Source organism: Polypterus senegalus, chromosome 11, assembly GCF_016835505.1.
Source record: "Polypterus senegalus isolate Bchr_013 chromosome 11, ASM1683550v1, whole genome shotgun sequence".
NCBI lineage: Eukaryota > Metazoa > Chordata > Cladistia > Polypteriformes > Polypteridae > Polypterus > Polypterus senegalus.
In genome coordinates, this window is record NC_053164.1 from 38,358,906 (window position 1) to 38,430,994 (window position 72,089).

Genomic DNA, 72,089 nt, shown 5'->3' on the forward strand with positions numbered 1-72,089 from the left:
ATGGAAGGCACTAAAGGATTTACAAATATTCAATATGCATTTTTTATATTTTCCATATAATAACATTATATTCAATATATTGATATAAAAAATAAAAGCAAGCAAGACTTATACTAGTAAAACAATTAAAAAAATAGAGATTGACAAGAAAAAAAAAATGAGATGATCAAGAATTAGTAAATCAAAAGGAGGCTGCAGCAAGTTACTGTACAGAAAGAAATTAAATGGGGAATATTGAGACTAAACACCTGTTTACTTTTCTGTCTTGCTATAGTGGGATGTACATTTAAACAATTTTGACAAAAATGGGTAATTTAGCCCAAGATGCTCACCAATTCTATCTGCCTAAGTTCTCCAAACTAACATCAAGTTGAGATGTGAAAGTTCATAGTGTGGTAGACCGTTGGACACTATTTGGCAATTTATTCCATGTTTTTCGACAATTTGTGTGAAACCTACCCATGCAAAAGCAACATTTCTAATGGTGTCCCTGTGTTCTTGTTAAGAATTTGTTTTAAATAAGCAGCAGGGATCTGCTATACTAATTTCTTTAAAACTTTTAAAAACTTCATTCATGTCCGCTCTTCATCTCCATTTCATTACACTTAAAAGATTCAACTTCTTCAATCTTTTCGAACAGGTTACACCTCTCAGGTCTGAAATCAGCATTGTTGCTCTTCTCTAGACTTTGTAGCTACATCTTTTTGTATTATGCAGACCAAATCTGTACACAGCACTCTTGATGGGGCCTCACTAGTGGGTTATATTACTTAAGCATAATTTCCCTTGGCTTGTATTCTACGCATCATGAAATAAAAACCCAAAATCCCATTAGATTTCTTGATTGCTTCTTTTCACTATCTGGATGTCAACTATGACTCCCCGGTCCTTCTTATAAGGTGTACTATCAAATTTCATACCAACCAATTGTGTATTCAAGTATAATATTCTTACTTCCTATGCAGAATATCTTACCTTTAATTACAAAAAATATTCATCTTCACAAATCTCTACAAATCTGCCCAAGTCTGAAAGTTGCCCAGGTCCCTCTGTAATGACTCAGTTGATTTTGTATTATTTATTCTTCTAGTTTAGTATCTACAAACATGACTAATTTAACATTATTATACAGTCTATTATAAATATGAAAATTACAGATCAGCTAATGATCAGAGTATCTGTCATAGTTTGACTATAATGAATAGCTGGTATTATGGCCCATGAAGAACCAGACATATAGAATTTTAAGCATGTCACAAATGTAAGCAATATGCAACATTTTCCTATTAATCGTAATATAAAAATTAAGTTACCAAGACGATGTATTTTCATGTTTTATTTATCAGAAATTAAAAAAACAAAAAACTATACACAGAAATAAAATAAGATTAAAGCCAATAAAAAGAAGAGTAAAACATTTAAAAACATAGGCTATACAAAAGACAAGGTGCTCATGTTGCATTTATATATTTTACATTTTCTAAGAGCTGCCTTTAAGAATCAAACGCAAATGGGTTGCCGAAAGGCACTGAGGTTATACTGAACCAGACTAAGTATAGACCTTTCAAACAGAATTGTATTAGAAGGTAACTGCTCTGAAATATTGTTCAGAGCAATGCAATTTTTGCTAAAATACCTTAAAAATAAGCTGTTTATTAAACTATGAAACAGCTAATTAACATTAAAAGGTGAAAGAACTTGATAAACTTGCAAATATAATCTTAATACAAAAAATAAAATTTTGTTTTCTAGTGTATTAAAAGCTATACGGCCCAAATTAGAAGATAAAAATAATGTTTTTGTTTCATTTTGCTAGCATTTCCATATTGGAACATTAAATCATGAGCACAACTGGAAATATTACAAAACAATTAAACATAAATACTTTGCTTTTAAAATCACTGGATATTATGAAGTCAGTTGCCTTGCTTTATAATAATATCTGATAAATCTTCCACACTTTGCAGCACCAGATCCTGAAAAAGAGAAGGCAACAGTTTGAGTACACAAGGAAGATGAAGTTCCAGCTTCAAACTTAATTTTCACAGATCTCATAGTCCAAAAGCACATAGGCCTGGTGGCCATAGAAAAATGTCTTAGTGATGAAAGCAGCTTCATCTTCTTTTTAGAGTAAATATTCTAAAGCATTTCTGTAGTGGGGGAGAATAGTAAAGGCAAGTGATTCTAAATGAATAGTTATAAATTGAAAGTGTTTGTTAACCCTGGAGAGACAAGGGTAGAGGATTGTATTATTGTAGTTACTTATTTTATTTCTTTTTTTTTTTTAATAATGTTGCCATGCTAATAAAATGCTTTCTCCGTTACGCCTAAAAGGACCACACAATACAGAAAAACTGCTGCACTACCAGTGCAATCTCTTATATTCATCCATACACCCAACTTCACCCAGTACAGAGTCATGGGTAGTTATAGAGCCTGCTCTGGCAACACCATGTGTAGGGTATTAGACAACTCTGGCCAGATCATACTGGCACTGTAGTAGACAAACTGAACTTTTATAAACTAACTTTCAGCTGATGGTTTAAGACCAGGAAGAAGGGAGTGAGGCGCATTCAAATACTATTCATCCAATCTGAACATGTCCCATGTTCAATCTCGATATCTTTTTTTCAAATATGAAATCGACCCACATTAGGATGCCATCTCTCCATTGTACTGTCACCCTACCTTTCAAGAATCTTACAGCCATTGGACCCTTATTTGACAAGTCACAATTTAAACATCCTCTGCTCCCTCTGTTTTTGTCTTGTGAAAGACAGCCCATTGGAACCATAAGGACATTAAACATATAAAAATTAATGTGAAAAACAGTTTCTTCACAGGCTATTTGAGAATTGGTTACTAGTATCCAAGTAATAAATGGTATTTTGTTGTATGAACTTGAAATCCATGCAGTAAGTTTTGCTATCCCAATAAGATAAAATCTTTACAGCCTTTATCTAGCCCACTTTGTCACAAAAACAGGGCACTTCTATCACTCCCAGATTATTTGTCTCACTTACTAAAATGCGAGGAGAAGAAGGAAACAAATAGCAGTATGGTTTGAAGGTGTTATAATTTGATTTGAAATGTGGACAGAAAATACACGACATCTTTTGGTATAAATGAAGAAGCTCAAAATGTGGAAAGAAATCAGGGTTCATCCTCAATAAAGGAAAAAAAAAAAAAAAAAAACACATTTCATTTTAAAGAAGAACTTATCCCAAAAAGGTAAATCCAGTAGGTTTTGGAAACAGAGGTGGGCAACTGTAAGGTCTCTAGCAGGGCACATGTGATGAAAACCCTAATTTGCTAAATAATGTTATTTTCACACACAAAAATACATTTATTAGTCATAAAACTATATAACTTTGGCACAAAAAAAAGCAGCAAATAAAATTCTTTTTGCTCTAATTCACTTTTTTGATAAATTACTTCCAAACCTATGGTGCTTAGTTTGAAAATGTCTCTTCAAGCTGAACTCCACTGAAAACTGCAAGTCTGTTATGGTATATTAGGCACAGTGCTTTACTTTCAAAATTTTACATTTTTTTTTTCCACAGTAGCACTCATTGTTCGGGATAATAAAATTTGAAATATAATACAGCACTCGGATGACGATGGCTGAATTAACCTAAGGAACCTAAACATATGTGCGTGAATGCATGTGCTTACATAGCAACCAATCTCACGACTATGTAAGACTGTCTGGAACGTCAGCGTACGCGTATGTTTACATGCAGTACAAAATCCACCTTTGTAAACACAAGATTCTGCTTGTATACATGTAACATTATAAACGAGCTTGCTCATTTGTTCACATGTTCCAAAACATGTACTGATTATCTATTTCATTTTTCATTTTTGTTAATAAAACCACGAAGGTTTTTAAATTGTTATGCAGGCTGCACAAATTGACGTTGCCGTAGTTTGCCCACCCTTGTTTTGGACCTGAAGCGAGCAGTTAATGTGAGGAAACCCATCAACATCCCAGAGTTGAAGCTGTTCTGTACGGAGGAATGGGCTAAAATTCCTCCAAGCTGGTGTGCAGGAAAGATCAAAAGTTACTGGAAACATTAAGTTGCAGTTATTGCTGCCAAGGGGGGGGATTGGTACACACCAGATACTGAAAGCAAAGGTTCACATACTTTTGCCACTCACAAATATGTAATATTCGATCATTTTCCTTAATAAATAAATGACCAAGTATAATATTTTTGTCTCATTTGTTTAACTGGTTTCTCTTTAGCTACTTTTAGGACTTGAGTGAAAATCTGATGATGTTTTAGGTCATATTTATGCAGAAACATAGAAAATTCTAAAGGGTTCACAAACTTTCAAGCACAACTGTACATTTGGAGAGGAAAAAAAAAAACACACAAATTTTTGCATAAAGAAAAGTAAAATTACTCAGGCATCCAGTAATTTTCTAAGACTCTTATCCAATTCAGGGCTACTTTGAAGAGGTGTGTAATCCAGAGCACAAAGTAGTCAATTTAAAGCACTCTAAATAACTTATCATATCCTTGTGAGATGAAAGGACAACTGCTCATTTGAAATATGTTAGTCCTCCTTCAGCTGCTCTATCAATGACACAGGCCATCGAACAGTGGACCAGATCTTTACCTTCATGAGGATCCTGGAGAGGGCGCGGGAGTACACCCAAATCGATCAACATGCATTCTTTGAAATTAGAAAGGCATATGACCGTGTTCTTTGATGCAAATTTGTGAGGTGTGCTGGGGCCCCTTATAAGGCTTACTTGGTTCCTGTGTAATTTTGTGAATTTCCCCTTGGGATTAATAAAGTATCTATCTATCTATCTAATTGCAGTGAGAGCCATGTCCACATTGGAAAAATATCAGTACGTTCTTGGTAAGCATGGGACTCCACCAGGGCTGTGCCTTGTCACCTATTCCATTTATGATGTTTATGGACAGTTCGGTATCTTTAGAATTGCACTACTGCTTTTTGCAGATGACATGGTCCTGTTGGCGCCATTGCGCTGTAAACTCCACCATGGATTAGGATGGTTTGTGCCTTCAAATCTGAGGCCATGGTCCTCAGTAGGAAAAAATTTGACAGTCCTCTATGACTGGGAGTTGAGTTACTGCCTCAAGTGGAGGAGTTTAAGTTATCTTGGGATCTTCTTTACGAGTGAAAGGAAAGACAGATAGGGACAGCATGTGCAGTTATGCAGTCACTATACCGTTCTGTAGTGGTAAAGAAGAATCTCTACCAGTCAATCCATGCCCCTTCCCTCACTTATGGTCATGAGCTTTGGGTAATGACCAAAAGGATGAGACCACGAGTACAAGTGGCCAAAATAAGCTTTGTCTGCAGGGAGGCGGAGTTCTCACTTAGAGATAGGGTAAGAAGTGCGGACATCTAGGACAGGTTCAGAGTAAAGCCACGGACCATCCAAATCAAGAGGAGGCAATTGAGATCGTTTGGGCATCTGATACAGATACCCCCCGGACACCTTACTGTGGAGGTTTAATGGTCATGATTAGCTGGGAGAAGACCCGGAGTTTGCTGGGAGGATTAGATTTCCCATATGGACTATGGACCCTTGGCATCACACAGTGTGAGCTGGCAAGTGTGGGCGAGGAAAGGCAGTTAGGACATAAGTTCCTAACTGCTAAGACTGTTGCCTCCATGACTGATCCTGCATAAGCAGTGGAAAGCGATATGGAATGAAAAATGAAAAGGTTAACACAAATGGTAAAAGAGAAAGATAACTAATTAGAGCAGCCAAGTAAATTATCACTGATAAATGCAAGAAATTATTTGCATATTGGACTATTGAGTGTCAATGGAGCCCAATTATCAATGAAGCAGTTCATTTACAGAACTCTTTTTTTCTTTAGGCACATGTCTGAGAGAATAAAAAAAAAAAAAAAAGATCAACAAAATTCATTTGGTTGAAGCTGAAATAATTGGGAAAGTAGAAGAAGTCTGAACCACTCCACCATGCGTTTAAAGAGTTAGTCAAATTGTGTTGAAATTATTCTGACCCAACTACTTTATTCGATCCTTTGATTTCTCGGTTTGCATTTTTGCAATTGTACCTAGTAGCATTTCAATACAACACCCTTTATAATAATACCATATGTAAATAACAGTGACAAATTAAATGATTCATTAGGCCAGTGGCAACTTATTCAATAAACAATGTGTTAAAATATAAAGATCAGACAATGATATACTTGTGAATCACTAACCTTTTCATTAGCGAGGTGCAGTAAAGCAGCAAATGCTAGTGGCACAGACAAGTTTTGAGCCATTGTTGAAGGCAGCCTTCATTATACAGAAAAAATAAAAAACAAAAACAAGATCATGTTTTTATAGTATCCAACAAACATACCATTCATTTTCAAATACAGTATATTTGAATTTAATTTACTTGTTTTACAATATACAAGGTCTGCCATGAAATTAGATGAATATTCAAGAGATTCGAATGCAAAAAGCATTGCTGATTAACCTCATCTAATTCAAAATAGCCTCCTACAGAAACACCAAATTTCACCCTCAAAGCATTCTTGAAAATTGTCATCTGGGAGATGTCATCAATACATTGGTTATTGGTTTGCGTCTTTGGATGTTTTTAATTGTTTTAAAACATTGTACTTTCAGGCTATTCTTCTGCATAGGAAAGAGAAAAGCCACATGGTGACCAATCTAGTGACCATGCATGGCAGCTGTGGATGTGCTTGAAGGAAACTCTGGAATAGGCACGGAGAAGAATCATCCATGTCATGTCAGGTCATAGGCAGTATTTTCCCAATTAACAGTATTAGCCTACAATAAAACGTATGTCCATACATTCCCTTAAACTTTGTTTTTATTGAACTTTTATGACATTTCACAATACATCTGAGAGTATAGCTGTTTCACATTCTTTCCATTTGTGATGACTTCAACAAAGGCATTATTAATTATTTCATGATTGCTTGAATATAAATAATGAAGCAGGCTTCAAGAATACTTGTTACATTCAAGGGCATTCAAGTAACAGGTTTCTATGTGGTTATCAAGGCAGCATTGTCAGGACACATTAAAGGAAAAAAAAGAAAAGTCAACTTCATGACTTCATTTAAGGCTTTGTATGATTTGTAAGTATCTGTTAATTCTTCATAAATGTTAAAGCCAAGGAAATATAATTCTGTAGAGAGTCTAAAACTCAAACCCTTTACAATCAGCTTGGGGTAAGGAGCAACAAGCCTCTCTAAAGCAAGACATCCAGAAAAACTCACCTTTGTTGCAAGTCCTTTGTCACACTGCCAAAGAATTTTTCTCTCAATATCTTTATATTGTCTTCATTTTCTTTTTCCTGGTAGTTAAAAATGTTGGAAACACAAAGAGGATTTAAAGTACTTAATCTAGTTTATTAAAAGCCACATACAGTATGCTAAGCTGATAGACAATTTCACCTTTCTGTCGCATTAATGCTTTTTGCGTGTTGCCTAGTGGTCTCAGGCCAGTAAGCGGTTTTCATCTGGCTCTCAATTTTACATATGAAAACTGTAGCTCTCTACCTTGATGAGGCAAACTAAAATTGCTAATCTATAAAAGTATTCTTAACTAAAGGAGAAGCACTTACTCCAGGACTAAACGTGACTTTTTCATCATTCTAAGACCCATGTACAGACTGGCCCAAATTATTCAAAACAGCAAATATTTGGTTTGGGAATGTGGGGATGGTGTTGGTCAGAAGGTTGAACCATCATTTGTGCGTTATCAATATAGCATTACAAGAGTTAAAAAATATATAACTAAAACAGATAATATTGAATTATTAAAATAAAACCAGTCCTTATCTTTAAACTTTCTGGTAAACATGTCAAAGCTGGCAGTGACTGGGTCTTAAACATTTGTCCTACTCTGCTCGGTGCACCAAACTTGGTGCAACTTAAACCAAGTTAAAAGACCAGCAAGCCCCTTCAATAAAGATTCTATGCTTTAATTACGTTGATGGAGCATCTAATACAATAACCAGAGCAACAAATTTAAATCCAGTCTACCCATTGGTATATTACACATGTCTATTACCTTTGAGGCCTGCTCTTTATCGTTTGCCAGATGACACCACATTGTTTCCTTTAACCTCTTCATGTCCATTTTCTTTGCCGTCTTTGCATAATTTAGCTCAATCTTTTTCACCTGGTAATAACAAAGAAAAAAAAAATATATGCATCAATTTCACCCATCGGTTCATCCATTCTTTTCTGAACCCAAATTTCATAATAAATTGTCAGAAAGATCTGGAGGCTATTCCAACAGACTGAAGAGTACAGATGAACAAAACCATTTGGATTATTGATGAGAAATGGCAAATTTATTATTAAATGCAGGAAATGGATAGCATTTTTGATATTGTTCATGGCAATGGAAAAACAAAAGGATGATTAATTAGAAATAATAGTGCTGAACTAAAGGCAAAGTGACTAAATCTAAATCTGCAAGTTGCAAGTTTCCATTTCACTAAGTTACCGTTACACTTTCTTTTGAACCCACTGTATAATTAAGCATAACTGTACATGCTAAGCTGAACACTACCACTTTCATGCACAAGATCACATTTCACAGATGGGCTCTGCAAATGCACATTGCAAGACAAAATTGTCTTTTCTTTGTTAACCTTTGCTAAAATCAATTAGTTTGGTACACTCATCATAATATTAAAATCACAAATGTCCACAGCTTGTCATATCAAAACATAGAAATTGATCTCTGTCCTTAACTGTGATATATAAAAGGTAATCGACTTTTGAGAACCTTTTCATTATTTAATATACAGACCTCTTCCCAGAACTTCTATACATTCACCACCAGGCATCATTTAAAATACAGAAAATGCAATTCATATAGTACATACAAAAACAAGGACATATTTCAAAAGTGGTGCAAAATATCATAGCCATAAACAGTCTCTTTTTAAGATTTAATTTTGCATTACATGTGAATGCATCTTCTACCCCAGGGGTGACAAACTCTGGTCCTGGTGGGCCGCAGGTTTTCATTCTCTCTTTTCCTAATCAGTGAGCAGTTTTCACTGCTAATGAACTCCTTTTCCCTTCATTTTTAATAGCCCTGTTTTTAAGGATTCAGTCCACTCAATTGATTTGTTTCTTCATTAAATGGCAGCAAAACAGAAATGAGATGTGAAACAAGTCAGATGACCAGCTAAACTGGAATATCAAACTCCAGCCAATTTCACTCCAACAAGTTTCTTAATGAGAAGCCAATTCTTGCTGTTAATTAAAGCCATATTGAAAATCATGACTTGTTGCTGCTCTCATTCTGCCACAGCAGACTGTTGATTTTCTGTTTTTTCTAAGACAACCGTCAAAATGGTTTGGTGACCTGAGCAGACCAACATGACACAGACCTTCACCTTTTTTTATTTTCAGGTTAACTGGTCATGTGGCGGCTTGTTTTGTGTCTCATTATTATTTGACTGCTCATTAAGGACAACGAAACAATGAAGGGGTCTCAGTCACGTCAATTAAAAACTAAGGCAAAACAAGTTAATCACCAGCAAAAAATGGCTCACTAATTAAGATGGTTAGAATGAAAATCTGCAGCCAATGTGACCCACCAGGACTGAAGTTGGACACCCCTGTTCTAGGCTCTCCTGCCTGTTTAACCACTAAAGTATCCATTTAAAAAAAAAAAAAAAAACTTGTAACAAATGTGCAGTGCACCTACTGTTCCACTTCACATCTTGATCTATTATAACCTCTCATACCCCATGATTCACAGTAACAAAAATAACTTGTTTCCAGCCACATTCATCTATACAAAATATTTATGACAACTGATGCGTCTTCTGGTCATCTTCCAACACCCCAGCAACGATATCATACCCACAAACTCCCTCCACAGGACAATAAACAGTTTTCTTACATACAAATGCCCTACTTATCTGCTGTTACTGGCCATCTTGCAACTTATCTATTTGAATTATATGGTAATTGCTTGTTCTTTCAGGAAATTATTACATACTATATTTCTACTTTTAAATTGACACAGTTGCATTTAAATTAATATTTATTGCTTTTTTATGGTCATTGCTTACTGTACTATGTTGCTCTACTAACTACAGTATTGTTACTGCAGTTTTTTTTTGCTTCTGCATTAGCAAGACTAGCAATTAATGGTTTTCATTTTACTCTAAAACATGGTGCCAATAAATTGAATATTTAATATTTATATATAGTAATAAAATAAGACATCCAAAATATTTTTAAAAATTGCCTATATATTTTGACCACATGATAATGCATTACTTACTTGTGCAACAGGTAAAAACATTTTTAAATTGGCTGAGTAACATGTAGAATCATGGAATGGAACATAAGCAGAATTCATCATATTTTGGACATATGCACAATTCAGTGAAGGAAAGAAAAACTACCTTCTGTGGCTCTGCCACCAGGTTATCTTCCCCATATGTTGTGATATTTGTTGGATCAGAAGCTAATGGGCAAGTATTCTCAGTTTCAAAAGGCTCATTACCAAAATCGTGGTGGTCATCATCATCATCATCATCCATCTAAACAAAAACAAACACACCAGAAATGATAGGGTTAGTCCTGACAAAGCATCCATGAAGTAAATAACCAGGATGAACAAAAAAAGAATATCACAAACCTGTGTAGCAGGACAGAAGTTTGCAGTATCATTGGGATTATTATAGTCATAGTCTCCAATTCCTTCAACATGCTCTCCAGAAATACGCTTCTTTCCCTGCTTAGAAATCTGTGCAAAAAGGGTCAGTGAATGAAGAGTTAAGAATGAAAGCTATTCAATAACACCAAACATTTGAATTATTATTAAAACATTCAATCAACAATAGAAGTATTGTCTTACCATAACTGAAGGCTTTATGTTCAACCGTGTGAGATTACAAGGCTCATAGTGAAATTCTGCAGGGAGTAAAGTTCTCTTTTTTGACACTTTATCTTGAAGACTCTTGCCAATAGTTGTTGCTGCCTATAAAGTATGTAGCGATACTGTATATTATAATGCTGTTAAAGTGGTTTACACAGACAGTACTGGCCAGTTGTAGCTCAGCAGTCAACATGTCACAGTATCTTAGGGTACAACAATCTTTCTTGTAAGCATTTTTTTTTTTTTTTAATTACTTTTTTTTATTGTTTTACTTCAGTGTCCTTCCCATAAACGAATGGAAACATTGTGTCTATGTATGAAAATTGTACTCACCCTAGACTGTTTGAAGTATGTCTCAAAATTAACATCCTCATTAAAGTTTAATTCAAAAGCTTGCTTGAGTTTTTTTTGCTTTTTGCTGGCAACATTTTCATCTAATTGAGGAGATGAGCAATTATAAATTAGACATTAAAATAACATCTAGCCAACTAACTGAGGGTTATTCAAACCAAAAAGGAAATCAACATAAGTATAAAAACACTTCACTGTGGCAGGAACACAATATACAGGTGCCGGTCATAAAATTAGAATATCATGACAAAGTTGATTTATTTCAGTAATTCCATTCAAAAAGTGAAACTTGTATATTAGATTCATTCATTACACACAGACTGATGTATTTCAAATGTTTATTTCTTTTAATTTTGATGATTATAACTGACAACTAATGAAAATCCCAAATTCAGTATCTCGGAAAATTAGAATATTGTGAAAAGGTTCAATATTGAAGACACCTGCTTCCACACTCTAATCAGCTAATTAACTCAAAACACCTGCAAAAGCCTTTAAATGGTCTCTCAGTCCAGTTCTGTAGGCTACACAATCATGGGGAAGACTGCTGACTTGACAGTTGTCCAAAAGACGACCATTGACACCTTGCACAAGAAGGGCAAGACACAAAAGGTCATTGCTAAAGAGGCTGGCTGTTCACAGAGCTCTGTGTCCAAGCACATTAATAGAGAGGCGAAGGGAAGGACAAGATGTGGTAGAAAAAAGTGTATAAGCAATAGGGATAACCGCACCCTGGAGAGGATTGTGAAACAAAACCCATTCAAAACTGTGGGGGAGATTCACAAAGAGTGGACTGCAGCTGGAGTCAGTGCTTCAAGAACCACCAGGCACAGACGTATGCAAGACATGGGTTTCAGCTGTCGCATTCCTTGTGTCAAGCCACAGCGTCAGAAGCGTCTCGACTGGGCTAAACACAAAACTGCTGCTGAGTGGTCCAAAGTTATGTTCTCTGATGAAAGTAAATTTTGCATTTCCTTTGGAAATCAAGGTCCCAGAGTCTGGAGGAAGAGAGGAGAGGCACAGAATCCACGTTGCTTGAGGTCCAGGGTAAAGTTTCCACAGTCAGTGATGGTTTGGGATGCCATGTCATCTGCTGGTGTTGGTCCATTGTGTTTTCTGAGGTCCAAGGTCAACGCAGCCGTCTACCAGGAGGTTTTAGAGCACTTCATGCTTCCTGCTGCTGACGAACTTTATGGAGATGCAGATTTCATTTTCCAACAGGACCTGGCACCTGCACAAAGTGCCAAAACTACCAGTACCTGGTTTAAGGACCATGGTATCCCTGTTCTTGATTGGCCAGCAAACTCGCCTGACCATAACCCCATAGAAAATCTCTGGGGTTTTGTGAAGAGGAAGATGCGATACGCCAGACCCAACAATTCAGAAGAGCTGAAGGCCACTATCAGAGCAACATGGGCTCTCATAACACCTGAGCAGTGCCACAGACTGATCGACTCCATGCCACACCGCATTGCTGCAGTAATCCTGGCCAGAGTAGCGCCAACTAAATACCGAGTGCTGTACATGCTCATACTTTTCAAGTTCATGCCTTTCAGTTGGCCAACATTTCTAAAAATCTTTTTTTTGCATTGGTCTTAAATGATATTCTAATTTTCCGAGATACTGAATTTGGGACTTTCATTAGTTGTCAGTTTTAATCATCAAAATGAAAAGAAATAAACATTTGAAATACATCAGTCTGTGTGTAATGAATGAATCTAATATACAAGTTTCACTTTTTGAATGGAATTACTGAAATAAATCAACTTTGTCATGATATTATAATTTTATGACCGGCACCTGTAAATAAAAATGAGAAATTAACTATTTATCAAATATTTAATAAAGCACATTTTATAATTACTTTATGAAAAGTGCTGATCTGCATGAAGGTGTGAAACTACTTTTACGCTCATAATGGTGACTAATAGTGCTTAATTCAGAGTGTCTCTTATAAGCCAATTAGTGAAGTTCACTTTTAGATGAAAATAGCAGGGTAGTATTTTATAAGTATATTTTTCTTTGCTGTATTGTAGATTAAATTTGAAGGATGCAGTAATTCTAATATGGCACCATATCCCAGTGAGAATATAATGTATATTCATCACATAGTTCCATGAGAGAATGACATTTTGCAATTTATTAGATTGTGAAGAATAACTCAATTGAATAGGATGAACCTATTTCCTTTAGACAACAGATATGGTTTTTAAATTAATCTATTGAAAACAGGGAGCATATAAATTGTGCAGCTTTATTACTGACTGTAATTTAAAACTGACAACATTTGAATTAAAATGAATTCATACTTTTATGTCGTGGTTTGAAGCGCCAGTGGTCAGGGCCTGCCCACATTGACATTGTCCTTGGGCTAAAATAGGAGTACTCCCCAGGTTTTGAGGAGAGCTGGAGGCACATAACACTTATGTCACCATCTTCCAGTGGAATAACATCTCTATTGGAGGAGGACACAGGGAAACAAAAGTAAAAAAAAATGTGAGTACATGTTAGCAAATTATTAATTTAGATGAATTGTTCTGCCCCAGACTTGCCTTTTTTTGGGAGCATTTCCCATAGCAAAGGCTTCCCGGTGCTCAGTGCAAGCACCTAGATCATCTTCATCTCCATTTGCATCACAGGCATCCCCATCAAAGTCAAAGTCCACCGCCTCATTCTCTGCCTCCGGTTCCGCATTTATATCAAATACATGATCATCTTTCTTAAATTTCTCCCACATCTCTGACAAACTCTGTTGTGAAAAAAGAAAGTGGGAAAGGAATGTAATACTGATACATAAATACATACACAAAAACACACACTTGCTGCTAAAAAAGAAAAGTGAAATTTTATTTGGGATATTTTTATGTCAAAGCAATGAAATCCCCCTCCCCCATTTTTTTTTTATGTGATATTATTTTATGTTACAGAAAAGAAAAACAAAATTCTATATATATTCAATCCCCAAGTATTTATTTTTTGTTCAGCTGTCTTTGCAGCAGCAACAGCTTTTAGTTTAAGTATTGCTCAGCTTTGCACACCGCTAGGCTGTGAGGTCATTCAGATTAGTTGGATGGCACTTGTATAATGCCTTTTTCAAATAGTGCTGTAAATTCTCAACTGGATTGATATTTAAGGCTTTGACTGAAGCTCTAAAGGACACTCATCTTTATGTACCGAAAGGCCTTGTGTTTGGGATAACTATACTGCTGAAAGATTAACGTTTTCTAAACTTTCAGTTTTCTGCAGACTAAACAGGTTTTCTGGCAGGATTTGTTTCTGAACCAGATGTCAAAACACTACTGATAAAAAAGCAGGCCAAGAACATAATACTGCCATTTCCACCATACTTAAGTTTGGCACTTTGTGAAGTGTGGCCAGTATTATAGTTGTACCATATATATTTTTGAACTTTGCCAGAAGGATCTATCCTATCCTTACCTAACCAGAAAACCATTTCTTGTAGATTGACAAAACTCGTCAAAGCATTTCTCATATCAATTATGCAATGTGACCTTGTTCACCCAATATACTGGAAATTTGAGCTTAGAGGAACACTTATCCTAGCTGCAGAACATTTGTTTTGCACTAGCATGATAACAAAAAACTTTCAGTATTTTAATTTAAGGGGTACACTAGCTGAACACAGTGAGAATAACAGAAGTATTGCCAAAGAATATAAAACACTGTGCTGTACACTCTCTCTCTCCCTACAGCACCATATGGCTAATTTGCATGCAGAATTAGCATTGTGCAACTACTACACAAAACAAGCTTGAAAAGGAGCCTTTCCCCTCTTCTCCTCAGAATTAGACCCTATGAAATAATAAAAAAGGCATTTCTATCATCATCAAAAGTGCAAAGTTCAATAGGTACATTGGATAGTTCTTTTACCCGATTAGATCAAATTTCCAGTTACGGTGTTATTTCGTGTTTGTACCATATAATTTCTTCACATTGTTGATAAGTTAAATAACAGTTAAAAATAATAATACGTGCAACATAGTTAATAAACTGTTACTAAATAAGATGAATAATTAGATACTGTATTCCCAAAATGACATATTGTTCTAGCCCTGTCTTTCATTCTGTTTATATGAATGAAAAAACAAAAATCAGAGCATAAACGTGTATGCAACTGTTTAATTTTCTTCTGCCTATGTGATGTTGGTTGCTTTTTAAATCTCATTTTCAAATAAAAAATTAAATGTAGGTAATAAATAGAAGTTCAGGCAATCCAAAAAATGTGGAAAACGAGAAGAAATGTCCATTCATTCACAAACAGTACAGAATTAATGAAAGATTAAATCATCTGAAATTCTGTTCATGGAATTAAAACACAAGGACAAAGAAGGAAAGGTGTAGCGAAAAATAAGAAAAGGTACAGTATGCAAATTTCAAAATTTTTAATTTTAAAAACGTATCTATACTTTAATTAAAAATATATATAAAAATAAAATTTCATTGATCGTAATCTAAAATTTATTAAATTAATTATATCCATCCATCCATTATCCAACCCGCTTACAGATAAACCAAATTTGTTTCATTGACAATATAACATGTAACAATGAAAAACAAACTTACCAACGTTAGTGTTCATCTATAGTCAATCATACATGAGAAGTATTGAACACAAATACTTAATAACACCAAGTAGTGTAATTTCACCAAAGAATTAATAACCTTTCATGAAAATTCAGAACCAGCACAATGAAGAAAATTTCACTAACATAATTGAATCAGTAAAAGTAGTGTGTTTTAAGCTCAAAACCAAAAAAGCATAAAGTAAATTTAAAACACAGCTCAAAACAATTGTATAACACAATTTGCCTTAAGAAAAACAGTAACAAGTACCTAAATGTCAAAATATGATAATTTCTTTAACAGATAAACCTGCTTCAATAACATTACAGAATCAACTGTCAAGAAAGCATATTGAAATGTTGTCAGTCAATTAAAGTGGTGGTTAAATTCTAGACACAAACTGATACCCATAAAAACATCAGTCCTACGAGGCAATAAACTTATTATACCAGATGTGCCACAATAATCCATGCCAAACGTTAAGGGCATTGATGAGTGCCAATTTACCAGTCTTTTGTAAAGCATCTCATATAAAGCATAAAAAATATGGATTGTTCTCCACTCAACTTTCATTATACATGTTCAGGTAAAGTAGATACCACATCCGATTGTCTGATTATAATCAAAACTTCATATCTATGTGTTTCTTACAAAATTTCAATCACTTATTTTTGTTTATAATGCAAAATTATGTGGCAAAGAACTACTTTCAGTAATACAATCAAACTGAAATGTTCAAATCTGATTGTTTTTGTGATTAATCACCTGATCAAGGTCAAATTTTATATCTAACAATAAGTAATGATCATACACAATTTAAATTCTCTCTCTTTATATAATGGTAATAATGCATATGTAATAGTGCCGCTACTAGTTAAGATATCATTTCTAGTTACCCAAATAAGGTGAAATTCTATAATCTATACATTTCTTACCCTACCGACAATATAAATTTTCAATTATTTTTGTTTTCTTATAATGCAATTTTACATGAAAAACTACTACACAAAATTTCAATTAATGAATTGTTTATTTGAACTATGTACCAGTTGTTTGAAAAAAATTTGAAATGTGTTCAGATAAAGTGCCATTTCCAGTTAAATGTTTTGCCCAAAAGTTTGACAACACTTTGATATAACACCCATATGTCAAATTTAATTTATCTAGCTGAAAGCGTTCTCAGGTTATGATGCTTCCGTACATACACACGGAAAAAAAAAAAAAAACACACACAGTCATAATTGCAAAGATGAGCAAAACATATTCAGAAGTGCATGAAACGTGGGAATTCAAAATCTCAAAGTCAAATTTTTTCACAATAACAATACTTTAGATTTTTTTTCTGCATATACAATAAAGTAAATATCAAAAGGGGGGATTTGTATTTGGTAACATTAAAGAACTGGTCAAAGGACTGAATATATTTGAAAAGAATACAGTTAGATTTAATTTGTTTATTTAATAAACCTTTATTTGTATGTTCACAGGATGTAACAAGTGTAACAAAATTGGTTATTAGGAAGCAATCTTGTGGTGGGTGCCATAATCATTCTTAAAAGCTTTACAGGTATTTTTAAATCTGTATTATGGCAACATAATTATATAGAGTTGGGAAAGAATTTTATTATGTTATGTTTAAACATACCTGGTCATTGGCCTCATTTGTCCAATTCGTAAAAGAAAAATCTTCAAGAGATGGGCAAATGGAACATTGCTGTTGTGTTTGCTCTAGAAGAACTACAGTGAAAACAAACACAATAATGCCAATAAAGTATACAGTAACGTTAAAACAATATGCAAACAATCCCAATATTTACTTAATGCTTATATTGTATTACAACAATAAAGAGTAATGATGCAGTCATTAAGTTCCGCAAATCTTAAACTAAAGGCAAAGCATATTAGTTTACCATACAATTTTATTAAGCCTGCTTAATTCTAAGCAGGGACATGGGAGGGCTGGAGCCAATGCCAGCAAGCTGAAGGCCCAATCCTCTGTAGACAGGCTCGCCAGTCCATCGCAGGGTGAACACATTCACACACGTACCGGTGCCAGTGTAGCATCACTAATCCACCTAACCTGCATTGTCTTTGGACTGTTGGAGGAAACCCAAGGAGAACATGCAAACTCCACGCAGGGAGGATACAGGACATGAACCCTGGTCTCATTACTGCAACACAGCAGCACTATCATGTACCATGAGCCCCCACATTGTGATTATTCTATTAATGTGCAATAAGTCCTACAATATTTAAAGACTTTATATAAAAAAAAACTGCAGCTTATAAAGCTACCCTGCTTATTGACCCTATCTTCAGCAAAGTAGTCTATTTTACCTTTTAGCTGAGGCACGCTAACTTGAGCAATGGATGGAAACTCTTCAATGTCATTGGAACGAAGCAAAATTATATCAGTGGGGAACTGCAGTTCATTATAGCAATTGAAACTGCGAAGCAGAGAAAAGAAGACGCCAGATGTACTCGACTCATCAAAGGAGGATGCCATCTTCTGAAATACGGGGTCAACCTAAGAAGGTGTTAACAAATAATAATAATAATAATAAATAATAATAAAGCACTTAAAGCATTAAAGCAAGAGGCAAGCATAAGTTGATTTAGGTATACATGAATTCTCAAATCAATTAATTTACATAAATAGAAAAGACATACTTTCTAATAAAAACTTTATTTTATTATTAAAAACACTGACATACTGTACCTCACATTTTCCCTTAGAATCTGCCCGGTTAATTTTCGAAAGGTTCTGCTCAATCATCTTCCTCCTAACAACCTTCTTTGCTTTTGCGACCGTTTTTCGTTTCTCTAAGTCTCCATCTTCCTGCCCATCCGCAAGTACTGCATTCTCTTCATCTGGTAAAATTTTAATTTGCCAGTAATTGATATGATAGTTTCAGAATAACCTAATTTTTATTTAAATCTATATGCTTGGCACGTTTTTCTGGTTTATTTCATGACTGTCAACAATACTATTTTTTATGAACTCTTTATTTGTTGACGGAGCAATTATGAAACCTTTGCAGAAAAAGACTTTCACTTGAAATACAAAGAAGGGTTCTAAAAATGCTAGAAACAGCAGCTAACAATTTTATTTTCTTACATCAATATGTAAGAAATCTTTTTTTTAAAAAAAGAAAAAAAATACTTTATTATTTACATCCATATTTACCTGTATCGCAGTTTTATGCATATCATATTAGAAACAAATAACCATTTAAAAGCCTATGCAACCACTTTGCTGTCTCTGGGAGAATCTGCAGTTTCCATTTGCCTCAAAAAGACAAATATGGTGCTTGTGACAAACAAAGGTTTTCTGTCTTAATGGTTATTGACTGGTGCCACTCACTCCTATTATTGTGAAATGTTTAGAGAGACTGGTGCCAAGACACATCGAATGCAATCGTAATATATCAGATAGTTTAGACCTCGTCCATTTCAGTCAGTGCACAGAGATGATATATCTCTTGCACTTTATACTATCAATTTACATCTGGATAATAAAAAATGAATATGCTAGCCTATGGTTTATAGCTCATTATTTATCAGTAATCTTATCAAAGATGACCAAGACACCTTCTGCAACTGAATCTTATTCTTCCTAATTGGCAGAACCTACATGGTACTAGATAGCAGCATTACTTCCTCCACACTGATCTTCAGACTTCTCCAGGGAAGCATGCCGTGCACTTTACTATACTTCATCTGTGATTTTATGGCCAACTATAATGGCAGCTCTACAATTAAGTTCTGATCATGCCATTGCCGGAGATGGCTGGGGTGGCGACCTGGGAGACACCTAGGAAGACTGGAGGAGGGCTTACGCCTTCCCCAGACCATATGGGGGCAACCACCCTGGTTCCTTTGGGGGCCACAGGTACAGAGCTTACAAGATCAACCCTGTAGGGGCCCGTGGTCACCGCCAGGGGGCACCCCTGTGCTTTTGGAGCCCTGGACCTCAGCACTTCCGCCATACCCGGAAGGGCTGGAGGGAAGAAGACTGGGGACACCTGGAGTGCTTCCGGGTACGCAGCCGGCATTTCCGCCACACTGGGGCGTATCAGTGGGAGATTGCCGGGAAGCACCTGGAGCACATCCGGGTGTGTATAAAAGGGGCCGCCTCCCTTTGTATGGGGGCGAGAGTCGGGAGTGGAGTGGACTGAGCTGGAGAGGAGAGAAGGAGGCGGTCTGAAGAAAGGCATTATGTGGCCAGGACTTTGGGGACTTGTGGGGTTCGTGGAGCACTTTGGGCAGCAGCTTGTGCAGCTTGTTCTTTGCAGCATGCTTTGAAATTTCTAAATGATAAAAACCATATTTCAGACCTATGTAAGAACCTTTGAATTTTTTCTGCATATTTATTTCTTGAATATACATGTATTAATAAACCAAAGCTAAAACAGTAGTGAAAAAAAAAATAATGTGTCATTCATTGTTCTACAGAAAGCTATAGAACAAATGAATATACTCCAACATCATAAAAGAATACATTTTAGAAGAAAAAGAATATATCAGCAAAACACCAAGCTTTAAAATGTTATATAGTGTAGTATAGCAAGTACTTGTGCTACATATCTATATTATGTACACTACCAACAGCATAATATTTGGTAGACTTTGACCACACTAACATTAAGCACTGTTCACAATCAACCAGGCTTAACTTAATGAATCAGCAAACACAGATCAAAATTTCTCAGCTTACCATCAACTGATTTAGAGTCTTTTCCTAGTCCTCCCAGAACTCTGTATGTATTTGCATAAACAGCATCAACTCTCACAGAGTATATTTTGGCACTTGCATCCAGTGTGCCAGCAGCAACCTATTCAAATTGAATAGAACAAATATTACAGAATGCAACTTGATTTAAGCATGACACTGTGAAGTGACTTAGTTATCCATCAAGATCTACACTCGAATATAATGAGGATAAAAAACCACCTTAATATCACACTTAATTTTAAAGCTATTCAGTTTAGTTTTCCTACATTATACCAACAGTGCTGTTTTACTATCATCCAACTGGATAATGCACATTGATGGTGGTTGAAGAGGTTCCTCAGAGTCTAAATAAAGCTCTATGAGTGCCTAGAAAATACCTTAATAAATAAAACTAACTAACTAACTAACTAACTGAAAACCATTTTGATACAAAGCTAAAGCTACATACTGCAAATAAATCTCACTGGGATTGTAAATCCCTCCATATTGATCTAGAAGTGTTATTTGTCTGAGCATACAAACATTAGCAAACATTAATATATTTACATGTAGCAACAGAAGAGCAAGAAATTAGCTGACTTTAAAGCAGTTGTGCAAATACTTGGTTAATTCAGTAAACAAGTCTGTACAAAGCAACATTGGCTTCATTTAAAAAAAAAATTAAAACACCTCATACCTTGAAGTTGGTGAGTGCAGAGTCTTTTTCTTTCAGGATATCTGACATATAATCAATCAAGTGAAGATTGAATGCATTCTTGGTTGTTATTTTCTGCCAAAAAAGTTGAATGCAAAATGATTCAGTGGCATATCAGCAGATTTGTTAGTCTTGCTTTCTGACATGTTTAATCTGCCTCTATTCTGGCACCGATATAATGCAGAATAAAATGTAAAAAATAGTTCTTGAGGCGGCACGATGGAGCAGTGGTAGCGCCGCTGCCTCACAGCAAGGAGCCCTGGGTTCACTTCCCGGGTCCTCCCTGTGTGGAGTTTGTATGTTCTCCCTGTGTCTACGTGGGTTTCCTCCTGGTACTCCGGTTTCGTCCCGCAGTCCAAAGACATGCAGGTTAGATGCATTAGCGATCCTAAATTGTCCCTAGTGTGTGGGTGGGTACGTGTGTGTGCCTTGCAGTGGGCTGGTGCCCTGCCCAGGGTTTGTTCCTGCCTTGTGCTCTGTGCTGGCTGGGATTGGCTCCAGCAGACCCCCGTGACCCTTTGTTAGGATATAGCGGGTTGAAAAATGACTGACTGACTGACTGACTAGTTCTTGAAAGGACACAACAATTTAAGGGCATTTTTAACTGCCGTTAAAGGCACTTCTCCAGACAACCACTTTCTGGGGCCTAGATCTTTTTACAGGGAGTGAGAATAACACCATTTCAGTCTTCCTATTGATGACAAACTTTACCCTGTAGAATACTTCTGTGTTCAAGCATGGCATACCAAATACCAAAAGTCAGACAGTTACTGATAGATAAGCTTTTTGGGAAAAAATAAAAAAATAATGAATGATGTTGGTAATAATTATTTAAAATTAAAAGCAAATAGAAAAGTTGAGTTCAAGATCTATCAGGGACAACGTTTACATTGAGCTTATACATTCTTCCTATGGTTGCATGGGTTTCTACATGTTTTGTGGTCTTCTCTTACATGTGAGAGCCATACTACCAATGCCAACTAGCAAGTATAAACTGAGCACAAGTGTAAATTGTAAGGTATTGATGCCTTGTCCAGGGCATGTTCCTCCCTTATGCGTCTCTATACAACCCATATTAACATGAATACTTGAACTCCCACATTTTTTGCAGATAAAATATGTAATTTGCTGCTCAAAAAGTTACTCCCTGCTTTAGTACTAGTTCTGAAAAGATGAATTAGTAAAAGATCTATGCCACAGCATGTACAGCAAAAAAATAAATGTCACTGTTAAGACCTGTAACAGGTATAGCATAAAACAGAATTCTTCTGAACATTACTTAAAAGTCAATTTCTCTTTTTGTGCATTTAAAAAGGTGACATTTAGAAAACTGTCAAGTCTTTGTAGAGGACAGTGTGGGGGTGTGCATGTGTGTGTTGCGATGGCGGGTAACTCTGTGAGCCACCCTAGCCTACAGTAGATCAAAGAGTGAAGAAAGTGCATATCTAAAATTCAAGCATGTCAGTTTTGCTATTTATACCCCAGGTAGAAAGTTAGAACTATGAAATAAACAGAACCAGCTAAAACTCTAGCAATAGGCCTTAGCTAGAAAGATTAGGTGCCTGGATCTTAGAATACCACCACTCGCCCAACATGTAAAACACAGTGCCACAAAGCACCTACAGAGCACACAAGCCTCACAGTTTATCTTATTTCTGTAAATTCTATCTGAATTGCTTACATACAAATGAGCCCTTGCCTGACCTTTGTTCCTAATTTAATTCTCAATGAGCTGCTAGCAGGGTGTGACTTTTAAACCCCATCTTTGGCTTAATTCCAGTGAGAATTACTAGAATCACTTCTGGAGTCAGAAACACCCTCTAAATGGTCTGTGACAATCCAATCAGAACTCACTCTGGGGTCCCATCACTAAACCCTAATCCCTAACTAAAGGGACAAGTACTCTTAGCAGCTCACTGTTGAGCAAAGTAGGAGTGTCATCAAAAAGTTTGTGATATTTCTTCATATTCTGCCATTCCCTACAGGACCTCTCTCTCACTTCAATGTACAAAGAGTAATTATTTTTGACACTCTTTATACTATATACATATCACATACTGTCCCAGAAACTTAACCACACTGGCACTTTAAAAGAGTACACTTTAAACTTGGGAATCCTTCAAAGTATTGACCCCGATGGTCCCTAGGCCAGTTAATTTTCTGGCAAAACGTTGATAACCAGGCATCAAACGATTATTTAGGATAGATACAAAAATAATATACAACTACAAAGAATAAGAAGAGATGCTACAGGTTCCTTGCGTTACAGACATCATATGACCTACCACACTCCTAAAGTTATACATGGCATGTTAACTAGTTTCCCTTGCTATGAGTAAGTTCCAGTGTGTACCCAAAATTGCACCCTGTGAGCATGAATCCTGTTCGGGATTGATTCCTTGTTTGTGTTTAATGGTGCCAGAAAAGATTGCAGGCAAACCCAAAGACTGTCTTGTAATTTAAAGAGAGAGGTTAAAAAAAAAAAAAAAAGGGTCTGTATATATTCCCATGTTTCCTTACACTCTTTTTACAGAATGTTACTTGCATAATCCAGACAAACACATGTAAGAATTCTAATGTGCCTCTGATATTAAAAACTGAAAATAAATAAACATTACACAGAACACTTAAATATAATTATATGCAAATACTATATTTTTCAATTAATATTGTACTTACATTCTCTGTTGAAAGCTTGATACAAGTGGAGTAATGCTCAGAAATTTGTGAATTTGTCAGCTTTGGCACAGCAGCTGGAGTACCAGACAAACTTCTGTAAAAAGTACAAAGGAAAGCTCATTGTATTATAAAAAGGTGGTTTGCTGCATTCTCATGTCAGATGCAAAAGGCCAAACCAAAAAAAAAAAAATCAAAAGCTACCTCTGTGCTGGAGATTCTTGTACAGAGCTGTCTGTGCCCAAGTGCAGATCAATAACCCTTGACTTCCGTCGCTGCTTTCTTTCCAATTCATCATCATTGCTTGGGACGTCTGATAGTACAGGGGTGCTGGTCTGACTGATCTGTCTTCGAAGGGTGGAGGGCGACACAAACTTGTTTTCAGAAATTTCATTTAATATTTGTGAACGAGGAGTTGAGACAGCACTCATTGTTTAGGCTGCTGCACAGAGAAGAAAATACAAAGAAAGTCAAAATAAAAAATAAAAAAAGTTATATTAAAACAATATAAACTGAACAATGACGTTTTAAATGGATACAAAGACTAACTATAAATATATGCAGAAAATTTATTCTAAGATTTTCTTCTCTCTGATTAAAACTTTTAAATTGCTCTCAGTTGTACTCTTGCATTCAAAAGTGTGTAATCGCCAAGATATTTTCCATATGTTTGATAGAAATCAATTCCTTTTTTTTTTTTTTTTTAAAATCAAGATACCATTAAATTGACTTAAAATACATTCAAGACAGCACTAGTGATTCCAATAACCTCCAACTGCTTGAAATTATTTCAAACGTATTATTTATATATGCCTACAATTCACTTATCCAGAAGCCATTCATTCAGGGACTCCCTTAGCTCATCCTTAATTAGTCATGTGTAAATGCTAATTGGGTATCAGAGAAACTTCTTCAATAGTATTAGCACCGATGAAACCTGTTATTCTGTCCTATAAAAGCAAGTAAAATTGTCTTTTTGTGTGTTGCAAGGTACTGTCATTCCTAAAGTTCAGTTCTGGGTTCATAAATGGCCAGAATAAAACAGCTTTCTTGATGTTCTTATTTTTGCAGAATGAATGTTATTCAACTTGACAGATTTCCCAAAAACTGATGATTTCATACAAAGTTGTCTATTACTGTCTTGAGAGAAGAGAGCAAACTGAAACTAACCAGAACAGAAAAGGAGGTGAAGGCCTAGATTCACAACCACATAAGAGGATGCATACATCTGTAACGCACTCCTTTCAGGCTTACCCAAGAAAGACATCATTCAGTTGCAACTAGTGAGGACTGATTTAAATGGTTTATATTAGGTAGGATTGCCCATTGCTGGGCAGTTTCTAGGCCTTGGAACCCCTGCAGATATTGTTTTTTTTTCTCTCCAGTGCAGCTGGAGTTTTTTTTTGTCCTCCTGGCCATCTGACCTGACTTTATTCTTTGTTACTTAGTATGGCTTAATCTTATTTTGTTTCATATAAACTTTTCTTTCAGCATCTCATAAAGTACTTTGAACTACACCATTTGTAAGAAAATGTGCTATATAAATAAATGTTGTTGTTGTTATGCATTACTGCGAATAAACAAATAATTACTATACCTACAGTTCTGTTTTCATTATTTTTATTAATCGAAGATAAATTTACACAAAATTAAATTAATAAACTTATAGGATGAATATATAATAATTTCAAAAATATTTTTACCTCCTATTCCTTTACTTTATATTACTAGATCTTATTTATTGAAAGCTTCCTATATACAAATTTCTCAAAAAGATTGGTCTTCCATAAAGGAGCCAAAAAAATTATATATATCATCAATGAAACATTAGCATCAACCTAAACATATCTAGGAAAATATCTCAAGTACAGTAATGAAGAGGAAGTCATTTAATATCTTATTTTAACTGTAACATTTCCAGGATTGCTCCAAAATACACTTCAATTCACAATTGGGACACCTTCACTGAAAAAAATGAGTTCACAGGGATGTTTACTTTAAGTATATAATTTTTTGCTGGAATTACGTTGCTTTTTCTAGTCGCATTGACAAAAATTTCTTAAATGTCACATTAACAAAATTAATTCAAGTTGAAACAAAACTGTTAAATTTATTTTCTATTAACAGAGACAAATTCAGTCATGAGGACCGTTATCATTATTCACCCATTTTATGTTCATTTTACTCAATTTGTTTTTAAAAATACTCAAAACACAGTATGCTCGTTTTCCGTTATACAGAGCTGCATTAAGTGGATTTAACCTAAAATAAGTTGTATGTACGACTATACTTTTTTGCATAAATTATAATATTTTGCATAAGGATCCATCCCTTTTGTTGTATTTTGTTCTAAGGGATCCCTGCACCTTTGTACATTTTGGAATGAAATAAGACTATTTATAAATGTATTTTAAATTTTTGAATGCTGTGGATTTTTACATGGGAAATGATTTATGATGATTTTTCTGTTTGGTTACGCACTGCATATTTGTAACATACCCTATATCACAAAATCATATTTTCTTTTCTTCCAATACACATGACAATTAAAAATCTTAAGATTACAGTATTTACTTAATTTATTAAAGGTATAAATCTTGACATTTAATTTTGTATTATTTTTTTTAAAATATATTTATGCAACTAATGGTAAATTCTAGGGTAGCGCTGCTGCCTCGCTTCCCGGGTCCTCCCTGCGTGGAGTTTCAAAGACATGCAGGTTAGGTGCATTGATGATCCTAAATTGTCCCGTGTGTGTGTGTGTGTGTGTGTGTGTGTGTGTGTGTGTGTGTGCGCCCTGCCCGGGGTTTGTTTCCTCCCTTGCGCCCTGTGTTGGCTGGGATTGGCTCCAGCAGACCCCCGCGACCCTGTAGTTAGGATATAGCAGGTTGGATACTGGATGGATGGTAAATTCTACTCAAAATAATTGAGCTGATACTATTAAGAATTGACTGGTAAACAGAATGTAATTATACATTTGTGGATTCCCATGGACAAAATGTATGCAACCGCTTACCATAAAACTTCAACAAGCTATTTTTGGCAGTCCACATGCTAACTCTCATTATTTTGTAAAGACACCAGATTAATGCATAATGCAAAACTGCATAATTTTGCAAGCGAGAGGGCTTAAAATGGGAAATGCTGATTGACGATTGTTTTCTCCAACCTAAAAGGTTTCTTTATTTTTAACTGGGTTTTTTCTTGTCGTCTTAGACAGTCAGATATGGGTGGCTGTCAAAAAACAGGGACTGTTAAAGCCCATTGAGGTATTCCTTGGGCGATTTTGGGCTATACAAGAAATACATGGTTGCTGTTTTTATTCCACAGATTCCATTCATACCAAAAGACTTTCCATTCACGTTTAAAGGGCTACAACTGGAGATTAATTCAATTTAGCAGTGAGAATAAATAACAATATGGGCCAACTGCAATAAATGGAAAGAATAAAAATGCAGAATCCAGTAACAAGAATATTCCATAATGGAAAATAAAAGTAATTTGTATGCTAGAATTTGTAAGTAATAGTGTTTGCATAGAAAACATTTGTATTTTGTAGTTTGATAAAGGAACTTATTCATTATTAGTCTTCTGCTTTTTTATATATTTCCTCGTAATTACAAGAAATAAATGCTAAAATGCGAACATTTCTGCGAGTGCTTTATGAATTTACTACCCTATGTCACCTAATACCTTGTCAGATTTATTTTATCATATTTTAACTACACCTTGTTTTTATTTTGCCCGATCAGTCTTTGTACTTAACTGTTCTCACATGTCCCAAATACGAGCGAATTTAGCTCATTGGCTAAAGTAAACAACGTTGCTACGAACTAGCGCAGGTGAGCGCATGAATGCGCCGCAACACGGACTGGCGTCCCGTCCAGTTCAGTTCTGCCTTTTAGCATTGGTTTGTTTTTGACACCGCAACAGGCTCCAGCTCCCACGATTGAAGGCAACCGGATTATGGAAAATCGACAAATATACGAGATAACACAGAAATAGCCACCGCTATTTAGGTCAATGCAGATAGCAAAAATAAGCATTGCCTAATTGATCTTAATCATGTATACAAAAGGCAAGAGAAAACTTTTCTTCTTCTTTGCGTGACAGACTCGATATTATCTACAAAGATTGACGTAGAATTGAAATCAAATGGAATTCAGCAAACGAATTTAAATAAGATCTAGAATCACATCACGGTAGTGTAAAAATAATGAATACACAGTATGCCATACAGGTTCGGGGATTCAGCAACGTGATCAAATAAGTGATATTAGTAATACACTGTTAAAGTGCTTAAGATTATTCAGCATCAATTAATTATTATGCACTGACTTTGATTTAGTACCTTGGTACATATAAACAAGAACAGCATTTTGACTTTCTCCATAAGCTTGTTCACACGGACGTAAATAAATCAAATGCGTTTCAATAAAAATATCGTAAAGTTGAAATAAGCCCGCGGAAGAGAATCGATCATAATCAATGAAAAATACACTTACCGCAAAGAGTCGCTTGATCCTAGTTCGGTTCGGCTTTATTGATGGCCTTTGCTTAATTTCCACACTCTTGTTCCCGGTCCTACAGTTTAAATTTTTGCGCCGACTATTGTGCGCCTGCGCAATGAGGAAGAAATTCGGGCGCACGTTATATACGTCACCTGAGCGCGCGCGTAATTTTGCGAGGCGACGGAAACTGACATACTTACCGTGCGCCTGGTGAAGTAGCCCAAGCACGTGAAATGGAGCACGGGAAAAAGAAACAGTTTTCGGGACCGAAACATAAGGGAGATTCTAAAATATCAAAGGGAAGCAAAGTCAAACAAAATAAGAGGGTTCAGAATATGAAGTCATTTGGAACCGAGAAGAAAGTCAAAAACTTTAAAAAGAACATCAAGAGAAAACCAGTAAAACGTGGAGAAGAGGGGGAAGGGCAGGAAAAGTATAAACCGATGAAACCAGTGAAAAAATTCCAAACGTTTAAATCGGATGGTAAAAGGAAACGAGTGCAGCATGTGCAAGGAAAGAATGGACCTGCCGCTAAGAAACAAAAACCCGAAACACCTGGAAAACGGCAAAGTCAAAAAAAGTACAACGAGCAAAAAGGTAATAATATTACGGTCAGGGCGAAGCAGATCTGGGAAGATCTTAGAAGGAAAGACTGTGATAAGCAAAAGCGTCTGAAGCTTCTGAGCGAACTACAGGGTCTGGTTCACGGAAAAATTAAAAGCATTGCCTTTGCACACGATTCCACCCGCGTGCTGCAGTGCTTCATTCAGTTTGGGAGTGACGAACAGAGGCAGGAGGTCTTGAATGAGCTGAAGGAGCACCTAGTTGAGTTGAGCAAATCGAAATACGGGAGAAATATTGTTAAGAAGTTTTTGATGTATGGCAACAAACAGCAAGTGGCTGAGGTTTTCAAGAGTTTTAAAGGGCAAGTGAGAAAAATGCTGCGGCACACGGAGGCGTCTTCTGTTGTAGAGTACGCCTATAACGATAAGGCCATTCTCGAGCAGCGACTAATGCTAACAGAAGAACTGTACGGGAAAACTTTCAGGTTTTGCAAGTCTGCGCTTTGTCCAACACTGGACAAGGTACTTGAAGCCAACCCTGGAAAAGAGACCAGTATTATGGAGGAAATGAAACAGATCCTTACTCCAATGCTACAAAAGGAAGCAGTAATAAAACACTCCTTGGTCCACAAGGTGTTTCTGGACTTCTTCATGTATGGGCCTGCCAAGGTCAAAACAGAAATGATTGAGGCTGCAAGAGAAGCTGTTATATACATGGCCCACACGCATGATGGAGCTAGAGTGGCCATGCACTGTGTGTGGCATGGGACACCCAAGGATCGAAAAGTTATTGTGAAGACGATGAAGACCTATGTTGAAAAAATTGCCACTGGGGAGTTTTCCCATCTGCTTCTGTTGTCCGTCTTTGATTGTGTTGATGATACAAAACTTGTGAAACAGGTGATCTTGTCAGAAATTGCCAGCTCAATGAATTCTATTGTCAGCAACAAGTATGGCAAAAAGGTTCTTCTCTATCTTTTGAGACCCCGGGATCCAGCCCAGTTTGTACCAGAGATTGTGAAACTCCTGCAAACCGGAGATGGAAATGCACATAGTAAGAAAGATGTGCAAATAAGACAACGTGAGCTTTTGGAAGCAGTGTCTTCACCTCTTCTGAAGTATTTTCTTGAAAATACACGTGACATGGTGATGGATAAATCAAGTTGTGTATTGGCAACCAGCATCCTGGGTTTTGCCCTGGGGGATCTACAGCCAGCTATGAATTCTGTTGCAGATTTAGCAGCAGAGACTTTTGTCCCAGGTGGTGTAGACGGAGAGCTTCACATAGTGGAGCACCCAGCGGGACACCTGGTGCTCAAATGGTTAATTGAGCAAGAATCTGAGGAGCAGGTTGAGAGAGAGCAGTCTTTCTCAAGAACTTTGGTGGATCGTGTTGGGATGGAGAAACTGAAGACTTGGGCCACCGTGAACCGTGGAGCCATTGTTCTTTGTTCCCTTCTTCAGAGCAAGGATGAAATTATTATAGACAAACTGAAGGCTGAACTAAAACCTCTTTCAGCCAAATTGGGGAAAATTAAGAATGCAAAAGGTGTGGAGGTATTGTTGGAAAAGATCAGAAGCTTTTGAGTTTAAGAGAGACTACAATGCCAGGACTAGTAACTCATGATTATATGTTCTCTATAACCTCAGTCTTATTTCTTTTGTAGAAAGAATAAAAATAACATTGAGAGTGAAAACTGCTGGTTATTTACATATTTGGAAATTTAAGTGTAAAAATATTTTATGGCTTCGAACCAAACATTTTTATTATTTACTTCACCATTGTTCATCCTAATCATAATTGTTTTTGTTGGGTAAGATGAAATAATTATGCTAAATTTATGTTCTGGCACAGATGTTCTCGGGGCAGACACAGACTGCAGACAAATGTGGGGAGTACTCAAAGTTAACTATTTTTGTTCTATTTATAAATAGCAGAGGACCCCCCCACACACACACACTGCTTAAAACTTGATAATTTCAGTACATTCTGGAAAATCGACTTTAATAAAGAAAAATATTTTATTACTAGTGGTGCCTTACTGCAGAGAGAGAGAGAGTGAGAGTATATGTAATAAGTGACACATAATGTTTATGAAGTCATTTGCAGTCTACTTTTTAACATTCTATTGGAATCACATCTAAAGTTAATGGCCCTGCCAACCTAATATAAGTGTCATAGTGGTTCATCTGTGTTTTTATGCCTTGTCGATTCAGTGTAATCTTTTTCAATGGAGTATATTTAAATAAGTTGGAACAATTTAACAAAATACCTAACTTTATTGTGCAGACAGCACGTTTTGATTTTACTACACTATTTAACAGACAAATGCATTCTGTTTACTGTAAGTGTTCAAGTCAGTAGTATTAACACAGAGGTGTTTAAGTGTAAACTAGCTTAATCCTTGAATGGATTTTTTTTTTTTTTTTGCTATGAATGTTTAATATGAGAAAACATTGCTTTGTGATTCATTATTGTCACCTGTTACACAGTGCTCCTATGTACTGTATGTGTGTGAAGGTTATAATTTTAATAATAAATTTTAATAATATGACAGTAGCATTGAAGAAAGGAGCCTACACCATATTTAATGCATTGACTGCGTTATGTTAAAAACCTTGTTTTTTATAGTATTAAATACCAAATAAAAAGGTTATAATTTCAGGAGCTGTGGTTCTGTCTCATGGAATATGTTTAATTGGTAAGTGGCCAGGTTTGTATTTAGACTGGTTTATCAGTGAAAAACTGGTCTTAGCAGAACATAATAAAAGTCCTTATATGTGAGAAATTTCTTCTGAGATAGTAAGGATTCTCACAAGTTTTGAACAGAATTCAAAATGATCTTTCAGCAGAAGCTTGTTAGGACAAATGAAATAAAGCAGACAATAATTCTTTCACACTTTGAAAGAATACATTTTTGGAGGTACGTAAAAATATATAATTTTTTTTTTTTTAATTTAAGCAATTTCATTTACTTGAGCTATAAATGCACTAAAAAGCCAAAAATATTTTTTTCTTTAACCACAATTTTCTTTGTTATATGTGACTAAATAAAATCTTCTTAAACATGATGGGGAAATCACAATGTTATTTTTTTATATTTTATGGTGAAAGTAGCTATTAATTGATTGTATTAATTTGTCTGTGCCTCACATTTTTATTTAGTCACACATAACCACGAGAATTGTGGTTAAAGAAAAAATTATTCTTTACTTTCTAGTGCATTTTAACTAAAGTAAATAAAATCGTTTTACTTGTAAAAAAATTTTTAAGTGTTTTTTCTTTAATCATTTTTCATGAACAGGAAACTTCTTTAAAAGTATTACATAATATATCTTCTTTGCAGAATTATTTGAATACTAAAAATAATTACACTTTGGGGTCCATTTTTCTATTCAGGTTCTTATGGGATTAGCGCTCGGTTGCTGTGAAAAAAAAATTGACGACAGGCTTACAGCGGTACCTCCTCACCATGATCATCAAGGCTACTCCTTCGCAAGAGTAAACAAGTAAAGTTGACATGTATATCTACCCACTCCACTCACTGGAAGAGGCAAGTGAGGGCGATCCGATGCATCTCTCACTTGTGTGCTCCTATATCTCACTATATTCTCTCTTTGTCGTTGTGTGTGTGTTACTTGGAATCACAACCATTAATTACAGCAAAATCTGTTACATAATTGCATTAGTTTTGACTATCATCGATACTGAATATGTATACAAAATTTGAAGAAATTTGGTTTGCCAAAAGTTGGTTTATAATCAATTGCGAGATTTGACTTGGACAAACAGACAGAAGAGTCAAGTTAAATTAAATTGTTTAATAATAAAAATTCAATGCTCAGGTAATCGTGTGCCCCTTAGCTCTAATGTAAATTTAACATGCAGATTGGAAAAAATAGGTGTAAGGGGTGTATGTGTGTTGTGGCATTCCTTCTGAAGCTTAGCTTTAATCTACAGGCCATCACTTCTTTGTCTGATGGTTGCACCATTTTATAATGATGAGCTTGAAACCTATCCAGAAAGTACAGGTGATGATGTATCCTTTAAGGCCAGGATGTTGTATAAAACCTAAATTTATTACTGATCTTCAGAACTCCTGTTCTTAACTGTTCCTTTACTCATTTAATAATTTTTTGCAGCCATTTATCTGACTTTGCTATAGATTATAACAAATTGTTTGTCCATCACTGATTAATTCTGTGAAGTTTTTCCAAATTATGGAAGGTCCCACACTCCTACTGGACTTAATTGTACGCCATGGTTGTAAGAACCAGAACTATGTGACAACAAAATAATAGCAGTATTTTCAGTATTTAGTGATAGTATTAAATGCCATATGCTTAAGTTTGGAGACCACCAGTGAAGAAGCTCAATAACTATGCTCCTATGTTGTACAGGTTTTAGATAAAACCGCTTATATGAAAACATATACACTTAAAGTTGTTAATGGTGTTTCACCATGCCTTGATTTTGCTAGATTCCCAACTTTAATGGGCTTCAGTAAACAAAGTCGAGGTGCTAATATTTTAGTCTTTATGCACAGAAATGAAATAATCTATGTGGCCTGCTGTGATTGCTACTCCAAACTGAAGGAAATATTAGTAATTCTTTACTAATTGTTTAGAACAGTTACATGACAATTAAGTTTGTTGAGTTCATTTAATAATTAACTTGATAGCTTAAGTAATATTGCAGTTGACACAAGAAATGGCATCATTATTGTTTTGAATTTTTTTTAGCATTCTACATGGAGTGGAGAATTTAATTGATCTGTCTAGCCCTCTTATTATATTTATCTTAGACAAATCACTAATTCTGTGCAGTTAAAATGGTGCTTAGAAATTTAAGAAGTTTAAAGTGTAAAGACTACAGTTCCTCTTATCTGTCTGGAGTTAGATATGAAGTTTTTTTGCCATTAAGATACGTAATTTGAAACAGTTAACTTTCATTTGTATTCTGATGTTTGTAGACTTATATATGATTTTTGTTACAGTGTATAAAATATCTTGTTCATACCGAAAGTGTAACCTTTAGGCTTCTGGTAGTTATTTTGCAGTTCAAAATGTTGGTTGTAATAAACAAGTATGTTCATGCATGTAGTTCTATTTCAGCACAATCTTACTGTTTTCAGGTATGATGCCAGCTGCAAAAAAGAGGTGAAATGTCAGTTGTTTGGTGACAGACCAAACTCGGTTATATTGTCACCTCTAGTGCTCTGTATCAGTTTGCTCTAATTAAAATGGCAATGATAAAAGCCTGAATATTCCTTTAACAGAAACGTTTTCTTCCTAGATTGCCTCCTAGCACATCTTCCATGGGAGGTGTTCAGAGGAGAATTACAACAGCATCTCTATTTAGACGGCTTGTGTCATACGGCATTTCAGGTCCTTGTAGAGAATGTTCAAGATACATTGTCGTAAGTCCTATGCAGTTTCAATAAACATGTTGAAAGGACTAAAAACTGCCATGCAGGATCAAAGAGTCGGTCCTCTCCATTTTCAGGATGCAGTCTGCATTGCTCATCCTGAATTAGACGTTTGACTGGAGTTTCTATTTTGGTGACTTATGCTGCGTGTGTTCACAGTCTAAGGGAATTTTTGGAATTCCCATGTGTGACATCTCAGCTTTTCTACTTCCATGTAAATTTTCCGGGTAACGTTTTGTGAGACATGCGAGATCACTCTTGCTCTGTTTTTGCAGTTCTCGCATAAAGCAGTTAAAGATATTCTCATGTTTTTTATTTTCATGACCATAAAGAGGAGATTGAACAGTGTATGCATGTTTTCAAATCCACTTTGAACATAAATATGTAATTTCTTGCTGACCTGATGGGATTTTTTTTTTTTTTTTTGGTGAAAGACTCGCACTTGGATAATTTGCATAGCGTTGTTCTTTTCGAATTGTCCAAAAATTGTGAAATTTGCCACAAGGAAACTTGCATTTCCTGTATGTCTGATAGTCTATTGCTGTGTTCATGTGCTAACCTGATCCCGCTACACATCTTTAGATCCCCTTCCTCCATATAACATTGAAGAGTGGCACTCCAACAGTATCCAGCGCTTTTAGCATTCTTAGCCAAGTCACTTTTGATAGCTGCAAATACACTTTAAGCAAACTAGTTCACGACAAGAATTAGTCATGCAATCCATTGCACAGTGTGTGGTGGTCTCTTGTGGTCATGGATGGAGTCTCATCCGTCAAGGCACCGCTCATGTCTTGTTGCTTGCTTAAGACTGACACCTACTGCTCATATATTTTTACTGCATGATTAAGTATTAGCCTCAGCATCTTTCACAAACAAATAGTTGATTTTAAATTGAATTAAAAGTAAGATTCCCAAGTAGTACATTAACTAGTAAAATTAGTTATTTTCATATTTGCCACAGATCTTTCTGTATGTGAATAATTTAGTATTGGCCAATACACTCAGCTTGATTTAAATGGCTATCTGCCCCGCTGCATTTAATTAAAAAATTATACTTTAAGTACAGAATAGCACAACTAATTTTGCACAGAATGCAGAAAATAATAAAATGCTGTCAAAATGTGTGGAGGAAAAGTGTGCAGTGCCCTCTCAGGGTTGGGAGCGAGATCCTGCCCCAAGTGGAGGAGTTCAAGTATCTCGGGGTCTTGTTCACGACTGAGTGAAGAATGGAGCGTGAGATCGACAGGTGGATCGGTGCGGCGTCTGCAGTGATGCGGGCTCTGCATCGGTCTGTCGTGGTGAAAAAGGAGCTGAGCCGTAAGGCAAAGCTCTCAGTTTACCAGTCGATCTACGCTCCTACCCTCACCTATGGTCATGAGCTGTGGGTAGTGACCGAAAGAACGAGATCGCAAATACAAGCGGCTGAAATGAGTTTCCTCCGTAGGGTGTCTGGGCTTTCCCTTAAAGACAGGGTGAGAAGCTCAGTCATCCGGAAGGGGCTCAGAGTAGAGCCGCTGCTCCTCCGCATCGAGAGGAGTCGGATGAGGTGGCTCCTGGACGCCTCCCTGGTAAGGTGTTCCGGGCACATCCAGCCGGGAGGTGGCCCCGGGGAAGACCCAGGACACGCTGGAGGGACTGTGTCTCTTGGCTGGACTGGGAACGCCTCAGGATTCCCCCGAAAGAGCTGGAAGAAGTGGCCGGGGAGAGGGATGTCTGGGCATCTCTGCTCAAGCTGCTGCCCCCGCGACTCGACCTCGGATAAGCGGAAGAGGATGGATGAAATGTGTGGTTCGACCCTCTGGTTGAGTGGTAGACTTACTGTAATAGCTGTGTTTTTATTTGGCCAACAACTTATGCATTCTGCCACAATTACTTCTGTATTTAAATAATATTTTACATTCTGGCTCAAGGGTATAGACGCTTACCTCATTTATTGTTGCATTTAGTGGCACAATTCTTCAAACTGGGGTACAGTGTTTTTAAATAATAAATTCAAATTATGCCATGTGTATTGCACTGGGTTAAGAAGATGAGTCAAAGTTGCATTTACGTGTATATTGAAACTCATGATATCAGAATGTATGACTATTCTGTGTATTTTGTTTTAAGCCAGGTATTGCCATCAATAATGAAAGTCAGCCTGAAGCTACATTTTTGGCTATCACTGACAAAAGTGCTTAAAGTGTTTTTATCAGTTGCTTGTGCTCCTTCATGCAAAGACTTGGGGGTTTGAGGGTGTCGAGGACAACCTACTAATTCATATAGATGACTGAAGTCTATTAAGATATTAAAATAACTCGGGTAGAAAATAAACTGGCTCGATGAACTAAATTGCTTACTTGCACAAAAAAAGTTATTTTTCTATAGATCATTTGTCAAAGCAGATTGTGTGTGAATGGTGACCATGTTATATGACAGATGTGAAGTGAGAGAACAGTTAAGGTGACACACCACGTAAAAGTTGTATTTTATGGTTACATTTTTGGTTTAGAAAGTTGTTCAGGTAAAACTTTACTGCTGGAAACACCTATTTGTGATAATAAGCCATTGGTGTGGCTCATAGATTCAGTGTACAGAGTTTGAATCCAATGACTGATTGTTATCTATGTGTGTCTTTCTTCAGGTTTTTCTCACCATTTCCCTTAAGACGTTTTGTTTGGTTAATTGGTCCAAAGAGAGTGGGTGCTTGTATGACTGCTCCATTTAATAAATGGGACCCTGCCTTAGTCTAGTTCCTGGTTCCCCCTTGACTCTGAATTGCATTAAGCAGTTTTGAGTATGCAATGTTATTTCATTATCAAGAAAAGCTCTATTTAATCTTAAGGGTCCTCTCCATATGTGCACATCTCCATGTATGTCTGTTGAAGGTGTACAGTGGGATGCAAATGTTTGGGCAACCTTGTTAATAGTCATTAATTTCCTGTATAAATCGTTGGTTGTTACAATAAAAAATGTCAATTAAATGTATCATATAGGAGACACACACAGTGATATTTGAGAAGTGAAAGGAAGTTTATTGGATTTACAGAAAGTGTGCAATAATTGTTCAAACAAAATCAGGCAGGTGCATAAATTTGGGCACCGTTGTAATTTTATTGAATTCAAAACTTTTAGAACTAATTATTGGAACTCAAATTGGCTTGGTAAGCTCAGTGACCCCTGACCTACATACACAGGTGAATCCTATAATGAGAAAGAGTATTTAAGGGGGTCAATTGTAAGTTTCCCTCCTCCTTTAATTTTCTCTGAAGAGTAGCAACATGGGGGTCACAAAACAACTCTCAAGGGGAAGGATACAGAAAGCTGTCCCAGAGATTGAAGCTGTCTGTTTCCACAGTTAGGAACATATTGAGGAAATGGAAGACCACAGGCTCAGTTCAAGTTAAGGCTCGAAGTGGCAGACCAAGAAAGATTTCGGATAGACAGAAGCGACGAATGGTAGAACAGTCAGAGTCAACCCACAGACCAGCACCAAAGACCTACAACATCATCTTGCAGCAGATGGAGTCACTGTGCATCGTTCAACCATTCGGCGACTTTACACAAGGAGATGCTGTATGCGAGAGTGATGCAGAGGAAGCCTTTTCTCCACCCACAGCACAAACAGAGCCGCTTGAGGTATGCTCAAGCACATTTGGACAAGCCAGCTTCATTTTGGAATAAGGTGCTGTGGACTGATGAAACTAAAATTGAGTTATTTGGGCATAACAAGGGGCGTTATGCATGGAGGAAAAAGAACACAGCATTCCAAGAAAAACACCTGCTACCTACAGTAAAATATGGTGGTGGTTCCATCATGCTGTGGGGCTGTGTGGCCAGTGCAGGGACTGGGAATCTTGTCAAAGTTGAGGGACGCATGGATTCCACTCAGTATCAGCAGATTCTGGAAACCAATGTCCAGGAATCAGTGACAAAGCTGAAGCTGCGCCAGGGCTGGATCTTTCAACAAGACAACGACCCGACACACTGCTCAAAATCCACTAAGGCATTCATGCAGAGGAACAAGTACAACGTTCTGGAATGGCCATCTCAGTCCCCAGACCTGAATATAATTGAAAATCTGTGGTGTGAGTTAAAGAGAGCTGTCCATGCTCGGAAGCCATCAAACCTGAATGAACTAGAGATGTTTTGTAAAGAGGAATGGTCCAAAATACCTTCAACCACAATCCAGACTCTCATTGGAACCTACAGGAAGCGTTTAGAGGCTGTAATTTCTGCAAAAGGCAGATCTACTAAATATTGATTTCATTTCTTTTTTGTGGTGCCCAAATTTATGCACCTGCCTGATTTTGTTTGAACAATTATTGCACACCTTCTGTAAATCCAATAAACTTTATTTCACTTCTCAAATATCACTGTGTGTGTCTCCTATATGATATATTTAACTGACATTTTTTATCGTAACAACCAACGATTTATACAGGAAAATAATGACTATTAACAAGGTTGCCCAAACTTTTGCATCCCACTGTAAATAATATTGGTACACAAATGAGACTTTAGATCACAGCAAAAAAGTCCAAACTGAAGGACCAAAATGTGTCATTGATTTTTAGCAGTAACACTGGTAAATGTGTCAATCTCAACATCCTTCCCCCATCTAGTCATTTTCTGAACCTGTCTGATACATTATAGAGTCACAGACCACCACCTGTTCTGGCAGGTGGGTACAACTTGGTACTAGCACCCCATCTCATGTAATCTGCTCAGTTAGAGGTGCCACTTAACCCAATGTGTCCATCTGTGGAATATGGCAGTGTGGTGTAGTGGATGGGTGTATCAAGAGGTTTTGTTTTGTTGAGTCACCCTCAAAAAGGCAGCGATCTTCAGCTGTCACTGGATCGGTTCGCAGCTGAGTGTAAAGCGGCTGGGATGGGAATCAGCACCTTCAAATCCGATATCATGGTCCTCGCCCGGAAAAGGGTTAAGTGCCCTGTCGGGGTTGGGAGTGAGATCCTGCCCCAAGTGGAGGAGTTCAAGTATCTCGGGGTCTTGATCATGAGTAAGGGAAGAATGAAGCAGGAGATCGACAGGTGGATTGGTGCGGTGTCCGCAGTGATGCGGGCTCTGCATCGGTCTGTTGTGGTGAGAAGGAGCTGAGCTGTAAGGCAAAGCTCTCAATTTACTGGTCGATCTATGTTCCTACCCTTACCTATGGTCATGAGCTGTGCCTAGTGACTGAAAGAACGAGATTGTGATTACAAGCGGCTGAAATGAGTTTCTTCTGCAGGGTATCTGGGCTTTCCCTTAAAGAAAGGATGAGAAGCTCAGTCATCCAGGAGGAGCTCAGAGTAGAGCCGCTGCTCCTCCGCATCGAGAGAAGTTCAATGAGGTGGCTCTGGCATTTGATCAGGATGCCTCCTGGACATTAATAAAATGTTTAGAAATAAATGAGAGAAAAAAAGAGGTGGATTGTGAACTGCAAATCTGTTCTGATCCACAAAACATATGGATAATGTTCTCAGAAGAGGAATCTCTACAATGTAATTAATGTTTGTCTTGGATGAATGCAACTAACAAGCAATTTAGTTTAACCCCAAGTTCCACCATCACAAAGCACTGGCTTTAAGTTAGAAAACTGGTTGGGATGAAATCTTGCAGGTACTGTGGCCTTCTGGGACTGTGAATGAAGAGCTCTACCATAGGGTAACCAAATTTGATTCCCAAAAGATCTATCCGTATGAAGGTTACAGAAGGAACCTTTATTTATATCCATAACATGTTCCATCTATAGCAATAAATAAGTAACAGATTTGTAAAATACCACTGGGATCATGACTGAAAAGGACTCTTGTTGCACACGACGCCACAGCATAACTTTTCTTGATCCTGTAGCATGCTGCTAGGTAGGCTAACATACATTACAGATTTCAGTTTTGTTTACATATTAGGAGCATTTACAAACCTGAAAGGTACAATTTCATACACAGACAGCCTTTCCCAGAATTAAATGGTTCTTTGTCAAGTAACAGGTGTACAAGAAAGCACACAACCCAGTTAAGTGGTATTTTACAACCATTATTTTTAAGTAGTCCTGCTTGTAAAAAGGTTCACTATGCTACAAAAGATAGCTCGATTAAGAATTGATCCATTTGGTTAGCTTTGTTGGCGCAGCTTTAAAGTGCTAGCAATTGTCTTCTGAAGAGTTCTATTCTTCCCAAACACCCTTGTAAGAACCATTGTCCTAGTTCTATAAGATTCATGGATATTTTACTAGATGGCAATGCATAATCTATGGGAGGTTCCTATAACCCCCGTAAGTAGAATTGTATTGGTATATTCTTGCCATTTCTAACAGCTTTGAGTAAACATTATAGTTCAGTTAGTGACCAGCCTTGCCATGTGTAAGGTGTGGAAGGCATAAGGTTTTAAACCGTGCCAACCGGCCTGTGGGCCTTTTGAGTGTGTGAAGTAAACAACTCTAAGAAAACAGCACTTAATTTATGTGCTGTGCCGTACGTTTAAAGTGTACACAAGAAGAAGCTAAGAATCTTTAAGTAGAGAAGAATAAGTAAAGAAATTTTAAGTACAGAAATAACTAAAGTTTCTCAAGAAAAGCTAAGTTCAGAGAAGATACATTTTCCCTTTTTTGCCTTTTATTCTACGTGTGTAACTATTTTTTCTTTTATTCTTGTGTGGATTATTTGCTTTTAACTTTTACTAGATAACTTTAAAATGAACTTTTGGACTGAGAGATGTCTTTCGGCACACGTTTTACCCGTGCTTGACCTTGCCTTACACTTCGGCGGCTACATCCCTTATAGACCAGTGATGCAGTACGACGTCATGTCCTATCCTTTAGAGTGGGAAAGGAAAACGGAGGTGGACGAGAAAGAGTCCTCTTACTGTCCAAAATGTCAGTAGTGTCAATGGCTAAAAGGGACTGTGATTACCAAGAATAACTCTTCTTGTGTATTTGGCACCAATTGACAAAGCCTTCTGAGCTAATGTTATCCACCATTCCATCATTCAAGTCATAGGCCATTAAGGATGTAAATTTAATGGACTAATAAAATGCATAAAAACTAGTCTGATACAGAAAGTGAAAGTAGTAAGTATGTCTGAGTCCCATATAAGGAGGAAATGAGAACAACTGTGTTTTCGAGTTCTGCATTCACAAAAGATTTAAAAAGTATTTTCTTCAAGTTTTGTTTCAGTGCTGTTTGTGTTTTTTTTTTTATTAGCTGTAAGGTATATTCACAGCATATTTGTTAATATGAACCAGTCTCTGTTCATGTGTCCTTGTTTTTCTTTCTTTCTTTCTTTCTTTCTTTCTTTCTTTCTTTCTTTCTTTCTTTCTTTCTTTCTTTCTGTGTCAGTCAGCATTGATTTTTTTCCTCTTTCCATGTCTTAGTCCTCATTATTAATCTCTTTCTCATGTCTCACAGTCTTTCCAGATCTTTTCTTCTCCACTTATAGAATTTACATGGGACAGCAGTTCCAGATATTCATTTTTTGCAGTTAGATACAGGTTTTTGTTGGCAACCAATGGCCGGAAGAGGTTTAGAGGCTCCGCTTGTGAGAACACTTCTGGAATGTTGTCGATTGATACCTTATTGCCAATTACAAAGTGCGACAGCCATCGCTCATCCAAGCTGTGCCCCAGGAAGCGCAATATGTCACACAACCTTTCTGCAAAATAGCTTGCCTGCCATAGCTCAGGAGGCTGGAAGACCAGCAGATGTAGCAGCACTGTTTTAAGATGATAGGAGGTCAGAAAGGTTCCATCAGCTTTTTGGAAAGATCTGCACTCCATCAGGAAAATCAGAGTCTGGAGGCATTTTAGGTGGCAGCTAATACCAGGGATGGATTTTGTGATGAACTTTAGAAACCGAGCTTCATAAATACTGAAGTTCTGAAGCCAGTAAATGTCAGTGGGCACTTCTGGTGAGGGTAATAGTGGCACATAGTATACCTGAGAATATTTGTATTGCACAGCAGGGATAATATTGATTGAAAATGACCGATTTGATGGGTAGACCAGCATTAGCCTGCAAGGAGAGGATGGAGAGAAGGAAATTTTGAACCCATACTTATAAAACACTTTACTCCACGCCTTTTGTAACATCGTGCCAAACCAGGGAAGGACAATGGCAGCATCAAAGTGTCCAGTGGAAGTGAGCAAAGACTCCAGTAAAGAAATGTTGTTGTGCTGTTGTCGTGTCAGTTTTCTGTGAATGAGGCATAACATTCCCTCCAGGCCATGGGTGCTACATGTGCAAGAGCATTTTTGGACCAAAGCAATAGTGCCATAGCCCCTTTTACATGGCGGTATACTAAAATCATCATCTGCTTCCATGTGAATTGTATATTCATCTGGGAATTGCAGGGGAACAAGAACATCATAAACAAATGATGACCGTATACCTCCCCACTTCTCAAACATGCAGCCAACTCCGATACAATCCTCTACAACAATCCCACAATGCATATCATAGATGATGTCCAGAAGACTATCTACGAGGCCTTCCACAAATTCACAGTCCTTGCTGTGTACTCGAGGAAGTCTGATCTGAACTTGCGTCTGGTAGAAATCTTCAAGGGCTTTTAGTTGATGAGGTGAAAGCAGTTGACTATACAAAGACCTAGGTTCAATGTCCTCTTCATCCCATTCACATACCAGTGTGTTACTGTTATTCCTAAGGAAGTCCATTCCATTTTGATACACGTCTTGCCGACAAAACTCCACAGTTAGAAGCACCATTCCCAACAAAAAACTCCACAGTAAGGACACTTCCCATTTGTCTTGTCTCTCAGTTGCTTTGTAGCCTGCAGTTTTACCTGCACCTTCTGTGATATCTACACTACTTCGGTAATCAAACTCCTGATTCAACTGCACCATCATAATGTTTAAAAAAGTCTCTTTCATTTCTTGCTTCTGTCGAAAGTCTTCAGTGTCTGGCTCTTTTACACCTGGAGGGGTCCCAACCAGTAGCAACCAGCAAAGCATCAGACTGGTCATCTTCTACATCATGGAAAGCCTGAAACTCCTGGAACAGAACAAAAATAGATTGTGAATAAAAAAAAAAAAAAAAATTAAATATAAGCTATTGTAGGTGGTGCATGGAATAAGGAATAGGGAAGATACCTACCCCAGATGGGAGGCCATGAATGGACAGAAAGGCATCCCGGACAAGAGAGGGAAGGATGTTGAACTCAGACAAGGCATCCCTAATGGACGGATGGACATCCCAGTCAGAAGAGAAGCCACAAACATATGAACAAGAGTCTCAACCAGATGTGTGTAGCACCTTCCCTGGCTGGGATAAAAGAGGAGAACAGAGAAGGACTGTCTGTGGAGGTTGTTTATTCTCCCCAGTCACTAGATGGCAGTGGCCTTCGATATCGGCACCCATTCTGGAACCATCAGGAAATGCAGGGAATTGTAGTTCAGCAGTGCAGCCCTGCCTGGGTCTGAGGGTGCTCAGCAGAAAGTACTTCTAACAGGCAACAATCCTGGCACAAGAAGTACTCTCAGGTCCTCGATTAAAGGGACTGCGCTGCCTTGTCCAGGCGAGTCGGAGCTGGGAAGAGGACAGTGTAGTGGAGAGAGGATAGGTGAACTGGAAGAGAGATAACTATGTTTATTGTGCTTCATTTGTGAGGTATTATAATAGAACAACCATTTATTTGAACTCAGGACTGGCTTGGTGTAATCACGTTGGGGTTTGCATCCTAACCTCCAGATCACCTCAACTGCCTTCATTCAATGTTCAGGAGCAGCGACTCCATGGTTCCTCACTTAATATCTAGTACTGAGCTCAGACACCCTGTGAAGGAAGCTCATTGGCATTACTTGTATCCATGATCTAATTCTTTAGGTTAGTGCTGAATTTGTAGCCATAGATGAAAGTAGGAACATAAATCAACTGATAAATCGAGAGCTTTGCCTTTCAGCTTAGTTCTCCCTTCAGCAGAACTGACTGGTGCAACTTCCCCATGCCTGCAGACTCTGCTCTAATCCACCCTTTTGGTCTCTCAGTCCATTCTTCCTTCATCATGGAACAAGACTCAGAGGTACTTAACCCTTTTCCAATAGAGAACCATGACCTCAGACTTGGAGGTGCTGATCCTCATCCCGACCACACTTGGCCCCAAACCACCCCACATGAGGTCACTGCCTCTCAATGAAGCCAACAGGTTTTGTGAGGATTTACAGTAAAATCCACAGAAAGAAGATCTTAATCAGCCAGTGGCAGAAAAAACTCTACTTAGCTTGCGACATGGCTTTCTCTCTTTCTCTCTCTTGTCAGTGTTTACATGTGCCTTCTCTCTGAGCGATCTCAGATAAGCCAGTGCTTCTCAAGTTCAGTCCTGTGGGCCCCACTGTAGCTGTAGGGTTTTGTTTCAGTCAAGTTCACAATCAGTGAGTCCTTTTACTTCTGATTGATTTTATTATTTAATAAGATTTTAGTCTTACTTCACCTACTCATTTTCTTAACCCATTCATCAAGGCGATCAGCGACGAGAACAATCTTGTTTTATGCCTAATAAGTCTACCATCGACCACATCCTGGCACTGAAGGTTCTCATTGAGTACAAACGTGAATTTCGGTAGAGTTTCTTTGCAGCCTTTGACAATTTTCATAATTTGTTCAACTCAGTTGATCAAGCTGCCCTGAGGGACATCTCCCCAAAGTTGCTGGATATCATGACTGGCCAGTACACTGGTACAGTGAGTACTGTGCAGAGTGGAAGCAGAACTTCTGTGTTCTTCCCTGTTCTTCCTGGGGTTCATCTGGGGTGTGTTCTTGCTCCTACTCTGTTAAATGCTTGCATGGACCGGGTGTTAAGCAGGATCATGGGGGCCAGGTGGCTGTGGAGTATCTGTTCGTGAAGAAAGATTTACTGATCTTGACAAAGTAAATGGAGGCTCTGATCTGGGCTCTCAAGAGACTGAGCAAGGAGTCTGAGTGTCTGGGCTTGCAAGTGTCCTGGATAAAAACTAAGATCCAAGCCTTTAATGACCTCTTTGAGCAAAGTCATCAGCAGTGTGTCTGTCTGCAGAGAGAATGTCGACCACATTGAGAGCTTTACATACCTCAGCAGTGATATTCATGTCTCTAGTAACTCTTCCTATGAAGTCAATAGACAGATTGGGAGAGCATGGGGGATCATGAGGTCGTTGGAAAGGGTTGTGTGGCACTCCCGACATCTCTTTAGAGTCCTGGTGCTTCCTATTTTGCTACTTGGTTGCAAGACATGGACGCTATTCAGTGACCTGAGACCAAAACTGGACTCCTTCAGTATTGTGTATCTTCGAAGAATCCTTGGGTACTGCTGGTGTGACTTTGTGTTGAATGAGCGGTCACTCACGGAGTTCCAAATAAGGCACATTACCTGCATTGTGAGGGAGCATCAGTTACAGCACTATGGCCATGTGGTGCGATTCCTTGAGGGTGATCTGGCTGCAGGGTCCTCATTACTGAATGGACCAGGCCAAGGGTCAGTTTCAGAGGGTAGGACTGAACCACGTGTCTCCCAGGGGGGTTATTAACCTGGATCCTCAGGTGTTTCGTCGTGTGGTGGGTGTGGCAATGCGCTGTACCAGTGCATGCCTCCTAACCTGACCTGACCTGTTCATCAAGGGTAGAGTCACAGGGCAGCAGGAGTCTATCCCACCAATCATCAGATGCCAGTCCATCTCAGGGTGAACAAACATATACACACTAGGACCAGTTTATATGATGTCAATCCACCTAACCTGCTTGTTTTTGGACTGTGGGACAAAACCAAAGCACTTGGAAAAAACAAACATGAAAACAGGTAGAACATGCAAACTCCACACAGGAATTACCCATAATATATTTCCCTATTAATTTACCTTTTAGCTGTGGGCATTGCTCCCTTAATGGTATCCTTAACAAGGAGTGAGGAAGACATGGAGGCAAACATCACTGGGTATTGAAAGGCAGCAACTACTTCAGTGTCAGACCCACTAATGTGCTGATTAGTAAATAACAGCTGAAATAACCAGAACACCTGGAAAAGGGGAAAAAAATGATTAAGATGTTGATGAAAATCCTTTAAATCAGCAGGATAAAAACAATAAATAATTCCAATGTAACATATACCAATTAGCACAATGAATTTTGTCATTTTTGGATGTTACTAAAATAGGGCATGAATTAGGGCAGACATGCAATGAAAAGAAGAATCAGTTAGAAAACAAACCTGCAGCCACAGGAGGACCCTGGCACTGAACGTGAGAATCACAGAGATAAGCACCCAGTTGTAAACAGTGAGGAGTTGACTCAGAGTGTTGCTAACCCCCCTTAACTAGAGATTGGCATTGAAAAAATACCAGCATCCAGATCAGAAGGCACAATTTTAGACAGCAGAGCCATGAAGGAGAACTGCCCCAGGCCAGATGCCTAAGAGACTTTTAACCTTGCAAGTGGTGACATCATCTGCAGCTGCAGATTCTTTTATCAGGCCACAACACAACTAAATGTGATGTTAAAGATAACTCAGCCATCCATCTTCTGTGCCTGCGTTCTCTAGACCTACTTGTAAATCATAAGCAGATGTGTCAATACCAGCACTAGTTGCAAGAAGGTAGGATGCCAATTAATTGTTGGGCACAAATAGTGGGGAGATTTAGGGTAAAATTCCTCTTTGGTTTTAAAGAAGGTACCTCAACTGAGCCAGGATCCATGGACAGTCAACAGAACCAGTTATTGTGCTACTTCACTTCAAAACCTCAAAAGATAAAAATATCTGCAACAAATTGTATCTGTCATTGCATTTGCTGAACTTGCTCAATCAGTTTTTTAGGAGAACAGAAAGTATTCGGACAGCATCCAAGATATGATCTCAGCAAACAAGCACACAGCGGCCCAGTGTGGGCAGACTGTGGGCAAGTATGGGCTTGGGTAAACCCAATTAAATATTACAATGTGGGGGCTGCTACAAGGGGCACCTAGTGGCTCAAAATGTGTCAGTCGCTGGCAGTGCAAGTTTAGTATGACACTCATTGGCCCAATGAAGGGCAGGCGAACGTTATTACTGCTCAATATTTTCTCACTTTTTAATGTAGTTGTACAAGTTAGTGCGATGAATTGGTATTTTCAGTGGGTTTTAGACTTTGATTGTAGAAGTATAAATAGCAATTTGAGTTACTTCAAACAGTATCATTACTATTAGCTAAAATAGAGCATTTTTAATACATTATTTGTAATACTCTTTTGAGTTTCACACCACCAATATCCATCCATGCATCCATTTTCCAACCCGCTGAATCCGAACACAGGGTCATGGGGGTCTGCTGGAGCCAATCCCAGCCAACACAGGGCACAAGGCAGGAACCAATCCCGGGCAGGGTGCCAACCCACTGCAGGACACACACAAACACCAAGCACACACTAGGGCCAATTTATAATCGCCAATCCACCTAACCTGCATGTCTTTGGACTGTGGGAGGAAACCCACGCAGACACGGGGAGAACATGCAAACTCCACACAGGGAGGACCCTGGAAGCGAACCCGGGTCTCCTAACTGCAAGGCAGCAGCGCTACCACTGCGCCGCCCACCACCAATATATATATATTGGTGCCCGGGGTTTGATTCCTGCCTTGTGCCCTGGTTTGGCTGGGATTGGCTCCAGCAGGCCCTGTGACCCTGAAGTTAGGATGTAGTGGGTTGGATAATGGATGCATGGATCGATGATGGATATATATGTGTGTGTGTATGTGTGTGTGTGTGTGTGTGTACAGTAGCACCACGGTATAAACCTTATCCTATAAAATGCCTTTGCTTGGTATCATATCTGTGTCTTCATGCAGGCATTATGTTATTATTAAAGTCCGTATTTGCATCCTAGTTGAGAGCTTGTCTCGGCACTCTGTGTCTAAACTTTGTGACAAAGTAAGCGGAATTAAATTACCATCAGCACATTTAATGCTGCCCCCTAATTCAGTTTCAGGGTGATGTAGAGCTGTATGTCCAGACGTCCACATTCGCCAGCACTAAGCGGGGCGCCGCTACAACACCCTAAGGCACACGTGTTCAAGTGGCCTAAATTAACGTAAATTCTTTATATCAAATACATTCGTCGAGTGCTGCTGACCTTTGTAATTTCAAAAAGCTTCGCAACAACACCATTGATTGATCGTTGTTCAGAGTTGATGTTGGATGAACCGTACGGCCCATTCATTCTCTTAACTCGCTCCTCCGCTGTCTCGTGGTGAGCCAATGCCTAGCCCAGCAATATTAAGTGCAAAAGTTGAAATAAGCCTGGACGGGACGCCAGTCCGTCACCGTTCACTGCTCACACGCACGTCCACTCTCAGCCAGACCGGGGCAGTTCACAGTTGCCAGTGTGCTTATCGGGCAGTATCAGATGTTTCACACCCTAGGGGTGCTGTATGTGCTATCGCATGGTGCAATACATACAGACATGTCATTTCCTGAAACTGAAACAAAAGCGAAGTAGCACAGTCATAAACATAGACACTTAAAATATTTAGATGCCATAAAATTAATTTTGGCATGTAAACGTGGCATGCGGGACAATAATCGACCACTTCTGTGTAGCATCAAACGATCCCGACTGCCTAACGGTGGTCTTTTCCGGCACTCTGCCCCCATACGACGTGACATATCCTCTATCCCGATCATCTGCCACCCACTCCCCACCGCCGCTCTATCAGACGACCCGCAATCTCGGTATATTCGAAACTTTCTTTTCCTGACGTACGGTCTCCTCACCCTTCTTTCCAAATTCCGTACCGGATCTTCATTTCTACTGCCTCCGCCACTCCTCAGCCAAGCCGGGGGATTCCGCCGCAGACTACAGTCTATTGTGAACTGAAGCCACCCCGCATTCTCCACCTCCGACAATGCCGGCTTGTCAAAAAGAGGAAGTCAACATTTAAAGAGACAGCGCTCGACTTTTAGAAAGCTGAATTAGGAAAAGTTTCGGTTCCTATGGTTTAACTGCAAAACCAGTGTAGCGTACCTGTCATTGCTGACCCGTTCATGATGCCTTGACAAACTCAGCCCAGGTGTTAAAGACAGTGAAGGCTACAGAATATATTGCCCGATAAACGTTAGGAATAAGTTTAAATTCCCATCTGATTTTGAGCCAATGTACGCCCTGCGTGGACAAAAACGTGTGGAGCCAAGAAGAGCCCAGTTGGGATTTGCACATTGAGGCAACCTTTTTCATCAAATGTACATCTTGCCTGAAGAAGGGGTCTGACTTGCCTCAAAAGTTTGCATATTGTACTCTTTTTAGTTAGCCAATAAAAGTTGTCATTTTACTTGACTTCATTACATCCCTAATAAGTACAACACCCTACAACCACAGTCATGAACCTTGAAACAAAGCCCATGCCTTACTGATCAATCCATCTTTTTTCTTTACCTGCTTATCCAGGTGGGAGTCTGGAACAGTAGAGGCCTATCCCAGCAGGCAATTTGGACACATCCTCATTTACACACACTTTAGAGCCAATTTAGCACCAATCCATGTACCCTAACTGTGGGACGAAACCCACACGGACATAGAAAGAACATGCAGATGCTACGCAGGGAGGACCAGAGTGTGAACCCCGGTCTCCTTATTTCAGAGCAGCAGCACAATCACTGCACCAGCAATGCCAAGCCCCTTAGTGGTCCTTTTGTTGAAACTTTTTTTAGTGTTTACTGTTTTTTTATCATTACAATTACAAGTAATTATGAAGATTTAAAATGGTTTACTTAATAAGAAAAGGAATAAAAAAATGCATTTGAATTTATTTATTTATTTTTGGTAAGTTGTAACCTTGAATTTGGAAGCATTATAAATAATATATAAAAATGGTGCAATTTAGGCCAATCTACAATTATATTTGTTGAAGTCATTCAAATTGTTATTTATATTTCTATAATCACAATCTAAAACTCACTGACAATACTAATTTGCAGTGTTACTCAGTGACAACACTAAATAGCAGGAAGCTTGAGGGGGGAAGTGATTACATTGGCCCAGCATTAACAAATCATTACTGGGCCAATGAGGGATTTACTGGATTTGTTCTGCCAACAATTTACCCATTTTGGGCCACTAGGCTTAAGGCTCTTTTGTAGGGGAACTTTGTTAGGGGCCCACACTGACCATGCTCTGTCCACATTGGGACACTTTGTGTATGCTCCCAGAATTTACATGGTGTGCCACCCTCACAATAAAGAGCTGCTGTGTTCTTGGAAACTCCAGATTTGGCTTTTATGCCTTACTATGACGTGCCATCCTGTCCAAGGCATTTCAATTTCATACACAAAACCAGGCCATGCAACTATTGACTGATGCTTAACTGGTTCAAAAGGATAGATAGATAGATAGATAGATGGATAGATAGATAGATAGATAGATAGATAGATAGATAGATAGATAGATAGATAGCCTTTGTTTAACTAGGGAAATAGCATATTTCAATGTAAAGCTTCTTTTTTAAATGTGTATGTTAATGAAAGGCAGAACAGGCAATAACAAGTAAGAAAATACATTCTTTGCCTGGCGTAACACTCAGGCGCATTTGGAGACTTGGTTAGCTGGATTAAATGTTGGAGTGTTTCTGAATTTTCTACTCATTACATCTTGCCTTATGAAGGGGCCTTAGCTGCCTTGAAAGTCTGCTTATAGTAATCTGTACAGCTAGCCAATAAAAAGTGTCACTGTGCTTGACTTCTCATTCTACTCATTTCATGAAAGAGTTTCCTAATTTTGTTTTGTTTATTACGTTTATTGTAGCAGTGAGTCACATTAAAAAATTCTGCCAATAATAGAATGCACAGTAATTACATGTATTAGTAGTATGCATACTGTAAAATATGTTTTGAATACCATTTTACAACCTCGTCATGTTATAGAGGAGTAAATGTTGATTTAGTAAATGACAAAATATAAAAAATATACAAGGAGAAGTACTGTAACAGTCCTCAAGTTCGAATCAATTCATAGTTAAAGTGGCACAGAATGTTTATCTGCTTTAAAATAGACACATCTACAAATTCACCAATGCTTTTCAATGAAAGATTTGAAATTTTCAAAAATCTGTATGCAGCATGCTGTATATTTGAAATATATCAACAAAAAATAATCTACACTGTCAAATCTCCTTGAAAAACAAAAGTGTAATATTTTAAGAAAATCTGTCCACTAGGAGCTGAGTTATTTCATGTGGACAGACGGACAGAAAGACAGACTTTGATACTGCAGTAGGTGCTTTTCTTATTAAACTACACAAACACACATACAAATGGACAACATGCTCTGTTTGAAGTTCAATATGTAGGTTGCTGTTTGTAGTGTCCTTCAGTGTGTTTCTGATGCTTTTTCTGGAAATTGGATAGGGAGGCTGATTAGTCAAAAAGATCATCTTGAAAAAATAAAAAAATGTCTTCATAAAAGACATCTCCAACTACTGAGTCTGCAGCACTTCTAAAGCAAGAGGGATGTAAAATAAAGACTAAGAAGATGTGTGACACATTTGGTGAAGTGAACAGGAGAGTGAGCAGGACACCGTCACAAAGGAGCTAGACAGAAGTGCATGCTCTATCTATCTATCTATCTATCTATCTATCTATCTATCTATCTATCTATCTATCTATCTATCTATCTATCTATCTATCTATCTATCTATCTATCTATCTATCTATCTATCTATCTATCTATCTATCTATCTATCTATCTATCTATCTTGACCCCCACTCATAAAGGGCCAGGTTTGAGATACTAGCTAACTACATATTGCACTGTTTTCAAATGCAGGCTGAAAACTGGCAAAACTGAAAGAAACATCAACACAAGAATAAGGAGACATGACACATTTATTGTTAAAATGCATAAGGCTCTTTTGTTCTCTATTTTATTTATTAGTTTTAGCATTATTTTAGTTACACAATGTTGTTTCCATTTTTGCACATTTATTTATTTATGGGTAAAGTTTTATGGCTAAATTCGCCAAAGTTTTTTTTTTGTTGGGCTCACTAGTGACTTTGTTCATCAAATGTTTTCCCTGACAATATGCTGCGTGGTTAAGCACACTCTTTTCCCAGCACCCCATGATGCTTTGCAGCCAATTCTGGATGGGGAAGTCACTACCCAATCTGTGCTACCTGCCTGATTTGCATCACAATTGCACAGAACTTTCACACATCTGCACTGTAAGCGAGCTCCATCTCACACTAAATCTATTGAGAGCTGAGCAGTAGGAGCTGCTGTTAGTTATTAATACAAACAATTAATGCTTTGAGACGTGTCTAATTTGTCCCTTTTTTATTCTGGTGTCTTTTTATAAGTATGGCCTTTAGAATGTTCTAGATTCCTGCATTGATGATTTCTCAAATGAGATCTTCTTTTGAGACTTATATAATCCATTTAAACAAATAGCACACACAGTTTTGCATTGTCATCTTTATTGAAATTATTGTTTAAATCTTATTCATGTTCAGTGACTGATAAATCTTGTGATCATTTAGATTTAGCAACTGACGGATCCTCTTTTTGTCAGCAGGAAAGCCTCAACCAAAGTTGTCCTATAAGCACAGTTAACACCAGTGCAGCAATGGCAGCCCATTCCTTTTTACAGGACTATTTTAGATTATTTATGTTTCGTTTGATCATGCCCCCTCATTTCAGTTTTGTCAGAACATTGACGCAGTCATTTTAAAATGCAGTATTTCTTCCCTTTAAGCCACCCTGTCATTTACATGCTACTGTGTCTGGGTGTGAGATTAAGATCACAGATCAGTAACCTAATACCCTCATGGAGACTTTCTCCTATACATGTTAGAATTCATTATTTCTCAAAGACTGCTAGCTTCTCAAGCCCTGAATTGTCAAAGCAGCTCCAGCATTCTTCACAGTTGTGATGAGGTTTTGCTGTTGGTATGCACTGTTTTGTTTTTTCCAAACATAAGGTAAGCCTGGTTAGACTTGTTTTACTAAAAGGTTTAACCATTGTCTCATCTGTCCAGTGAAATATATTCATGTAGAGTTGATTGAGATAGGTAAGACAGCACCACTGAGGCCACAGGACTTCTGGCAACACACTAAGCTTTAGAAATATTTGAATTACCTTTGCCCTGATCATTGCCACTCCAAACTTTTATCACAGATATCTACATTCTTTATATTTTATGTTTTATTTATTTGTCTTTTTTGTCCTGTAATGCAGTATGCATTGTGGAACCTTATATACTCAGGACTATCTCTTTCTAAAAAGATGTCCAATGAATTTTCTTTGCCGCCGGTGGACTCCAATCAAGTTCAAGACGCATCTCAAGTAGAATCAGAGCAAATAGGATGCATCCCTGCAACCACCATTTGGAGTGTCACAGTGAAGGGTCTGAATGCTTAACACACATGAGAGATTTCAGGTTTTGATTTTTTAATACATTAGGGGGCTCTGCCCCCTGCTCACTTTGCTCGCCCACCCCCGGGTTTGGTTAACAGGATATACAATTTAAAGAGATTGTTATTTTATTGGGAGTTGTTACATATGTATTGTTTTCACTTTTACTTTAAAACTTTTGTAAAAACAATATTGGGAATTAACTTTTCTTCAAGATCGCATTGTGACATGGCCTGTGAGTGAATATCATTTCTTTCTCTCTAAATAAAATAACTCTTCGAAAGTTTGTCCATGCTCTTTCTTTTTTGCTTAGTCATTGACGTGTCGTCAAGAACGCTTAAAATTATTGTCCTGATAAAATTTATAAGAGCTGAGAGCACAGGAACTGTGTCTGACAAAAACATTCACACGACTGAGGTTAGATGACTGTGGTCTTGTTTGAAAATAGTTGTAAGTATAGCGTGACTTCAAAGAATCTCATATTAAAGGTCTCCGTCTCACGGGACTTCATACCGTGCCAACATTTTTGGAATCATTTAATTCTCGCTGGCATCATGAATTAGATGATCTACAAGTCTCCGAGTTAAAGTTTAAATCTGAACAATATACTCCATCTCTTTTCGCTGTGACGTTATTTCACCAAGTAATAATTTCTGTTTGTTTGCACTAATGCAATCATCCTTTTCTGAGACTTTCGAATTTTAGTACTTCTATTATCTCTAACCTGCTCTGCATGTGTACCGCACCAACGTTTTTGGAATCTTTTAATTCATTGTGAAGAAACACTACTTTTTTCCCTGATGGCAAAACAAATTAGACGGTCTACAAGTCTCTGACTTAAAGTTTAAATCTGAACAATATATTCAATCTCTTTTTGCTTTTCTGTTATTTCACCAAGTAATAATTTCCATTTGTTTGCGCTAATGGGATCTTTACTATTCTTTTTTTGAGACTTTCGAGTTTTCGTACTTCCATAATAATAATAATAATAATAATAATAATAATAATAATAATAATAATAATAATAATAATATATGTTATTTATATAGCACCTTTCCAAGGCACTTCACAGAGTTAAAGAACGGCATTATCTCTAACCTGCTCTGCGTGTGTATCGTGCCAACGTTTTTGAATTCTTTACGACGTTCTACTTTGTCATCTACTCTTTGTCCTTTATTTCCAGTCCATGGTTAAATCTCTTGGCACAAAGACTGGTCTCGCGGGATGTATAAGTGTCTCTCCGAGAATATCACATCTCGTCTCCTTCCAACCAAAATTTTGTTTTTTAATAGAGAGGTCTGAAAACCTTTCTGAACATATTTCTTCACTTTGTCATTTTTGTTTATTCAATGTAGATTAATTGGAAAAATGTCAAATCTATCAATTTAGAATGAATCTACAACACAATAAAGTGGGCAGAAAATGAAGGGTTTTATTACTTTTTGAATCCACTATATAAACATAGCTGCTTTCTTTCTTTCTTTCTTTCTTTCTTTCTTTCTTTCTTTCTTTCTTTCTTTCTTTCTTTCTTTATTCAGGGTCCCTTCACAAAAACAGCTAATAAAGGGTCCTTCCAGGGGTCATCAACAGCTTGTTTCTGGGTGTCAATCCTTCTTCTACCACCCCTGGGTTGTTACAACATTAAAAACTGAAATTATTCAAATTATGCTATGTAAGCATATGCTTTACACATATACATTTACTGTATATGCTGTGTTCAAAAGGTTTTCTTTTTTTAAAAATTTGATAAAAATTGATACTTTTTTAAATCAAGAGGTTGGGAGCATGCACTGATACAACGTGTTAACATGTCATTAAATTAATTTTTAAAACAGCCATTACTGTTACAGACATTACTAATATATCCAGAGACTATTATTACTGAAATGACAGAATTACCACTTGTTATTCACACATGACTTCACGTATGTTCAGCAGCCAGTGGTAATCTCTACTAGTTCATCTTTAATTAATAATGTTTAAATACTAACTGGTAGAGAAACATTTGTAAAATTGTTAGCAGAAACCCGTTTTGTTCAACAAAGCATGTAAATTGTCTTTCCTTGGGTTGCAAGGCACTGGCATTCCTAAGGTTCAAATGGCCAAAACGGAACAGCCATCTCAAGAAAGACCAGGCTGTTGTCGTTTTGCGACAGATTAAGAAACAGAAGATTTCATACAAAGGCGTCCTCTACTGACTTGAGTGAAGAGGGCAAACGGGACAGAACTTCATTTTTTATGTTAATTTCGCGGTATGGACTTTTCTTTGAAACTATTGTCTTTAACACCAACATCCTGCATGGAGCCGTCATGCACTGTTACATGACACGACTTGACGTGATCTATTTAAGGAACCAGCAACTGAGATGTCCATTAAAAATATACATCGTCAAATAAAAAATAAACATAATTTCAAAATATACACCAAAGAAGAAGGTGATATATTATTTCATATTAATGAAAGTCTTTGATTTTCATGATTACATTAAATACAAATATTACAAAGCACTGAGTTCTTAAGCTTAACATTAAAAAATGAAACGTAAACAGTAATCTATAAAAAGCATTTCCATTAATTTCTAAAGCTTTAAATGTATATCGAAAAGATCTCCACGTGATATTAAGCATACATGCACATGCCTATTGACTAAAACAAATGTTGATCGTCTCTACATTCATGAACAAGTCTAGAATTGAGACAACCTACGGACTGACATATAAACCGATCACGGGTGTAGCCGAAGGATAACAATTTCAACTGATTGATTATAGATTGATATTTATAATTTCCTCCTAAAATGAATTTCTGGCTAAGCCCCTGAAACCGATGTATAAATCAGATAATTTGAAGAGTTGCACCTTTTGTTAATCAGCATATTTACACATGAATACACGCCTAATGAATATTTAGAGAGTCTGCATGCAAACCGTTGTACCTGTAAGAGATTCAATACGCGTATGAACAATTTAATATATCTGTACTCAAACGTGTTATTTTTTTTTCCTAAACGGTGACTCATAGTAAGAGTGTGACCTACCCAAACCGTACTTTTATTGCTCAGCCGAAAAGAATGAAGAGATCAGAATGAGGAGGGGTGACACATTTGTGTACGGGAGTTAACAGAGTTGAAATGGCCGCTGCATTCACACGTTAAAACCAAATTCAGTCAAGGTACAAGTATAAATAAAATTATTATATCTTAAATGTAAATCCATCCATCCATCCATCCATCCATTATCCAGCCCGCTATATCCTAACTGCAGGGTCACGGGGGTCTGCCAAGGTAATACAGGGCGCAAGGCAGGAAACAACCCCCGGGCAGAGCGCCAGCCCACCGCAATTAAATGTAAATATATAAATACAAATAACTAAATGTGGTTATTGAGTGTTGCCTAATGTCAGAAAAAAATTTAAATTATTTTAGCATAGAAGGCTGCAAAAAAGGTAAATATGAAAAAGTGAAGGGATCCGAATACTTTATAAATATTCATATCTATCTATCTATCTATCTATCTATCTATCTATCTATCTATCTATCTATCTATCTATAACTAAATCACCTTGCCGTTTTCCCTGCAAAGTGATTGTACTTTAAAAACGAAGCGTTTTTAAACATACCGTAAGATTTGGCCTGGACATTCTGTTAGTACATACTGTTATTCATAACTTGAAATTACAATAATATCGTTTATCTTTCAATTTGCTTTTAATGAGCAAAAACATTTTATCCGAATTTGAAAGCTTCCAAGCTTTCTAGTAGGTGCCCACTACTGAGAACTCACAGGACTGGCATACACTGCTAAGCTCGTTCAATTTCGTGCGCTTGCATCTCGCGGTTTTGTCACAGGAGGGCGTACAAGGTTTGGCAAAAACCCTTCTCGCTTGTTTGTTAACGACGATTGAACGTTCAAGAAAGCTACTGATCTTCTGCTTGCAGTTCTTCTTATTGCTCGTTAATGTAAAAATAACACCCAAAAGATACGTAAACGTCAGTGTGAGTTCATTTCAGATTGAGCTGCGACATAAAAGAAACCAAAAGTCAAAAGGCAACGCAAACCGTGTTAGCTCCGCACAATTTAGTTTTGCAGGCAGCACAGCCCAGTGCTTAAGGCTTGGCTTTGTATATTTTAATGTTCATTTCTTCTTATCTACTCATGGAGTGTCACTGAGTCACTTAATTTGCCAGTATTGCAATCTCAGAAATGCTGTATTCAAGCAATACTGCATAGCAGTTTGGGGGCCCTACGCGGTTCAGAAATGTGCAGGTCCTAGATGTGCAGGCCTGTTTTAGGAGGGGGTTCGGCTGGGCAAAGCCATCCCCAGAGCTCAGGAAGGTGTTCTAATAAAATGTCCCGAAAAGAACGATAAAAGTTAGGATGAGGAGGGTATCGTGACACGCGACGTGAGGGACTGGCACAGACTGCTGCAGTGCCATGGGCATGACAGGGGTCCCAGGCCCACAGCCTGACAAAAAAAAAAAATTGTAAGTCGGGGTCGGGGCCCTACGCGGATGCGTAGTTCGTGTATGCCCCTAATGTCTTCTGTTTGGGCCTCCTTATGACTGTGGGTATATTAGAAACCCCCAAATTGTTGGAAGACTGCAAGTACCCAACAACACCCAAATCAGCCAAGCTGAAACTGCAAGCCAAGCAATTTTGCCTGAAACTGAAGGCATTTGCCCACATTGCTGTACATCTGTACTGACAAAGCCACTCTGGGGAAAGTCTTCAATAATTGCAAGTTGCATACTTTTCTATCATGGAGCAAACCAGAGTTATAAGAGAAAAACCCCAAATGCAGACCAGTCAGACTGGGAACTGCACCTCCATAAGTTGTGAAGAAGAATTGCTGTATGGTGTGCCAGAGTCTGCCTAGAGGTGTGCCAGACCAGAGCATATTTAATGCAACTGAACTGAAATAAATGAGCTGGATAGTCCATAGATTGTGTTTTATCTATATATCTTCTTGTTCCTAAATTATTCTAAATGAGCTTTGGGAACGTGGTTATTATAAAAAGGAGCTACAGTAAAAAATAATTGTCTGACTTTAAAAACACCCTTCTGATCTCATTTGAAATCTATCACTCATCATCAGAGTTTTCTTTACTTTCTGATTCAATAGACTAAAGGTCATCATGACAAGGAGATTCACTGGTTTGGATGTATTGATTAATTACAATTCTTTTTAGTTCAGTCACCTAATATGCAGCCCTCCTTTCTCCATACACACACTCACATCTAACTTTCTTGCTATTCCTCCTCAGGGACTACAAAACTCAATTGTCAGATAACCACCTTTTGCCCACAGGATCTGGCTAATTGTGTTCAGAGTTCCTTTGTCCGTTTCAGGTAGTTTCCGCTGTGGTAGGGGATTTCTGACTAATTTAGTTGTCAGGGGCCCTCAGCCTTTTCCTTGCTCTGGGCGTGCAGCAGTGTCCACATTTAACAAGCCCGAGCACATGCTCCAAGACCACAAGACCACCTGCCCTCCTAAACAAATTAACTTCATTATGAGATATATCTGAAAACCATGCAAAGCACAAAGGCAAGTAAAAGAATTGGCAATGATGTAGGACACAGTGGAAGGAGAAGCTTGGAATCAAGGACTTTGAAGTCACCATGGGTTTGTTATTGAATGAATCAGCATAGGGTCATTATTGTCATGTGTACATATACAGTATATATATATATATACTAAAAGTGCCAGAGAGCTGGCAGAATCCTATAGCTCTCAAATGAAATGCCATTAACAGATATTTGGACATGAACCCAGATTATGCAGGCTTGAAAAGAAGGACATCTAAATAATAAAAGAGACTTTATGTTCAACACCCTCTGAAGCCCCACCTTGTCGATCCACCCCCCCCCTTGCACCCCCCCTCACTTGCTATATATTGCCTTTAATTCCTGTATGTCTAATCAATTTGCTCTGATAATGACACCTGGTAGGCTGTCAAAAGCTTACAAATAAAAAACTAGATGCATGATTCATTTTCTTCCTTTGTAGATTACTAGCTACAGTACATATATATACTGTATATATATTGTGGCGAGTACCTGACCGGAGGGGGGCTTATGTCTCGTCCAGACCATGAGGGGGCAACCGTCCTGGTGGCTTTGAGGACCATGGGAACAGAGCTTAGAAGCTCAACCCTATAAGGGCCCGCGGTCACTGCCAGGGGGTGCCTCAATGCACTTCAGCGCCGCCACACCCAGAAGTGCTGGGGGGAAGAAGACCAGGGACACCTGGAGTGCTTCCGGATGCGTAGATGGTAGTTCTGCCACACTTGGGAGTGCTGGCAGAAGCTAAATGGGTGGCACCTGGAGCACATCTGGGTGTGTATAAAAGGGGCCGCCTCCCTCCATTCGATGGTTGGAATTAGGAGAGTAGAAGGACAGAACTCAGAAGAGAGGAGTGGAGGCAGACCTGAGGAAAAGGCATTGAGGAAGAAGGCCTGGACTTTGGGGTGAAGTGGGTTGTGTGTGCACTGTATATAGTAGGACATTGTAAATAAAGCGTGTGTGGTGACTTAAACAATGTCTACCTGTCTGTGTCCGGACCATGCTCCACAATATATATATATATATATATATATATATATATATTGTCACACATGTGCTTATTGGACAGTCCATCAACCTCACTCTTGATGTCAGCTTCAGCCTCCCCAGCACCTCCTCCCCATTAATTGCACTTTCTTTGTTTATTTTGTCAAATGTTTTGCTTTGAACTTGACTCTTATTTTGTACTGGACACTACAACCAGTATACGGGGAGGATCCCCAACTCTGTGTGTTTATTCCTTCACAGATTGGCATAGTCTGCAGGATTGACTGTTTGAATGATGTCTGAAGAACAGGACTTCAATACTATGCTTGGAATTATCCTGATGGAACTGCAGACACTAAAACTGCAAGATCGGGAGACAAGGTATGCGGCGGTAGAACGAGAGGCCTTGGCGATCGAATGGGTCGTAACCTATCTGAGGTACTACCTACTGGGACGAGAGTTCACCTTGGTGATGGGCCATGCTGCCTTGCAATGGATTGCCGTTCATAGAGAATCAAACCCTTGTGTAATTAGGTGGTTTTTGGACCTACAGCCCTACAAGTTCATGGTTGTTTATTGTCAAGGTACTCTCTGAGCTAACGCCAATGCTCATTCCCGGATTTACGATTTCTTGGTTCGGGGCGCCCGGGAGGAATTTTCGTGTGTTTATTCCTTCACTTCCTTTGCTTGACCACCCCACAACCCTCACCCCCGGAGGCACCCTTAACGCTTGGTGCTTTGTGTCTCTGGCACTCGCATTGTAAAGGAGGGGGGGGGGGCTGAACACATGCTAAGAAGAGGCAGTCAGATCTACTGCTACTACCGAGCTGCGTGATCTGCATGTCGCATTGTGTGTCGATCATTTAAAAGTCTGTACAGCAGCTGTCCTCTTGTCTCACTTCCATGTCTCGTGGAACATTAAAGTGTCTCCGAGAAACTGTTTGTAATTAGGGCGTGATGTGCAAGAAGTTTTGCGGGACTTGAAAGTGCCTCCTTGAGATGATCACGTCTCGACCCAAATATTTTTTATTTAATATATTTTAAGGGATGCCAGGGGCGACGACCCGGCCGAGACGCCATGAAGGACCGGAAGAGGGCGTGCGCCCACATTGGACCACGTGGGGGCTGCCACCCTGGTGCTTTTGGGGGGCTTGGAAGCCCATCCCTGTAGGGCCCGTGGTCACTGCCGGGGGTGCCCTGAGGCCTTGGAGACCCTGGACCTCAGCACTTCCGCCACACCAGGAAGTGCTGGGAGGAAGAGAAGCAGGGACACCCGGAGTGCTTCCGGGAGTACAGCCAGCACTTCCGCCACACAGGGGCGTGACGGTGGAAGATTGCCGGGAAGCACCTGGAGCACATCCGGGTGTGGATAAAAGGGGCCACCTCTCTTCATTCTGGGCTGGAGTCGGGTGGAAGCAGGATGAAGCAGGAGGAGCGAGAGTGGAGGCAGCCCGAAGAAAAGCATAGAGTGTGGCCAGGACTTTGGGGGTTTGTGTGTGCACTTTTGACTCTGTAAATAGACTTGTAAATAAACGTGTGGTGGTGGAAAACAACATGTCTGCCTGTCTGAGCCTGCAACAACAAAATGTGAAAAAAGAGAAGAGGTCTAAATACTTTGTAAATGTACTAAGTACATTTCATATTAAATGTCTGATGCATTTTCCTTTAATTTTTTTGAGCAGTTTACTTTATATGTTTCAAGTGGAAGCTACATTTTAAAGCAAGTTAAACATACATATGTATCTCTTTTGGTACCATATTTCTTTCATGTGATTTATTTCCGCCAAGGTTGCTGAAGGGATGTGTATAAGGCTCGAGTATGTTCTGCATTGAGTAAAGCAGTGGTTCCCAAACTCAGTCCTGAGGAACCCCTGTGGTTGCAGGTTTGTATTCTAACCAGCTTCTATTTTTCACTGGACTTGTAGCCGAAACAAGTAAGTCATTATTTACCAGTTTCAGTGTTTTGGGGTCAATGTAGAAATTACAAAACTAAATTTGGTAGATTTTTATTAAAATGTACTAAGCAGTCATGTGGGGGATATGTAGTTTTTTTTTTTTTTGTTTAACTTGTTGACAGTATTTTCATTCTGCTTTTCCAGGGGTTCTGATTATTTAATTCATTATTTACTAATTAGTGGTTCTAATGTAGCTGCAGATTTGATCATACTGGGTGTCTGCTCTGCTTGTTGTTAATTGTCACTATTAGGGTTAATTGAAGGGAGCAAACTACACAGAAAAAAGGTTAAATAATTGGAAAAACAAGATGAGAAAGTTAAGTATTTAAAACTTAACAACTTTAAAACAAAAGATAGAAATATTTCTATTGTCTTATAAATGTAAAAAACATACCACTGTGCCTTTTTAAATGCAGAATAAAAGAAGAGAATAAAAGAAAAGCTAACTGAATGAGATAATTTATTATCAATTACTATCATTGATTGTGAATCTGGTTGGAACAAAAACATGGGGGTCCCCTGGACCAAATTTGGGAACCACTGCAATAAAGAGTACAATCCCTGGGAGCAAGCGTCCCCTGCTGGAGACAAATCATTGTGTTCTTTATTGAATGTGGGGAAAGCTTTTAACTTAACCTGGCATTCTGCCCCTCCTTTCAATTTTCCTCTCTGTCCAGATGCTCAGGATAATTTGTGTGTGTGTGTTATATCACATATTATGTTATTTGTTCAGGCTTTTCTTCTGGTATTGAATTTAATATTACTCTGGTCAAATGTCTTTTATTCTATATAATGCTTTGCATATCCTGCATTTATCTGTTTTAGCATTCTAGGCAGAAAATATTTGTATCCAATGTTACATATACCCTGCTGTTCTTTCTGAGACTCTGTGAAGTGCCTTGAGCATGGGAAAGGCTCTACATAAATAAAATGTATGTATGTATGTATGTATGTATGTATGTATGTATGTATGTATGTATGTATGTATGTATGTTTCCACAAAGGTGAAAGCTCAACAAAAACACAATCCTTGTAATCTGCTGTGCCAAAAAATGAACAAAGATGGAGAGGAAAAAAACAGCAAAAACTGGCAAAATATCAAACAAAAAAAAGAATCTTTAAACAAGGATAAAAGTGAAACACAGGGTTTGCCTTAAAGGCAACCAATGTAACAAATTCAGTCTGCAATCCAAATTTGAGAAAATGAAACAGTACATGAAGCAAAGAATCAAAAATGAGGAATCCACAAAATAACTTACAAAACAAAAGCCCTGTAATCTTCAGCAATGCCAATCTGGAATACCTGACCCTCTGCCTGCAAATATATAAGCACAAAGCAACCCTCCAGCGGTACGTCAAGGCAGCATTGCCCCCTGAAAATCAGACACTTAACTAACACATTCACAAAATAAAAAGAATACATACATAAACAACAACAAACAGAACAATATTTAATACTAATAATAATACATTTTATTTATATAGTGCCTTTCCCAAGCGGTACTTATAGAATATAAGAAAGAATGGCAGGGTATACAGTATATAGCATTGTACAAACCAAATAAATAAATAAAGAAGATTACGACAGTGAATTCAGAGAAAAAAAAGCCTAACAGACAACATAATTGATGGTCTGCACACACACACTCAGGTTACATGAGCATCTTGACAGAGGGGTAAACTGAGAGAAGGGTAGTGAAGTCAAGTAGAGCTAAAAGCCTTCCTGAACAGATGAGTTTTGAGTTGTTTTTTAAAAGAATTCATGGAGTCAGCTGATCTGATTAATTTCGGTAGGTCATTCCAGAGTCTGGGAATTTAGAATGTAAAGACAAAATACATGATTACTAACATACGTAATAAAATAAAGTATATACTGTATACAAAATCTGAAAATAACACAGGCCATTGGCCAGGAAACATCAGAGCAGCTGTTCAGCGAAGCAGCTGCTGGAGGGTACATGGACGTGTGGTAAAAAACATGCAGTCAAGCTCCTCGGCATGTGTTGGCTGAGGTGCTGCATGAATTTGGGGTAACAGGGCTGCTCTTGCATGCTATTCATTATATATATGACTGCGGTGAAAGCTTTGACTGAATACTTGGTGTTAAGTCAAATTCTTTCACTGTGGGTTTTGGACTCACCACCCCTGTTTGTGATTTTCATGGACAGGTTATAAATGCACAGCAAATGATGTGAGGGTGTACAGCTGGGGAGGCTTGGAGTAGTGTTGATGCTTTATGTAGAGGATGTTGTTCTCTTTGCCTCATCCAACTATGACCTTAATGATTTGCTGCCTGTTGTGAAGTGGTTGGGATGAGGATCAGCACCTCCATGTCTGAAGTCCTACTTCTCTTTAGGGAAAGAGTTGATTACTTTCTCCAGGTCAGTGGGGAAAAATTGCCCTCAGTGGAGGAGTTCAAGTATCTTAGGATCCTGTTCACAAGTGATGAAAAAAGGGAGGGTGAGATCGATAAGTGAATTGGAGCAGCTGGCAGATGTTCCTTGGGTGCTGTACCAGTCCGTGGCAGTGAAGCAAGAGCTGAGTCTAAAGACAAAAGTCTCGCTTTACTGGTCAATCTACATCCCAGTCCTCATCTATGGTCATTAACCGTGGTTAATGACTGAAAGAATGAGATTGCAAGGACATGTGGAAGAAATTAGGTTTATTCACAGGATGGCTGGACTGACAGTACAGTAATAGTGTGCGTAGCTTGGTTATTCATAGTCTCAGAGTTGGGTCACTGCTCTTCTGGATCAAGAAGAACCAGTTAAGGTTATTTGGGAATGTTTTAAGGATGTCCTGGATGGCTCCCCCTAGAGCTGCTCTGGGCACATTCCACTGGGCAGAGACCCTGTGGCAAACCCAGGATCCACCAGAGGGATTATATCTCTTGGCTGCCTTGGTAACACCTGTGAATTCTGTAGTAAGAGGTGGAATCTGTAGTCTGGGAAGTCTGGGCTGCACTGCTTGGCCTGCTACCATAGCAACCCTCGCCAGGAAAAGTGGTTCAGAAGATGAGATTAAAACAAAATACAACCCTCCATAGAATTTATCCATATATATGAAAGTATGAATGAACATTACAAATTAAAAGAATCCTGTATTAACTGGAGAGGTCATCTTTGTGTGAACAAATGCACACACATTGTTTTCTATAGTGCCTTTCCATATTGAATGCTATCCCAAGGTGGCTTACAAGTACAGAATTATATTTTCAATGTCTATTGTCTCACACACACATGCTATGGGAGGATTTGGGAGGCTCTAGTTATTAGGTAAACTGTGGTACATTTTTGGGTGAGACACACTTACTAACCTCTTTTCTTCCTCCCACCCTAGAATAGAGGAGAAGCCCTCCAAAGAGCAGGGACATCATTTCTGGTTCACCCCAGAAGCCCCATGCCTTGTGGTCACTACACTATATAAGAAGCAATGTGACTGAAGGTTAGTGTTCATTCCTTGGACTGCATCTGCAGGAGCCAGACTGCCCACAAATAATCAATAATATATATATATATATATATATATATATATATATATATATTGTGAAAGGGCGCCGGACACAGACAGATGGGTATCGTTGTTCACCCAACACACCACGTTTATTTACAATGATAATATTTACCAGAAAGTTCAGTGCACGTCCCAGTGCCTCCAGCATCAATCCCCCAAAGTCCAGGCCTCACAGTCCAAATGCCTTTCCAGCCGCCTCCAGTCCTCTCTCCAGCTCCGTCCTTCTTCCACCCGATTTCCGCCGCTGAATGAAGGGAGGTGGCCCCTTATATTGGAACGCGTATAGGCTCCAGCTCCTTCCCGGCAATCTCCTGTGGACACACTCCCGTGTGGCGGAAGTGCCAGCTGCTCACCCGGAAACCCTTCGGGTGTCCCTGCTCCTCTTCCCCCCAGCACTTCCTGGTGTGGCGGAAGTGCTGAGGTCCAGGGTTGTTCAGGCCCCCAGGGCGGTCGCCCCCTCGCGGTCTGGAGGAGGTACAAGCCCTCCTCCGGTCCTCCTGGGCATCCCGGCTGGGCTCCACCCCCAGCCACATGCGACTATATATATATAAATTGCAGAGGTCTTGATAAAGAAGGGCCATACTGCAAATATTGACTCTTTGCATAAACTTAATGTAATTGTCAACAAAAGCCTTTGAAACTTATGAAATTCTTGTAATTATACTTTAGTATAATATTGAAACATCTGAGAAAAAGATCTCAAAACACTGAAGCAGCAAACTTTGTGAAAACCAATACTTGTGTGTGTATATATATATATATATATATATATATATATATATATATATAGTGTGATGGACAGCCGGGTCCCATGCCCAGTCGAGATGCCCCTGCTGCATATGTTCCGGGGGAGCCACCATGGACAGCTCAATACCTCCCCCGGGACGCTAGGTGGCAGCCTCCCTGGCCAATGTTCATTTCCCACTCTGCCATGTGGCTCCATGGGACATGGAGTCCTCTACAGCCTGGTTGGGAGATGGGGTGGCCGCTAGGGGGCGCTGCCAAGACTCAAGAGCCTGGCTGGACGAATCTTCAGCCCCACCCGGAGGTGCAATTAGGACCAGGTGGTCAAGCACCTGGAACACTTCTGGGTGGGGTATAAAACGAGCCAGCCTCCACCACTGAGGAGCCAGAATTGGGAGGAAGAGGACAAGGTTGCCTGGGAGGAGTGGTGGTGCCAGGAAGAGTTGTTGTGTGGGATTAAAGTGCTTTGGGACTGTGTATTGCCTGTGGGTCACGGGGAAGGCGTGCGGCCACGGGTGAAGAAAAAATAAAAAGCCTGTGTGTTTTGTACATGTGCCTCTGTGTAGTCTGTGCCGGGTCAGGCACTATATAGCGCCTTTTACAATAGTCACACACGAGCGATTAGGGAGCAGCTAAAGGACCCGACAAGCAGCGCGAAACTGCAAGGCAGGGGACAATGAAAGTGTTCTAACTGCTCTCTTTTTATTTCAACAGGAAATATGAGAAAACACCGTTGTGAATTTGTCTCCAATACCTTAACCAGAAGTCAGAGCTTCCGGGTTCCTTTAACCCCTCTGGTTCTGCTTTGATGACATCATTCCATCCCAAGATCCTCAGCACCTCCTTTCCCAGCTTTTCCAATTCCTTTCCCACCTCATAAAATGTCTGTGCTTCATGTTAATCATTGTCTGTTATACACTACTTGATGACTGACCGTTTTTTGGAATGCATTGATCCACAGTATATGGGGACGGAATCCCAAACCCTTAACATTTTTAACTGTGTTTTCTTCATAGTGGCATAGTCGGCAGGATACAGAGTCCGAAACATGTCAGAAGGACAGGACCTGAACTCAGTTTTGACCACCTTCATGACCGAGTTCCAGAATGTGAAGTTGGAGCTCGCAACTACCCAGATTGAGCTCGCGGAGATGAAGACACGGCTGGAAGCGACAGAAACGGTAAAACTGGAGCCCGCACGGCCTACACCACCTCCGTTAGTTCCGCTCACTGATTCTGATGATATTGAATCATACTTACTGATATTTGAGAGGACCGCCTTGAATCACTGGCCGTGGAAGGATTGGGCCCACATACTAGCACCGTACCTAAAGGGGGCTGAACAGCGGGGTTATTATGACCTTCCTGAGGAGGAAGCCACCGATTATGACCTCTTGAGGGTCGAGATTTTTAAAAGCTATGGCGTGACCTCAGTTCCAGCAGACGAGGTAGTGGAGGCATTGAAAATTATACCCCGACAGCACAGCGAGAGTCCAGGCTTTCGAGTTCTGGGGCAAGCTGGGCCGCTGGCTAAGGCCAGACATTAACCATGCCGGCCAAGTGGTAGAACAGGTGGCTTTTGAGGGCCTAGTCAATGTCATGCCCGAATACCTCGCCCAGCAGGTCCGTCAACATCTGTTCAAGGATACGAATGATCTTCTTGAGGTCCTTGAACGCCAGCTGGCGGTGAACCGAGTTTGGGGAATCAGCCTGCTCACGGCACCCAGCAGGGACGCGTTGCTGCCCCTGAACCCACCCATCGCGCTGCAAAGGCTCCAGAAAAAATGCCTCAAGTGTGGGGAGCTGGGACATATATTATTTAATGCCTGCTGAACATCGAGCCCATGGACTATACCTGGCTGAAGGGAGAGAGGTACTGTACATTGTCTAATCCCCTGTCAGTTCTGAATACAGGAGTGGTGTTAGTAAATGTGTATAAAGTGATGGCATTGTTCAACTCCGGGAGTAACATCTCTATTTTTGCTCGCCACTTTGTCTTACCGTGACAGTGGTTGGCTTGAAGGACGAGCGTAATCTGTATACATGGGGAGACCAGATCATATAAGTCCGCTAGGTGCTTTATAACCTGGGAGGGCAACAATAAACAGTTGCTAGTAGCTGTCTTGCTCAAGCCCCCCTACCCAGTTAAATTGGGAAGTGACTGGTCGGAAACTAAAGGCGGTAAGCCTGACACCACTTCTATTACTAAGTTAGGTCTAATAATGGACTGGCAGGAGTGTGTCCCAGCTGTTCCCATGCCATGTTTTCTGGCAACTGCTTGCTGGTGTCGTACCGAGAGAGATAGACCCCTCCATGTTGAACCTTGACCTGGAAATGATTCTGGACAAGGAACTGAGGCGGGTGGGTTCACCCCTGGACATCAAAGGAGATCCCTTGTCCGGCCTAGACTTTCAGTTTCGGTCTATGCCGGTATCCATTAAATGTAAACAGTGGAATGACTATTTCCTGAAGTTTGCCAGGAATGTCATTGTCTCCAAAGATGGGCAAGCCTCAGATACTCCCACACCACAGGGTCCCTACTTTGTTTTATCAGGTAGCAGAACACAAGGGCGAGGTCCAGACGTTGCTTCTACCGGAGCTAGCACAAACCCACCTCCTAGGTGCCCACTTAGGGGCAGAGAAGATCTTGGAGAGAGTGAAGCTCCGGTTCTTTTGGCCAGGAATAAATTAGAAGGTCTGACGATTTTCTCAGTCCTGTCCAGAGTGCCAACTTCGTCAGAGACCCAGAAGGGACCATACTCTTCTAGTTGCTATTCCCCTTATTGATATTCCCTTTGAGAGAATCGGCATTGATCTCATAGGACCCTTAAAACCCTCAACAAGAGGCCATAAGTACATATTGATAATGGTCTATTATGCTTCCCAGTTCCCAGAGGCTGTTCCCTTGCGCACAGCTAACACAAAGAACATCGCATGGGAACTAGTAAGGCTCTTCTCCTGAGTAGGTATACCTAAAGAAATTCTTACGGATCAAGGTACACCTTGTATGTTGGATACATTCAGGGAAGTTGCCAAGTTACTCCGCATTACACATCTTATGACAGCTGTCTATAACCTGCATATGGATGGGTTAGTGAAAAGATTTAACCAGATCCTCAAACAGATGCTCCACAAGGTAGTCAGCACGGACGGTAGGAAATGGGACCAACTCCTCCCCCTTGTGCTTTTGCTTACCGGGAGGTCCCTCAAGCCTCCACGGGGTTTTCACCTTTTGACTTGTTATATGGGCGACAACCCTGGGGTATTTTGGATATCTTAAAGGAAGCGAGTGGGTGTATCACATCAATATACTAAAGCCGTGGAAGGACCAGGAAGACGTCCCGTACTCCAGCCTAACCCACTCCCCCTTTTCAAAAAATTTCTGCCCTTAACCTCAGTCCCAATTTTAGTGCCTACCAAAGACAGGAGCTGAAATCTGCAATACTGTCTGCCCCAGAAGTGGTCAGTGATTCAGCATGACATTGTGACTGACCCTGGGATGATTGTCAGGGAACGCACCCCACTGCCTCCCGGAGGCGGAGGTTGAGTTGGAAATCCAATATATGTTGGATATGGACATCATTGAGGAGATTCACAGCCCTTGGTCCAGTCCTATCGTCCTCGTCTCCAAACCCGACGGGTCGTGGAGGTTTTGTAATGACTTCTGATGTCTCAATCAAGTCTCCAAATTTGACACATAGCCCATGCCATGAGTGGGTGAGCTCCTTGAGTGCTTTGGAAACTCACGTTATTTGACTACTCTTGACATGATGAAGGGATACTGGCAAATTCCCTTAATGGCATCTGCAAAAGAAAAAAAAACAGCTTTTAGTACCCCTAGCGGACACTGGCAGTATAAGGTCCTCCCATTTGGATTGCATGGGGCACGGGTGACCTTCCAGCATCTGGCAGATAGAGTGCTAAAGCCCCACAATGCCTACTGTGCTGCCTATTTAGATGACATTGTTATCTTTTCCAGCACCTGGGAGGAACATATACTGCAGGTTTATACCATCCTGTTGATACTAGCGAGGGCCGGGCTGCGCATTAAAATGTTTCTTTGGGTTAAACGAAGCTACAGTGGGGAGTGGTTAAGCTACAGTGTTCAAAAAATGAAGCCATTTTTGACTGGCCCCGTCCGTTATCCAAGTGGCAGGTAAGGCTTTACTGGGATTAGTGAGCTACTACCGTCAGTTTGTATCTCGGTTTTCCGAGTGAGCTATGCCCTTGACTAATCTGACAAACAAAAAGGGCCCCCTTCAATGTGGTGTAGGATGAAATGACAGAGCGGCATTCTGTTCACTTGAAGATGGCCCTTACAATGGCACATATATTAAAGATTCTTGATTTCTCCTTTCCCTTTATTCTCCTGGCCGATGCTTTGGACACAGGTTTGGGTGCCGTGTTGAGTCAAAGCATCAATGGTGCCAATGGTGCCGAACACCCCGTGATGTATCTGAGCTGGAAACTGCTTGACCGGGAGACCAGGTATGCGGCGGTAGAGCGTTGGAGGCACTGTCGATAAAATGGGCAGTGACCCAACTGCAGTACTAACTGTTGGGTCGGTAGTTCACCCTCTTGACAGACCACACTGCTTTCCAGTGGTGGTTTTTGGATCTGCAGCCTTATAGGTTCACGGTCGTTTATTGTCGGGGGCCCTCCAGGCTAACAGCGATGCTCTATCCTGTGTTTATGACCTCTTGGTTCAGGTCACCCGACCCGATGGGTCTGGGCTTTGGGTCATGTCACACACAAGCAATTAGGGAGGAGCTAAAGGACCCAACGAGCAGCGTGAAACCGCAAGGCAGGGGACGGCAGGGGACACAACCAGGGCGGTTGCCCTCTCGTGGTCTGGAGGAGGCACAAGCCCTCCTCTGGTCCTCCTGGGCATCCTGGCTGGGCTCCACCCCCAGCCGCATGTGACAGTATGTATGTATGTATGTATGTGTATATATATATATATGTCTATATATATATTTATATACATGTATGTATATGTGTGTGTATTTTAAAGTAAATTCTAGCTACATCAGTTAGGGGTGCATTACAGCAATCTAGTCAACTAAAAAAACAAAAGTGTGAATTTATTTCTCAGCACCTTGCAAAGTTATAGGAGATGTAACTTTTGCAATGAAATGAAAAAAAACCCCACAGTCATAGTATCTGGTTAATGTGCAATTTAAAGTTTAGGTCAGGGTCCATGATTACACCTAAATTCTTTACTTCAGCCTTGACTTTTAATTCTAAGTGATCAAATGTATTTCTAATACTCTCATTATTTCCATTTTTACTAATGACTAAGAATTCAGTTTCTTCACTATTTATCTTGAGAAAATTACTACTCATCCATTCAGAAATACAAGACAAATATTTGGTCAGAGATCCCACTGTGTTAGGGTCATCAGGTGCTATAGATAGGTAAAGTGTGTCATCTGCATAGCGGTGGTAGTTAACCTTGTGTTTCGAGATAAAGATTCCAAAGGTGGTACGTGATGTGAGATTATGTAATGTGTGATATACTGTACAAATTACACTATGTAACACAATTT

The 72,089-nt window shown here is 38.9% G+C and overlaps 3 protein-coding genes across 6 annotated transcripts; 1 reads left to right on the plus strand and 2 right to left on the minus strand.

Annotated features, from left to right (window-relative positions):
* Positions 1–1,378: 1,378 nt before the first annotated feature.
* Positions 1,379–28,553, minus strand: ncaph (non-SMC condensin I complex, subunit H). 2 transcript variants are annotated; one of them, XM_039768415.1, is made up of 18 exons: positions 28,445–28,553; positions 24,144–24,378; positions 23,943–24,036; positions 21,246–21,338; positions 20,552–20,669; positions 18,554–18,705; positions 18,172–18,361; positions 17,480–17,571; positions 13,803–13,999; positions 13,560–13,705; positions 11,233–11,333; positions 10,879–11,001; positions 10,660–10,767; positions 10,424–10,561; positions 8,056–8,166; positions 7,260–7,336; positions 6,225–6,300; positions 1,379–1,976 (listed from the first exon to the last, which is right to left on the minus strand). In XM_039768415.1, exons 2-18 carry the CDS (start codon positions 24,368–24,370, stop codon positions 1,917–1,919), a joined length of 2,103 nt encoding a protein of 700 aa, XP_039624349.1. In that variant the 5' UTR covers positions 24,371–24,378; positions 28,445–28,553; the 3' UTR covers positions 1,379–1,916. The 2 variants fall into 2 exon arrangements, with proteins under 2 accessions (XP_039624349.1, XP_039624348.1); XM_039768414.1 differs by having other exon boundaries at positions 24,144–24,381.
* Positions 28,554–28,608: 55 nt separating this feature from the next.
* Positions 28,609–31,678, plus strand: pum3 (pumilio RNA-binding family member 3). The gene has a single exon (XM_039768416.1). The coding sequence runs from the start codon at positions 28,684–28,686 to the stop codon at positions 30,598–30,600; it is 1,917 nt and encodes a 638-aa protein (XP_039624350.1). The 5' UTR covers positions 28,609–28,683; the 3' UTR covers positions 30,601–31,678.
* A 9,744-nt stretch (positions 31,679–41,422) lies between these two features.
* LOC120538857 (inositol 1,4,5-trisphosphate receptor-interacting protein-like 1) lies at positions 41,423–49,262 on the minus strand. 3 transcript variants are annotated; one of them, XM_039768419.1, is made up of 4 exons: positions 49,153–49,262; positions 46,267–46,424; positions 43,535–44,005; positions 41,423–43,432 (listed from the first exon to the last, which is right to left on the minus strand). In XM_039768419.1, exon 4 carries the CDS (start codon positions 43,402–43,404, stop codon positions 41,818–41,820), a length of 1,587 nt encoding a protein of 528 aa, XP_039624353.1. In that variant the 5' UTR covers positions 43,405–43,432; positions 43,535–44,005; positions 46,267–46,424; positions 49,153–49,262; the 3' UTR covers positions 41,423–41,817. The 3 variants fall into 3 exon arrangements, with proteins under 3 accessions (XP_039624353.1, XP_039624351.1, XP_039624354.1); XM_039768417.1 differs by lacking the exon at positions 43,535–44,005 and having other exon boundaries at positions 49,153–49,261; XM_039768420.1 differs by lacking the exon at positions 43,535–44,005 and having other exon boundaries at positions 49,174–49,260.
* Between the last annotated feature and the right edge of the window lie 22,827 nt (positions 49,263–72,089).

Excerpts from the sequence above, each read along its gene's own strand:
- ncaph (XM_039768415.1), bottom strand. The coding sequence starts at position 24,370 with ATGAGTGCTGTCTCAACTCCTCGTTCACAAATATTAAATGAAATTTCT. Across the intron at positions 20,670-21,245 it reads CTGCACTCACCAACTTCAAG|GTTGCTGCTGGCACACTGGA; the intron begins GTATGAGGTGTT and ends CAATTTGAATAG. Across the intron at positions 13,706-13,802 it reads GGAAATGCTCCCAAAAAAAG|AGATGTTATTCCACTGGAAG; the intron begins GCAAGTCTGGGG and ends CTCCTCCAATAG.
- pum3 (XM_039768416.1), top strand. The coding sequence starts at position 28,684 with ATGGAGCACGGGAAAAAGAAACAGTTTTCGGGACCGAAACATAAGGGA.
- LOC120538857 (XM_039768419.1), bottom strand. The coding sequence starts at position 43,404 with ATGACCAGTCTGATGCTTTGCTGGTTGCTACTGGTTGGGACCCCTCCA.